This window comes from Thermobia domestica, chromosome 2 (assembly GCF_964235325.1).
Source record: "Thermobia domestica chromosome 2, izTheDome1.hap1.1, whole genome shotgun sequence".
In the NCBI taxonomy this organism is placed as follows: Eukaryota; Metazoa; Arthropoda; class Insecta; order Zygentoma; family Lepismatidae; genus Thermobia; species Thermobia domestica.
Genome location: NC_137455.1, coordinates 16624736 through 16682836, shown reverse-complemented (window position 1 = coordinate 16682836; position 58101 = coordinate 16624736). Strand labels below are relative to the sequence as shown.

The window sequence follows — 58101 nt, the reverse complement described above, 5'->3', positions numbered from 1 at the left end:
CCCCACGTTTCGTCACTTGCAATAATGCGGTGCAAGAAGTCATCACCTTCCTCATTGGAACGTTGAAGGTGTAAACGCGCACATTCCCACCTATGCCACTTTTGAACCTCGGTCAGAGCATGAGGTACCCATCTGCCTGCAATTTCCCGCATGCTAAGATCTTGTGTTAGAATGCTGAACACTGATCCAGAAGAAATGTTCAGCTCCTGCGCCAATTCACTACAAGTCCAGCGCCGATCACCGTCAAGCAGTGTCCGCAGTCTTGCAAGATAATTTCGTTCGTATATGCCCCCCACCGTGCATTTTGTCTATTGGCTGTCGTCCCGCCTGAAATGCTGTAACCCATCTCGCCAATGTCCGATACGGTAGAGCAGCTTTACCACAGGCCTCTACTAATCCTCTGTGAATCGTCCTAGCATTTCGCCTTCATGCTACCTGGTATTTCATAAACACACGCTGTTCTGCACGCGTGAACATTGCATTAGGGCGGTATTTCACACAACAATCACTTTAACAATGTCTACTCGCCACACACACCATAATATGGGATTGCAACAGCGTTGAACTGACTCATACACATTCACAGAACACACTACGTTCGTCATGTGTCTCCTGCCCACACGACACTCCAATCGTAACAGTGTTGCCAGTTCGAGTTAAAGGACCCTCGTATATTGCATACTGTTACTACGTGGCTAGACGATCAACGCAACTACATACTCCAAGTAATTGAAATGTGCTTATGAAAAATTTAAAACCATGATACCAGTGTTTGTGAATCACAGAATGAATAAACTATTTTGCGCCAAATTGACGTTTTAATATCAATGATAGTAATATCCCATTATGAGTGCACTTCGCGACATTAATACTATACTGTACAGTAGTAAAAATGTCTTACAAAATGATTATTCAAAGTTGAAATATTTTGAATCACAGGATTAAATTAGAAGTTTTTCTGAAGAGTCTAACTTAGGGAGCATGGATTCACCGTCTCAACCGCGGTACGGTCCTGAATTATATGTTGAGCATAGGGTCACTTACGTGAAGGTAAAAAGAGTATTTCTAGGTTTCCGAATAAGTACTAAGTTTTAGCTTGTTCTGTGAATCAGGACAAGATAAGCATGGAACGAAGACATGCATTAAATATATTTTTACCAGAATTAGAAAACAAAAGATTATTGGCATTGTTTATTTTGCTATTTTATTACAAGTTTGTTTTAACAGCTGTAAACTACTTGATTTTCAGACCATGTATGATGTCTTGACGTGGGTCTTGAAAAACGCCTGCTGCGAATAATTCCTTCCACTTCTGTCCATAAGGGTATTCATATTCCTCAGCATCCGAAGACTTAAGTTGTGTACTGTAGCCAGATGCCTGAAACAGAAGGAAATTTAATATATAATCACGTTAATATAGAACAGCAAATTTTTACTTGTTTCTGTTTAGTGTTCACGATACCAAGTTTAAAATCCTTCTACATGTGTGTCATTATACTTACATAAAAATAGCACTAAGAGTTTTCTATTCATTAAGCCAATGTTGTAATATGTACCAAGGTCAGTACAGGGCAGTAGCTCTACCGTTACCACTTTAAAATGATTGACATAGGCAAGACTCAGGACTGGAAAGAGGCAGGCAGAGACAGAATGTCCTGGATGAGTACTTTACTGCGAAGTGTAAGGAAAAACGGGAGCCCTTTCCAACAAAACAATATGAAAACGAATATTTTTTTTTTTAAAAAAAGGTATGTGTCTAGGGAATGCGACATTACTGTTTCACAGTAGGTCGTTCCCGTCGTCATTAAGCAAAACCTCTGCAGGGTAGGAACTTGGAGCGTCTGATCGCTGCTGCAATGCGGAAAACTGGAGAATCTGAAGAAAAAAATGCAAAGAATGACACCGACAACGTGTTGAAGGTGATTCCTGACTCCAAGATAAGACAAAAAATATAGACCAACCTGTGTGCACAAATGTTTCCTTTCGGAGTTATAGGCTGCCGAAAACATGAAGAAAGAAAAAAAAAACTTTAAAGGTCCAGAGCTCGAAATCTACGGGATCTACCGTCGTAGTCAGGTCAAGACTTCACTTAGGAACTAATACGTGCGTTGTCCAAAAATACATGTTTCAGAATCCTAAGGTACTTATGGAACAATTTTTATAGAGGAAGTTTAGCTCAGGGCATATAATTTGAAGTACTCACCAATTAATCCAATGTTCTCGGGATTGCTGCCAGAGTGAGTGTTGCTGTGCTGAGCTTTCGTTACCATACAGCGGCAACATCTTCAGAGCTATGTGTTGAAGTGTGCTGGTCGTACAGATTATATAGTGGTCTTTAAGAATCGCTGTGTTCCTATTGGTTGTTTTTGTTGGCCAATGGCGTGCTCTGATTTTGCTGGTGGAAACTGCTCTCTGATTGGCTGATGGTTCTTTTCGTACTGAGAAGCTGGAACCAGATGTCAGGTAGATGATAACCTTCGTCTCTGTTGATGGATGGCTTGTATGTACGGATGAATAGATATTCATGTATTTTCCTGTCCCAGAACTGTTTACTTTTCTTTAGTACTTCAATTTGGTCCCACATGGCCGTATGATTGTATTGTATGCAGTGTTCGGCTATTGCAGATTTTTCCGGTTGTTTAAGTCTGGTGTGTCGCTGGTGTTCTTTCATTCTGTCTTCAATGTTCCTTCCTGTTTCACCTATGTAAGTGGCGTTACATTCACAGGTGATCCTATAGATGCCTGGTGTCTTTAATCCCAATGAGTCTTTTGCACTTGGTACTAAACTCCTGATCTTCGGTGGAGGGCAGTGTACAGTCTTGATGTTGAATTTCTTCAATAGTCTTGCTAGTTGGTTGGAGGTTTTTCCCATATATGGAATAAGTGCAATATTTTTCTTGTCTCCCGTGTTGTCCTCTTTTGTGGTGCAATCTCTGCTACTGTATTTTCTCATGGCTGTGTTGATCTGTTTCGACGAATATTCGTTGAATTTCAATACTGTTTCCAGGTGAGACAGTTCTGTGCTTATATTATCTGGATCTGCTATTTGGTATGCTCTGTGTATTAGAGTATTTAACACCCCCGTCTTCTGTGCAGGATGATGAAAACTGGTCGCATCGAGGTAGAGATCAGTGTGTGTGGGTTTCCTGTAGATTGAATGGCCTAGACTTCCATCTGGCTTCTTGTATACGAGTACGTCCAGGAACGGGAACTGTGACGCAAGGTATAATAGTGAGTAGTAAAAAGATGAAGTCACTAAATCATCTTAGCAAAACTACTAAGGATAATAGTATTAAGATTTACTGTAAAAATTATAAAAACATATATAAAAAGGTAATAAAACAAGCCAAAAAGTCCTATTATAATAATATAATTTCTAATGCAGAAAACAAGACCAAAATGGCCTGGAAAATAATTAAAGAAGAAACAAATTAAAAACCACAACATGTTCAAAATACTGAAATAAAACTCGCGAACGGCAAAAACTGTAAAGACCCTCATGTTATTGTTGAGCTTTTCAACTCTTACTTCAGCAATATAGTTACTAACCTACTTAAGTCGCAAACATCATCGAATGATATTAAGAATAACCCTAATCGAATTAATCAAATAAGTAGTTCTTTATTTATAATTCCAACAAATCCTTCTGAAATAATATCAGTAGTAAGGAATTTTAAATACGGATCATCAAGGGGTCCAGATGACATCCCGGAATTTATAATCAAAAGATGTATCCACGCAATTGCACAGCCTCTGTCTCACATAATTAATGACTCATTCTTACAAGGTATATTCCCAGACAGCCTGAAATGGGCCCTTATAAAACCATTACACAAAAAGGGTGACAAAAAGAAATGTGAAAATTACAGACCAATAGCTCTCTCCTCTAAATTTTCGAAAATTATAGAATCCATAATGAAAAATAGATTAATTACGCATTTGGAACGTAACAATGTTTTATCTGACTCGCAACATGGTTTTCTTAAAAATAGATCCACATCTACAGCTGCCCTTCATTTCTTGCAAGAAGTAGTAGACTCAATAGAAAGTAAATCATACCCACTATCTATATTTTGTGACTTAAGTAAAGCTTTCGACTGTGTCAACCATTCGTTACTCTTAAGTAAATTAAATGCATATGGAATAAGGGGTGTTGCTAACCAATGGTTTCAAACTTACCTTACAAATAGACAACAATTTGTAGAGATAAATTTCATTAATGAAGACAACTTGTATATCGAAACTCACAGATCAACACCTTCTATGGTTAACATAGGAGTTCCTCAAGGATCAGTCTTAGGACCAATATTATTTCTTTTATATGTTAATGATCTACCACTTTATATCACTCATGATAAGTTATTTCTGTATGCAGATGACACAAATATACTTGTAAAAGGAAGTAATTTAACTGAGCTGCAAAATAATGTAAATATAACAGCAAGAGAGCTCGAAACTTGGTTACACCACAATAACTTAATTATTAACACCGAAAAAACCAAATGTTTATATTTTTTCCCAACTAATTCATCACCAATTAAACCTTCGTTTACAATTAATAATAATAATGTGGAATGTGCTTCAAATACTAAATTCTTAGGATTAAACCTAGACGACAAACTTAAATGGAAACATCATATAAACAATTTATGCCAAAATTTATCTTCTATTGTTTATATGGTTTATACACTTTCCTCTGTTCTTAACCTAGACACTTTAATTTCATTATATTATGCGTCATTTTATTCCCGAGTACAGTATGGTATTGCCTTCTGGGGTGTCACTAATGATTTGTTTACAATATTTAGATTACAAAAGAAAATAATCCGTATCATTACACATTCCCATTTTCGTAGTAGTTGTAGAAGTAAATTTCGTGAACTCAGATTGCTTACGATACCGAGTTTGTATATATATGAGGTATTAAAATTAGTGAGAAAAAACATAGATAACTACTTAACGCATGCCGACGTACATGAATATAGAACTAGAAACTGTGATAAATTTGTAATACCATCACACAGAACAAGTATGTTTGAAAAAACTACATTTTATAGAGGTGCGGTGCTATATAATAAATTACCAAGAGAATTGAAATACATAAAAGATGATATAAAGTTTTTGAGAGAGGTTAAAAATATGCTAATTTGTAAATCTTATTATTCTGTAGATGAGTATATAGGTGAATAATTCTTTATTATTTCTGAAGGCAATAAAACTTAGTACGTAGAAATATTTTAACCATTAGATTAAATAACAAATCTTTATTTTTTCCTTCTTTTATTGTAAAAAAATTAGTTTTATATTCGTATGCTTATAGTTTATTTGTATGTGTTTATTAACTCTGTATTTAACCAATGTATTATTGTGAAATGACATGTTCTATACCATATGTACAATTGTGTACTCTGTATGGTCAAATGAACGCAAATAAATCAAATCAAATCAAATCAAATTCCTTCTGTTTCTGTTTCCATTGTGAACTGGATGTTGCAGTGTATAGAATTCAGATGCTGCAGGAATTCGTCAAGTTTCTGTCTGCCATGGGGCCATATGACGAATGTGTCGTCTACATATCTGTAGAATACTGTAGGTTTGTATATTGCTGTTTCTAGCGCTTTGTGTTCAAAATACTCCATATAGAAGTTCGCTATTACTGGAGAGAGAGAAGAGCCCATTGCCACACTATCGCTTTGTTCAAAAAAATTGTCTTGGTAACTGAAGTAGGTAAACGTTAGGGTGTGTCTGAATAGATGCACTATATCCTTGCTGAAGTGCGATTCCAGGAGTTTAATAGAATCTTCCAGTGGTACCCTCGTAAAGAGAGAAACCACATCAAAGCTGACGAGTATGTCATCTGCATTTGTCTTGATGCTGTGTAGTAGTTGTACGAAATGGCTGGAGTTTCTGATATGGTGTGTACACTCCCCTGTTAGTGACTGTAGCAGTCCTGTTAATTTCTTGGCCAGGTTGTACGTGGGGCCTCCTATGGTGTTAACTATGGATCGTAATGGAACTTCTTTCTTGTGTATCTTCGGAAGGCCATAAATCCTTGGTGGTATTGAACCGGAAGGTTTAAGCCTCTTCTTTTCTTCTTCATTCAGACTGGAACTTTGTATTAATCTGGAGGTTTTCTTTTCGATGGCCTTGGTTGGATCTCTGTCAATTTTTCTATATGCTGGATCTTCCAGTAGACTTGTCAATTTGGAGTGGTAGTCTTCCCTGTTGAGAATGACGGTCGCATTCCCCTTGTCTGCTGGTAATATTATGATGCTGTCATCAGCTCGTAGGTCATTGAGGGCTTTCCTTTCTTCTCTGGATAGGTTATATTTCGGCTTCTGCTGCTTGGCCCTCATAAGGACCGTAACGGCTTGTGTGCGTATGTGGTCTGCTGCTTCTTGGTCTAAGTGTTTTATTGCTTGTTCAATACCGCTTACAGTTTCCGTGATGGGAATGTGTTTAGGTGTTGGAGCGAATTTCAGGCCTTTGCATAGAAAACTTGTAGCTGCTTCACTTAGTCTTTTGCTGGAGAGATTCACCACTGCTTTTACTCTGCTCGGATGAGATGGTTCAGGGTTTTGTCTTCGGTTAAGCTTTTCGAATTTCTTCTTAAGATGAACTGTGTGTAATTCATGCTGCCTGCTACCATATGCATACGTGATGGAATCTACCCATTCCCAGTCCCAGGTGTGGAGCACTGTTGGTAGATACAGAAGTAGATGCTTCATTTCCCTGTCGTGCTGGTCTAGTCTTCTGTGAAGTTCCTGTATCTGTTCCCTGACTAGAGCATGGCTGGCCCTGATAAGGACCCATGGGCCTTCTGTGACTTGATGTGACTGGTTACCTTGGCGAAATCTGGAATGATACTTTGGTCTCTGCATCGTAGTAGGAAGGCCAATCGAGATAACAACTTCCCTTTTGTTCGGCGGAGTGTCTGGAGTCTGTTTATCTTCCTGTAAATATCCTCCCCGTAGAGGTTTGTCAATATGATCTTGAAGCTTTGCTGGCGTCTACTATTAATCCAATGTTCTCGGGATTGCTGCCAGAGTGAGTGTTGCTGTGCTGAGCTTTCGTTACCATACAGCGGCAACATCTTCAGAGCTATGTGTTGAAGTGCGCTGGTCGTACAGATTATATTGTGGTCTTTAAGAATCGCTGTGTTCCTATTCTCTCGCTGTGTTCCATAGCTCTGAAGATGTTGCCGCTGTATGGTAACGAAAGCTCAGCACAGCAACACTCACTCTGGCAGCAATCCCGAGAACATTGGATTAATAGTAGACGCCAGCAAAGTTTCAAGATCATACTCACCAATTACCTCTGTAAAAAACTGTTGCGGAAATACCGCAGGATTCTGAAACTAGGATATTTGGATAAGACACTTACTAGTTCCTAAGTGAAGTCTTGACCGACTACGGTAGGTCCCATAATTTTGGAGCTATAGACCTTTAAAGTTCGTTTTTGCAGCCTGTAACTCCGAAAAGAAGCATTTGTGCACCCAGATTGGTCTATACTTTTTGTTAGGTATGTTAGTTATCAGCGAAATTCGGTGGCCTGATGTTAGGGATCTGTGGACGGGAGACTTCGAAATAATCTATTCAAGAACTGTAAGCGGAACAGCAGGAGTTGGCTTTCTCATGAAAAAAAAAAAAGACACGAAGTAATAGGATGTTAAAAATTTAACGCTTAACGAATGGTCAAGATAAGAGCAGAACCAAAAAACATGACGATAATACGAGGGTGGTTCAATAATTATTATCCCTGACCTATAAGCAGTATTATTTTTCCAAAAAGTCTTCTTTCATAGTAATGCACTTCTTCTACCTATGCTGTAAAGCCACTATGCCAGCTTCAAAGAAAGTCTCTGGCTGAACCGTGAGCCATTCCTCCACAGCTTCAATAACAGCTGCATTTGAGTGAAACTTCTTCCCCTTGAGGTACTCTTTCAACTTTGGGAACAAATGAAAGTCACTAAGGGGCGAGGTCAGGTGAGTAGGGAGGATGTTCCAACACATCAAAACCAGCAGCATGGATTGCGGCACCAGTAAGATAGCTTTTTTGAGCTGGAGCATTATCTTGGTGGAACAGCACTGTTCGCTGCAACATCCCGCGCCGTTTTTCCTGTATTGCTTCGCGTAACTTAGGAATTAGGGCTGCATAATAGGCCCCTGTGATAGTGTTTCCAACCTCCAGGTATTCAATAAGGAGCACACCCTTCGCATCCCAAAAAATTGTGGCCATAACCTTGTGTGCTGATGCTTGCACCTTGAACTTGCGTAGGGGAGCCGAACTGCTGTGCCGCCACTCCATGATCTGTCGTTTTGACTCGGGATCATAGTGGTGGAGCACGTCTCATCCACTATCACAGAACTGTTTCAGGTCTGCCTCCATAACCTCCAAGCCAGCCCTTGAATATCGAACTTCTGATGTTCACGAGATAACATTTTGGGTACCCATCGCGCTGACACCTTTCTGAATCCCAAGTGTTCATGCACAATAGTTTCCACTGAGCCTACAGAGATGTGTATGATGTTTGCTAACTGTTGCACCGTGATTCATCTGTCTGCTTATAATAGTATCATGTGCAGCATCAATGTTTTCTGGGGTGCATGGTGTTGTTGAAGGACCAGCACCAGGGGCCTGTTGACAGCTTTCCCTGCCGCAACGAAAGTCGCGGAACCAATTCTTTACTACCTGGTAGGAAGGAGTCCTATCGCCCAACACACTGTTCATGTCCTCATGAATCTCTTTTGGGCTTAACCACTTTTTCTGGAGGTACTTGAACAAATTAAGCAGAGACATTAATTTACACAAAGAATTCCAAGAAGCAACGGACAAAGAGACAACCAACATCTTGGGACCGCGATGGCTCAGTAGTAGAGCGTTCACCTTTGGTGTGTGGGGTTCCTGGTTCGATCCCATCCATAAAAACTTGTTGCGGTGCAACAATTGAGTGTCGCAGATAAGGGAATTCGGGAACTCGCAGTCTTCGTTGCAACGACATTTTGAATATTCTTAATGGGAAAATTATTTGAAAAAAATAATTTTCAAGAAGTAGGAGTGATTTGTTTTATACCTAAATGTTGTAACCAAAATACTTTAAGTTATAGTTTAATTCGGAAACAAAATATATTTCTGAAGTAATCAGTTTAGTCACAGTTTTAATTCGAAAACCGTCAGGTCTTTCTCCGGAACCTGTTTATACCACAAACTAAAAAGTATAGCTTAATACTCCACTCAGACCTTGGACCTTCTATACCCTGTCTAACATGGAAAGAGAGTGGCGTTTACTTTTACCTTACTATTATTGCTAAAATAATAATAATAGTTATACACTCAATTACGAGGGTCTTTTCATAAATAATACACACTAATTTTTTGTGCCTTACACATTTATAGTTTGGAGAATACCCCTTTACAGACCTTCAATATAATTTCCCTCCTTGGCAATGACAGAATCCCAATGTCCGGGTAGCTTCTGCATTTCATCAAGGACGCCATCTTTATGAAACTGTCGAATGATTCGAATAACGGCTGCAGAAAGCTCTTCCAGACATGAAAACCGACGTCCACGCATACGCTGTTTCAAGTTCGGGAACAGGTATAGTCTGGTGAATTCATGTCCGAACTGTAGGGAGCATGAGGTAACATTTCCCAACCCTATTTACGAAGCTTTGTACGCACAGCGTTAGTCTCTGATCCACGTTTCATCAATAGCAATAATGCGACACAGAAAGTCCTCACACCTTCAATGTTGAATCTTTGTTTCAGCACCATTGCGTTGTCCAGACGTGTGTGCTTCTGTTCAGCAGTCAAGAAGTGGTGGACCCATCGAGGAGAAATTTTTCTTTTCTGTAAATCACGTGTCAGAATTCGGTATATTGACGTAGATGAAATCCCTGTAATGTCAGAAAGTTTCTCACATACCATACGGCGATCTTGTTCAAATGCATCTGTCACAAGTCGGACACTCATGGGTTGATGATTTCGGCCTTCCTGGTCTTGCATCATCCTTTATGCACACATGGCCACTGCGAAAACGAGTAGCCCAACGAGAAACTGTACTAAGATCCACTCTTGTCTCAGCACAAACTTTACGCAAGGCACTGTGAATTTCTGTGGGGGTTTTGCCAAGTAAAGTTTCCATCTTTATGTTCGACCTCTGATCTTCAAATAGACACGTTACCCGAGACGCCTGCAGCGTCCATTTCCAACACTTGTCACAGCCACACTGTGTTCACTACAGAGCGCACAAGCACACGTCCTGCTGTCTCAAGACCTCAACTTCAACTGACGAAATGTTTACCTCGATTTCTTCATTCACTCCGTAGTATTGCTATTAGTGTTCATTATTTATGAAATGACCCTCAATGAATTTGAAAACTTAAGATACTTACCGTTGGTGCTAAGTAATGTGCTTGCCTAATAACAGTTGGGTTAACGAAATGCTCATGTTGTTGGTCAACATATTCAACCATCCTGTTTTCAGTGGTGCCAGATAAACAAATGTAGTCGAAGATTTGGAGATGTTGCACCATTTCACACAATCCCACTCCACCAGCATGTGGACACACAGGAACTTAGCATAAAAGCAAATAAATAAAATATTAAAATCATGGATGGCATATCTTCAATCAGTTAAAATTAGAATTACCCTTCTGTTTTCTTCCCCTTTAAACAGTTACTGATGGTAATGTAAGTGTTATCTACAGGAGCACTGTTTCTATTCGATAGAAGAATATCTTTCAAGTACACGGTCAACAGTAATATTAAGTCATAAAAATGTCTGCAGTTCAAAAGATTAAAAACTATCATGTAATCGTCTATAAGTTGATATTTACAAGATATATGTTATATTTGTATATCTAAATTAGAATAACTGAAAAAAACTGAGTTTCTATTTAAGTTAAATATTACACATTATGTGCGCAAGATTTAAATGCATCAACCTGTATACATGCTTTTTTTTAAGGTATCCAATTCATACGTTCACTTTGTGAATGATTTGTATCATAAAGGATGAAAATAAATACAATACAGTACAGTTAAAATCTTCATGATGATATGTCTCGTCTTTGGATATTTTTTTTCTTTTCCGTTAAACGTTAATAAAGTTGCAGAACATAGGTAATTATTATTTTAACGGAAAAAATTAAAATGAGGATACTAGAATTGAAAATAGTATAAGTATAGTTTCCAATGCATTGTGAAAAGAGAAGTAAACTGAACTGGTCTGAATTTAGTCAAGTATAGTTTTTTTTTTTTTTTTTTTTTTTTTTTTTTTTTTTTTTTTTTTTTTTTTAAGTTGGCTAAATGAACTGCTAAAATATAATAAGATTAAGCTTAATTGGTGCATTGAAAAGTGAGTGAGTCGTTTGTTTTCAGCTATTGTGTACGTTTACTTTACAAATACCTGATCTTATTTTTCTATAGCAAGTACTTTGTTTCTACGTTTTCTTTCAAATAATAGATAAGCCAACTTTACCTCCAAGCTTCTTTGCCATAAAGTAAACAGCCAATATTTCATTGACACCACCTAATCTACAGGAGTCAATCTGACAGAACTGCAATCCATCTGCTTGTAAAAATTGCTTGAACATCACACGGTTGCAACACATTTCCCCTGTCGCTACCCGGATTCCATAAGGTTTCAACGCCTGGAATCAGAAGAAAATTTTTGTTAAGTTCTAAACAACTCGATTGATTAATAAGGAGTTCGGCTTACCAAAAACCCGTATACATATATTGTAAGCAATGGTAGAGAAACGGTGCACGGGGTTTTTCCTTACGTTTTTGTTAAAAACATTTTTATACAGATTTTGTACACTGAGTTACAAATAAATAATGTCTCTAATATTTTTCTCTATAAATTGGATATTCTGACCAGAGCAGTGCGGAGATTGGTTAGGAATCTCTTGCACGAAGCGGCGCAGAGGTGGAATAGTATCTCCTGCCCAGTGCAGCATGAAGATTGTTTAGGAACCTCTTGCCTGAAGCAGCACAGAGGTGGAATAGTATCTCTTGCCCAGTGCAGCGTGTAAATTGGTCAGGAACCTCTTGCCCGAAGCAGCGCAGAGGGGCTTAGTATCTCCTACCCAGTACGGCGTAGAGATTGATTAGTAACCTCTTGCCCACAGCAGCGCAGAGATAAGGTTAGGGAGTCTCTTCTGGCCCAAGTAACTTGGAGAGAACGGTAGGGTGTGTTCAGCTGGAGACTGATGACATTTGTTTCTATGCATCCTCTTTTATAGCCAGTTTTGGAAGCGGAGCTTGTGAAGGAGTTGTAGGAGTCCTCTTCGTGACTCTTCGTGTTCTTCTCGTATTTCTTCGTGTCCTCGGAGCTTGTGGAGGAGTTGTAGGAGTCCTCCTCGTGATTCTTCGTGTTCTTCTCGTATTTCTTCAGAGCTGACATGCCCCGGCTACTTGGTGATCCTTGTGCTGAAGCATGTGGTATTGTTTGTAAATATAAGGGAATATTGCAATATTTACTCTGTCTGTCCATATGAATGTCCGAGCGGGAAAAAAAAGCTATTAAATGGGTCACCATTAATTTTGGCCAGAATGTAGAGGGTTAGAAGATGGGAAATGATCTCGTTGCTGGAGGTGATATTCACACCGAAAGTGGTAGAAATTCAGGTTTATACGTTGATTACTATAGAGCAAAGACAGTAATAAATAGCGAGAAGTGGTTTCCTTTAATCGATTAAGCATCCCAAGGTTATATTTCATCTCCATCCTTAACTCTCTACCAAAACAGGAAATGATAGAAATTCACTACAACTTCTGGTTCCAATGTTGATTTACATAGAGCAGAAAGCATAAGAGATAGCAAGAAGCGTTTCTTCTTTTTTTTAATCGATGTAGCGTTCTAAAATATATATGCCATCTTCTCTCTTAACTTTCTATTCAAAGGAGAAGTGTCAGAAATCAACTACTTTCGGTTTTAACGTTGATTGTTGTAGATTAAAAACGTCAATAGATGCAAGAAGCAATTTTCTCCAATCAATTAAGTGTCTCAAGAATATATTTGATCTCCATTCTGATCTCGTTACTAAAATTGGAAGTCGTAGAAATCTACTAGCACTTCCGGTTTCAATATTAATTGAATTAATATCATTTGATTAGTAAATCTTAAATATAATAAAAATTGTTTGCTATGACAACACTAAAGCTTTTGAATGGGCAATGAAGTGTGAGGGGGAAATGCACTTGTCATTGGTAACACTAAAGGTTTTGAGTGGGGAATGGGTGGTGAGAAGAAATGCACTTGCCATCGTAACACTAAAGTTTTAAAGAGGTGAATGAAGGGTGAGGGAAAATGCACTTGCCATGGTAACACTAAAGTTTTAAGGAGATGAATGGAATCCAGTGGTACATAATATATTGAAAGCCTGGAAATAGAAAGATTCTATGTAGCAGAAGAAAATAAAACTAATGGAACTGGTTTGAAGGAATAGTAAGGGAAGAGAGTAATTATATATATATATATATATATATATATATATACAATAATGAAGGATTGAGAAATACGAAATATTTAGTCCTTTTTCATTATTTTACATAATCATACATACATAAATAAATTTCTTCACATATTGTCCCTTCTACTTCCTAGACTCTTACGGGAAGCTAACTTGTCCCGTTAGTTCCATGTTTCTCCACTTTCAAGCTCACAACTCCAAAATAAGATTCGCTACAGACATTTCCGCATAACAATGATGACTCTGGATTCCAATAGTTCCCACCTTAACGCCTCACAGTTACTTTTCTATTCTTTAAGTTCTCCTATTATTTATTTCTCTCCCCACCCGACGAAATATTTCATGAAAATTTGTCCTGATGTATGATTACATTTTCACTGTTTTCTAGTAAACAATTCGTTGTTCATGCCCATTTGGAGATTTCTGTGTTCCAATCATACAAGCAGAGCCGTGCCATGGAAAATCAGCGCCCGGGGCGAGAGTATACGACGGCGCCCCCATACATATATTCCAAACAATTTTTCGTGTCTTTTTTTCTCCCGAATTTTTCTCCCCCCTTACTTCGGCGCCCGGAGCCGTCGCCCCGCTCGCTCCCACCCCACGGCACGGCCCTGCATACAAGTATAGTATATAAATTTCATACAAAATACGTCGAAATCAGAAATAGATTTATTTACTTTTTATTTTTTTATTTGTAAGAGACGAAGATTACTGCATGGTACTTACTTTGGCAATAGTGGCGTGTCCAAGAACATCGTCAGGTGACGTTGGCTCTTCAATCCACAATATCTTAAATTCTGCTAGTTCTTTCATCCATGCAATTGCCTGGTCAACATCCCATATTTGATTTGCATCCACCATCTGTCAAAGAATTGAAAAAGTTACTTTCTCCAACTCTTACAAATACCAATGTTCCACTTAATTTCTAGTGTGGATTGTTATTCCATTTTAGTAACAATTTCTCCTTACTCAGAAGTATGAAAGATAATTTTGTACTAAATGGTTATTCAAATATTCCTTTTCTGCGTGCATAATGCAATGATGTGTATCTGTGTGATTTGTTGATGTATGAACACGTCAAGCAACAATGCAATGAGAAAATATAACACACTTATTAAAACATTTTAAAGAAAACCAGATACAGTAGGTTCTTGCAAAGGTATACACTTGTTTCACAAACTGTAACAAAATTTAAGAAACAATTATGCAACCGATTTTTAATTGAAATGAGTGTTAACAAAAATTTCAGCAATCATAAAAAAAAAAGAATCAAAAGATCGCGATCTTGGCCGAGAATTAGTTTTTGGATCATGGGTCACAACATTTTTGAACGGCCTCTAAATCGAGTTTTCGTATTTTCTACGGAATAAACACATCATACTGAGTTAAATGATTGGGCTTGGCTACACTATATGTACTTCAGATATAAGGCCCACAAGAAAATTGTTGATTGAAATATATGGGATCTTTTGATACATTTTTGGATCAGGGACCACAAAATTTTTTGAACACCCCTAAATTGAGTTTTCGTATTTTTTTACAGAATAAGCACACCACACTCCGTTAAGTGATAGTTTGGGTTTGGCTATATTGTATGTAGTTCACCAGATGTAAGGCCTACAAGAAAATTTTTGCCTGAAATATATTGGATTTTTTTTTATCCAAAAATTGCCGATTATTCTGTGGATAACAATTTTGTTGGTAATCTTAATTTTTTCCTGAAAGAAAGAAAAAAACTTACGCGGTGTTTTCAATCTGTCAGAAAATGTTAGAATAATCTATTAGGTTATCTTCTATGTTGGATCAATACAGCGAGTTATGCTAAGAATAATAGGTTGCCCCATATTTCAATTCCTTAGGCACTTTCTCCTTTCTGCCTTATCCTTTTCTATGTTCTGCAGGTAATGAATCGACAATGGGAAAACATTTTGGTCATATTTTTATATATTCGTTATATGCCAGTGGTTACAAATAGTACATATGCTTAGAAAATAAGTGCACGAAGTCCTTGGTTCGATCCAAGCTCGCGTGAAGTGATCTTTGTGGTGGGCAAACACCGTGTACGTGGGTTTTCTCGGGGTTCTCCCGTTTTCTCCCACTTTCTTCATGTCACCATTTCATTCATTTCTTATCATCACAGTCTCCTTTAGTCTAGCCGGCATAACTTAAAGATTCATATTTTAGAAAACAAATAATTGAATATTCTTAAAATATTAATAAGTCACAAAGAAAGCATGATTAAGTCCTTTATTTATTTATTTATTTATTTATTTATTTATTTATTTATTTATTTATTTATTTATTTATTTATTCTGTATTTTCAAATAATTTACCTGACTACTCACTACAAACCACCGTATTGTATCCCCAAGTCTGTGACGTTCACATAACAAGGTGATAGGTAAATCTTGTCATTTGACATCTACGATGATAAACAACAAAATAAATACAATAAATTGTTAAGTTTCGACTGTATTTGAAATTTGTAAACATAGACTCCAAAATTTATAAGCTTTTTAAAATCTATTGCATTGTCTTTTTTATTATTATTATTATTAAAAATTATTATAATAACACTATCCGTGTTTTTGGATTTGATATGGTAACAAAAGAAACACTGACCAAAGCTTCAACACACACGGTATTTTGAACTATAATGTGTTACAGTTTCGGATATCTAACATATCCTTCATCAGACACCATATGGTATATGGTGTATGGTTTATATGGAATATGGTATATGGTGTATATGGTACTTATATGGTATATGGTGTATGTGATATATGGTGTATGGTGTACATGGTATATGGTGTATGGTATATATGGTATATGGTATATGGTGTATATGGTATATATCCGAAACTGTAACACATTATAGTTTAAAGTACAATGTGTTGAAGGTTTGGTCAGTGTTTATTTTGTAAAAATTATTACATTGAATTTTTGCAAACATTATGATCATATTAGTTGATCATATGTCCTGCTATATGTATTTTCTTAGCAACTACGATCTACTATCACAAAACAAAAACGGAATAATTGATATTCATTTTCAAAATCTTTGAAATATATTATTTGATTATATTTTTTCTTCTTTTCCGGTTAGAGAAACAATATATAACATTCATATCCAACTAGATTAACCACATTATTTATTGATTGATTAACATTTCCTTACAAACGTTTAATAAATTAGCGAATTAATGATAAATGATAGTAAATGTAGCTGATAAATATACTTCCATTCCAATAATTCGATGATTAACGCAAAAGAATAATCTTCGGAAGACACAAAGCACAACGTACAATTACTAAGTGTATATTACGTATTTACAATGTCTATAATAACACTCAAATGTCGTAAATTAGAAACATTTATTAGCAACACTTCAGTAATACAGTATAAAATGCATACTTTCACTCACATTTATTGTATGGCATTTCATTATGGAGTAAATCTTTCGAGAAACAAACCATAATTAAATAGAAAAAGTTATAAGAAGAATAACATGAATGCCAGAGAATAAATCTTGCAGACAATTTTTAGAACTTTAAAATAATGACTATCGCCTCTCTGCATATAACAAACTGTCTGATACCGGTATATGAAAAAGTTTTTATATCAAATAGGACAAAGAAACGGGTATAAATTGCGTACATTATAAAAGGGGTTTAATCAAACATGCAGATCGGTGCAAGCCCTTAAAACAGTTTTTCTCAAAGAATAGACTTGGATAGGATTTCCTTACTTTCCGCAATTATCAACAAAAGTTCAACGTATTCTTGCAAAGCATAACGTATCTATTTCCAGTATCTCCCCGAAAAGTTTAGAAAAACATCTTACCGGCTTTAAAAGTTATTTTGTTCATCAACTAAATAGGTCAGGTATTTATCGTGCTCAATGTGAATGTGACTTGTCATATGTGGGTCAAATCAAACGTAATATTAATACACGAATTAAAGAACACATTAGACAAGACACAAGAAGAGGGTTTGTCAGGATTGTCATTTCACCTAAAACCACAACATACACACAATACAAAGCAGGTTAATGTGATAAGTTCAACAAAAACAAGAAAACAACGGGAGATTAAAGAATCATTTTTTATTCATAAATATAAACCAGCTTTAAATCTGGATTTTGGCAACATTGATAGAATCTAGTTACCTACTTTTGACGTATTTTTTAGGTGTGGCAATAGTAACAAAACTGTGCTCTGCTCGTGGTTTTTTAGCATCTTTCTTTTACGATACATTTATCTGGTGGTATGTATTACTTTTACCACACCACTTTTCTCTCATCCATTTTTATGCTTGTCACCTTACTACTGAAGACGGAACTAGTCTGTTGTTCTGATACGTGTGGAGCGTGTTTAACTTCCCCACAGGAGGACTTATTTATTTATTTATTTATAATAGGTTTCAGATACAGCAGTAGACCATTTTACACTGAAACATTTTAACAATTTGTAACATAACATTTATAAATCAAGTGAAGATATGAATAAAATTCAAATTATTATAAAAAAAAAAAATATAATAACAATTTGAAATCAAGATGGTACAGTACAATGACAACATTACAAAGATAGTTTATTTATAGATGATCTGAAAGTATGCTCATTTGAAAAAAACGTTTAGACGTGCTAACAATTCAATTTAAAAGGGACCTTTGGACAATATTAACTCTCGCAGCTCGAGTGTAAAGGAGATCACTAGACCGTGTTGTTCTAGCGGGTACGCGAAAATTGATCTGACTTAATAACTGTTCACATGATATATGGCCATTTACAATTTTATGTAAAAATATTAGGTCAGAAATTTTGTTTCTCACTAGGGGGAGGTTTGATATTGAGAAATGTTAAAACTTCATTTTTTGAAAATGTTCGGAGGTGAGGTACTCGGTAAGATACAATGGCTAAAAAGAAATTAATTACAGAATTTATTTTTTTCAGATGAGTAGGGCAGGCCATAGGCCAGATAGGAAAACAGTACTCAATAGTGGGAGCAACAGATGACGTATAGAACAAGCTTAAGGAATTAGGATTTTTTATGTCAATGAAGCGATAAAGGAGTCCTAGTTTTCTCATAGCAGTACAAGATATTGTGCTTATATGACCCGCAAAAGTAAGCTTACTGTCAATGATAACGCCAAGATCTCTGAAAGAGGTGACAGGATTTATGTTCTGATGACCAATTTTGTAGATGTGGTTTATAGGTTCCTTTTTTAGAGAAATCGTAAGAGAAGATGATGTTTAGATGTTTAAATTAAGTTTCCGAGAGTTACACCTGTTGAGAAGAATTGAAGCATCATGCTGAAGAGCAAGAGCATCGTACTCTGATTTAACTTGTCTGTAGAGTTTGCAAGCATCAGCAAATAGAAGAATATTGGTAGAGGTGTTTGTGAACAAAGAAGGCAGATCGTCCATGTATAATAAAAATATTGATAAGTAATCAGTTTTTTTGTTAATGCCTGATATATACTTAGAATTGGAGAATGAAGTTTGTAAGTTGGAGGCTACAGTTACAGGTTTCTAATAAAGAATTGTGTACGTAATGTCAAGGAAGTCCAATAAAAAAAACTTCGAAGTTTAGAGTACAAAATATTGAGTAAGTGTATTTTGATTGTATTAAATATATGCAATTGTACAGTTATATATTAAGTAAGGTATGCATGGATTATAATTGTAATGAATTCCAGGAAGGTACGCAGAAGTTCGTCAAGGGTGGAGAATCAAGCTCCTAAGTGCATATAATGTCAGTTGTTTGCATACATATCTAAACATGGTAAATGTTTAATTTTTGCATATCTTGCTCAAGGAGGGAAGTTAAAACCCCGAAAGTCTTCTTACGTACACAGGGGTAAAAGTGAGGAGGAACGCGGAGGACATCGTTCCCCCACTTCCAAAAAATATCTGGCATTTCCCCGCTTTCTAAAAAAAATATATATATAATGGGCAAAGATAGGCACAGGGGACAACTTGACGTCATGCGTTCCCTACCTTTTCAGATTTACTTTTACCTCTGATCAGTACTAATATAATATATTGAATCTTATAATTTATTGCAACATCTGATTGTTCAATAAGCAATTCTAATTCAACTTTTATTATTATTTATTATTTATTATTACTGTTATAATTATTAGTATTGTCAAAAGGAACTTACCAAATTTTTATCCCATCCAATTGTCTCACGAACCATTTTACATCTTCGTTTATCGTCCTCTAAATTCTGTCCAACTTTGAGTTTAAAACTAGTGAAGCCTTGAGCGAGGTATTGCCTACACAACTCTTGAACCTTCTCGGAAGAATATCCAAGCCATCCTAAAAAATAAATAAATAAAAAATAAAAAATACGAATTCTACTTTCCTTCTGTCTTGCAGGAAGAAGCAAAGAAAAGAAGTGTTTCGTATTAAGTAAATGTGAATCGTTAATAATGTGTTAATTTTGAAAGATTTAGTTAAATACCTTGTGCATAATCCATTTAAAATTATGATATCAAATAGGGGCGGATCAAGGCAAAATTTTCACCCGGGCAAAGTGACTTCTTAATGCCCCTCCTAGTCCTAACCTATATTTTACATTTGATTACAGTGATTTTAATATTTTAAACCTATTTTTCAAAAAGAAAAAATAATACTCAAATATATGTTATAGGTATGTTTAGTACTTAAATCATATATATGGTATCCATTACATTGTGTTATTATTATTATTATTATTATTATTATTATTATTATTATTATTATTATTATTATTATTATTATTTATGTACCGATATGTATAAACAAAAACAATATGAAACAGCATTTACTGAATATTACTAATGGTGACATGATTACTTCTATTTTGTAAATTGTTTTGTTATATCAATAACATCAGGATTCATTCTACCATATATGCGACTGTGTAACAATCTATTCTAATAACGTGAAATACCAATAAATACATTTCACATATGTTGAACGTGTTTTAGGCACAGCAATAGTAAGAACCCTTTTTATGTAGATCCTATAGCATTCATAAAACATATCTCATGAATTTGTACAAAAAACTGAACACTCTTACAAAACTAAAGCTTAATAACAGGTTTTATCAAGTATTAGAAATCCTCTAACTTTCATAAGTGTACTAAGTAAGTAAACCATATCGAAGTCAATTTAGGGACCTTTATAACAAAGTGTCCATGCCTTTTTCTTTCATAAAAACAGCAGAATAATTTACACAAATTATTTTCTTAATTTTGCAACCTTTGGCCTCAGGCGTGATAATTAAAATCTTAAGAAAAACTAAATAAAAAGTTAAATTGCATTATTATTGAAAATTAGCAACAAATTAAACAATTTTAAATACATTTGTTTTCAGCACCTCACAACAATTATAATAATTATAACCTTCCGAGCTTTTTTGTCTGCAAAATCTCTAACAATGACATTTATATCAATGTCTTGAAGAATTCGAAGAAGTCAAAAGTAAGTGCTGTATATGCTGTTTCCCTCCACTACCACTTTAAAAGAGTAACCTATAATTTATAAAGTCCAACAACATTCACTACCTGGAAAAAGTTCACAAAGAACATGGCCCACTATAAACAATACCAATTCCCTCTTCCACTCTTCCTTCTACGTGCCGTGTCTCCATTTATCGATACAGTCCCTCCTAGTATTATGAAAGTCTCTTCTTCTCCATGGTGGAATGGAAAAAGATGATGTAATTGACGATACTTGACAAGAATATAAACCAAAAAAAGTCTGTAGAAAACACGTTATAAAATTAGCTTTTTGAGGCTCGTGTTGGCGTCCACTGATTGTGACGCCCCGGGCAGTCGCTTGGGTTGCCCAGCCCTTGGTCCACTCCTAATATTAAATTTCTTAGACATTGTCGTCCTTTTCTATTAACAGACGAAAATCATATTCACGAATAAATTAAATGTCAACTAAAAGCAGGGAATTCGTGTTACTATTCGGTTCAAAATCTCTTGTCGTCGCGAATTCTGTCGAGGAATTTGAAGCTACAAAACGACAATCATGCCTGTTGTTCTGTATAGTTGCGAAACATGGTCGCTTACTCTGAGGAAATAACATAGACTGAAAGTATTTGAGAACAAGATCCTGAGACGAATATTCGGACGCAAGAGGAACGGGAATGGGGAATGGCGGAAACTTCATAACGAGGAACTACATAATTTATACGGTTTACCCAACATTGTTAGGGTCGTCAAGTCTAGGAGGCTTAGGTGGGCAGGTCATGTAGCTAGAATGGAAGAAAGTAGAAACGCTTTCAAAGTCTTGACTGGAAAACCCATCGGAAAACGACCATTAGGAAGACCTAGGCGCAGATGGGAGGACAATATTAAGATGGATCTCGCAGATATTGAAATACAAAGTAGAAACAGGATCCAATTAGCTAAGGATAGAAGTCAGTGGAGAGCTTTTGTGAACGCGGCATTGAACCTCCGGGTTCCATAAGCCATAGAGTTAGTTAACTTATAATTATAAAATCCAATAACATTCATTGCCTGGAAAAAGTGCACAAAGAATATGGCCCGCTATAAACAATACCAATTCCCCTTCCATTCTTTCTTCTACATGCCACGTCTCCATTTGTCGATACAGCCCCCCTAGTACTATGAAACTTTTTTTCTTCTATGGTTGAATGGAAAAAGATGATGTAATTGCTACTTGACAAGCATATAAACCCAAAAAATCTGTAGAAAACACGTTATAAAATTAACTTTTTGAGGCTGGTTTTGGCGTCTCGTGATTGTGACGCCCCGGGCAGTCGCTTGGGTTGCCCAGCCCTTGGTCCACCCCTGATATTAAATTTCTCAGACATTGTCATCCTTTCCTATCGTAAGTTGTATCCAGTAGTAGGCTCTTGAGAGATGTCACTTCGATACATAATTTAAATTTAACACTACAAGCGAAGGGAAGAAGAAAGTTCACCTAATGTATTCATATGCACAGCTTTGAGAATCTGTGCGAAGTTTTCTTCTATTAGCTGGTAGCATTTTGTTTTTCATGTAGCTTCCTTCAAAAGCCGCCACTAATTATATCAATCTTCTCTTATGTGTATTACTTTTATGAAAATTTCGTCGTCTAATAAATTGAACCTGACTTCTGTAGACGGTGGAAATCATCAAATGCTGAATATAATTTTAATTGCTTGTCTTGTAATACTTCTTCATTCAATAGACTATTCTGTACCATTAGAATTTTAATATTCTTTCGATACTTGGATAGTTTTCTTAGTAATAGCATGAAGTGCAAACGTGAAATAAAAGCAAGGATAGGAATGGCAAAAGAAGCCTTTAGGAGGAAGAAAAGTCTGTTTTGTGGGACCTTGAATAAGGAGCTGAGAAAAAGACTCATAAAATGCTTCATGTGGAGTGTTGTACTGTATAAGACGGAAACGTGGACATTACACAAAAGTGACGAAAAACGAGTGGAAGCTTTCGAAATGTGTGTATGGAGAAGAATGGATAGAATTAGTTGGGTCAAGCGAAAACGAATGAAAGGGTGTTAGAAATGGTGGTGGAGAAAGGAACACTTTTAGAAATTATTGAGAAGAAGAAGAGAAACTGGTTGAGATATTGCCTACAAAGAAATTGTATTATAAGGGACGTGCTGGTGGCAGGAAAAGAGAGGGAGGGGGCGAACGAGGCTACAATTAATGGATGATATAAAAGCAGAAAGATCATACGTAAAGACGAAGATGTTAGCGGAGGACCGTGGAGCATGGAAACTGCTCAGCTGTGGCAAGTGACCTGCCATTAAGGGCAGAATACCTATAATGAATAATGATCTTATCTACTCATTCTGTAAGAGAAATGAACACGAAAAACTGTTTACAAATCGTGTGATACACGTCCAAGCTATATCTTAAAACACATGCTATTAAAGCTTCAGTGTGATATTTCTTCTTCTTGGGTGAGCAATCTCTCTATAGGTTTGACGCAGCTTTCACCGAGTCAGGCTTTTCATTTTGTTGTATTTTTTTTTCTTTCTTTCTTTTATTGTACTATTTGACTCTTAGATTTCAATCACAACCTTTCTCTGGGTTATTTACCTTCTAACTTTCCATACCATTTCCAATAGGTTGATTCTTTCATGTTTCATAATTTGGCCAATTCTCCTACCTCCTCTTTTCGAAATTGTCTTTAGTTTACTTTTTTCCCCTACCATTTACAATTTAAATTTCATCTTCAATTACTCACATGTCGTTTCGAGGCCCACATTCTACATTATTATTCACTGGCCTTTTCATATACCGGTACTTATCATTAAAGTGTGTATTGCTAGTAGCAATTAAAGTGATTTAATAGTTCAACTAAACCTATGAAGCCTTTTAACTGCTTTCTTTGAAGCGAAGCTGAACATGTTTTATTTTAGAATAGTTGTATCGAATATTGTGTTCAATCCAAAAGTTCCATATACAGTAATTCGGTATCACACTCATTTAACTCAGTGGGGTGTTAATCTCTTATACAATATGTAATGGAAAATATGATTGATCGAACTTACTTTAAGATATACAATTTACAATCAATAATGATTGATCGAACTTACTTTAAGATATACAATTTACAATCAATACTTTCGGTACTACATACGTCTAGCCCCTGATTTCTTTATCTCTATTTATGAAATAATAATTTGATTTAAGAAATTTTGTAATTATTTAGTATTATAATTTCATAAATATTTAGAAATAGTTTGAGCTACATTAGAAACTATAAAATAGAATACTGCCATTTAATTACTTGTTTAAATTGTTTGACTCTTTCATGAAACGAAAAAAATATATATATATTCTGTACACTGGCCATCCTTAAATTGGCTAATTTCCTCTAAAATTAACAGTTGACATTATTTTCAAGGGCACCGATTTCTCTGTAATTTTGTGGGGGCCATTCAGATGTGTGTTTGGTTGCAGACAAGGGTCTAAGAAGGTATATATGAGGATTTTAAGACAAAATGAATTCATATTATGTAAGATATTGTATGTTCATTAAAAAAGTACATATAACAATAAAAATACATATTCATAAAAATACATGGGGCACATGAGCATTGGGGGACCCGGGGACCCTCAGGATCGACCCCTTGATTATTTTTTTAACTTTTTATCTAATTTAGGCTACTAAAAGAATATTCTCATACGGTGTTCAGTTATTAACATGAATAACTCTGTCTTGAATGAGATTGTAAATTTGAGATAACTAAAATTAAAGTACACATAATTATGTGGTGATCAAGACTAGATTTTTAAAAATGGGTTCACACTATTTTGAGTTTCGTTTAATTTAATTTCTTAGCTGTTGACGATCTAAAAATATTATATATCCTAATGAGAAATGGAAACAACCGATTTTTTTATTTTGCTCACCAAATCCTTTATAGATCCGAATTCTAACGCAAAGAGTGAAAAAGTGACTGACTGAACCGCGACTTAAACCCGGGATCTTCAGCATACAGTGCCAATGTGTTAAGCGCATTGTTAAGTGTAGTGGTCAACGCATTAGCATGGTATGCCGAAGATCCGGGTTTAAGTCCCGATCCAGTCTGTCACTTTTTCGCTCTCTGCGTTTAAAAAAAAAAAAAAAAAAAAAAACTCAAAGATTACCAAAACTGGAATTAGCCGTGTTGACTTTTGAGCGTTTGTAGGTATTGCCAAAAATATTCAATAATTATTGTTATCGTGAATATTACCCTTCCCTACTGACTCCTCGGGATTATGTAAAGAATATTATTATTCCATTTGTTGTAACTAATTGTAACATACCAACTTGTGTTGTGTAAGCAGGGTATCCAACTGTTCTCATTTGTTCTTCTCTTTCTTCTTTTCCAGGTTTCATAGTCTTAAGCATCTGAATAGCTTCCTCAGGAGTAATCACATCAGTTCTGGAAAAAAGAAAAACACTTCCATGTACTTTGTTTCTGACGGTTTTGGTTGAAAAAATACACTATGATTTTACGAAGTATTTCACTATTAGGTAAACTGAATAGCTAAAGAAAGCAAAAGAAGCAGAAGAGCAAGGCAGTATTACAGTTAAATGACTTATTCGTCAATATCTTTTACACTTAAAATATCTGTGGAGAATATCTTGCTAATCTCTCACAGAAGCATTAAAAGTCGACTATTAGCAAGTTAATTTTTTTCCTTGCGTCATTAGGAAAATCATTAAAATTCTGTATCAAATGACCAGAGAAAAATGATTTATTATCGAACTACTACTTATATTTTGTAAAACTTAAGGAGGTTTCGACACTGGTCGAAATAAAGATTAATTTCTAAAATATTCTATAGTTTTGTAGATATAACAACTGGTGAGTCTTCTGAAATTATTTCTTTGAAACTGTAAGTTCTGTAATCATCATTTATAGTCATGGTTTAAAATTCTTGATCACATGATTCTCTGTCACACGTTCCATACCCTTTTGTTTGGAGAAAATTTGCTGAAATACTCGTTTCTAAATATTTGAAAAGTATGTTTGATACCCCTCCCCTCATCTCTCTTAGGACGCGTATTTGAACGGAAATGAAGTTATAAAAGCCTAGCTCGACCCAGATTCATGTGGAAAACTTCACTTCAAACGGTGCAGCCGTTATTCTTTCAAAATAATAATAATAATAATAATAATAATAATAATAATAATAATAATAATAATAATAATAATAATAATAATAATAATAATAATAATAATAATAATAATAATAAATAAATAAATAAATAAACATAAAATCCCTTTTCTCTTGGGATTCGCATTCCAACCAAACTCTGACGATAAAAAGCCACATCAACTCAAGTGCTACGTTCAAAAATTAATTTTAAACAATTCAACTGACTCCTCACTTTCGACTTTTTATGAATAAAGAAATTATATATCAAAATTAGAAATTACTCTCTTTTCTCTTAGGAGAAAAAATTTGAAAACGTTAAACCACATGTCAATTTATTTCCAATAAGGAGTTTATACACTGAGTTTGATCTATTCAACTTGAGGGACTCCTCCGATACTCAATTTTTGACATATTTTTGACTCTCCCTCTTCTTTTACAATAAACATTTTGACAAAAGTGATATGACAAAAATCCTGCTTGAGTTAAGTGCTAACACTAACAATGTTCCAAAATTCATTACAAAACGATTCAACAGTGTTGATTTGTACGTCGGAAAAAGAAACAAACATTTTTCTTTATATATAAGAAGGGGGAAAATATCTGGAAAACACAGACGTATATTCTTCCGTATTCGGTTCTTTGAATCTTTTCTTTCAGGCTATGTTTATCTACCCAACCCTACAGAATGCTGCTAAAAGGATCCTGTAAAATGTTGTTTACCTCCTACAAAAGAAATTTCTATAAACTCGTGTAAGGGAAGAGGTCCTGAGTGAGTGATTGACCGACTGATCAACGCCCAGGTCAAATCTCTTAAGCTAGAAAGTTAAAATTTTGACAGCGCATAGGATTTGTGACGTAAGGTACCACTTATGAAGGACTTTTGGAAATTCGACGAAGTAGGAAGGGGAAGTGGAACATGGGTGGCAAGTACTATAGTAAAATGCCCATATCTCCGAAGCTCTGAAGGAGAGAGTCATGCAATTTGATATATATATGGACTTCCTATTTAAAATAATTAAACATGTGTTTCAGACTTATATCTATCTATCTATCTATCTATCTATCTATATATATATATATATATATATATATATATATATATCCCCCCTAGAAAAGAAGAAAAAGAGCTGAAAAGAAGAAAGGGTGGAGTTACAATTGTTATAATATTATGACCATGTCTCGAAATCGTTTAAGGCTAGAGATATGAAATTTGGTATTTACTTTTGATTTAAAATAATTAAAGACGTGTTTCAGCATTTCTTGATGTTTCCTTTAGAAGGGAAGAAAAAAATGGAAATAAAAGGGGTGCGGGTTGCAATTGGTATAATAAGACGGTCAAATCTCGAAATCCCATACTATTACAGTCATGTTAGGGATATGAAAATTAAGTATACTATAAACTTCCTTATTCAAAACAAGTGGGCGTATGCCACAGCGTTTCAGAAAGTTCCGCCACAGGTTTCCAAAAATTCCGGTTTCAACAAGAGAGAGAGGGATAATTTCTTTTCTTTTTTTTAAAAAAAAATAACTTATTCTTAATATATAAAAATGACTTCGAGTTTGTCAGTTTCGCCATCAGGAGAAAACGGCCAAACCATTTGAAGTGAATTTTTGAACACACTTAACACTTGGGTTGACATGGATGATTTTCGTCTCACTTTGATTGAAATGCATATTATAAGGATGAAAAGGATTTAAATTTTTCGCAAAGAATAATGATATAAATGTATTCTTGCCGTGCGAAGAACGGAAGCAAAGGCTAAAACATGAGATGCGAGCTGTCTGGGGACGAAATCCCCAGTTAATCGAAGACTAGTAAATAAATAAATAAAATAAATAAAAATAAAATTATGATAAATAATTACATAAATGAAAAATGAACAAAAATTAATAATAGAAAATATTTTGAGAATGATGTTAAACTTACATGTATCGAAAATCAATTGTCGAGACAAGTCTTTCCGGTTCTAAGTCTGTAAGTAGCTTCCATAATGGTTTATGCTCAACTCTTGCCCATAAATCCCAGAGTGCATTTACTATAGCTGCTGTTGCCAGATGAATAACTCCTTTCTCTGGCCCTACCTTCAAAAGAAGTACACAAGTCATATAATGAATTATTATTAGTAATAATAAAAACATCTCTTTTTTCCTTATAAAACAAAATACTTAAATAGTATTAAGTTATTTTCAGTTAGTAGCAAGATCAGTATAAATTCTTTTCCATAATTTTGAACGAGATCTATTTGAAACACTATCTAATTAAATTCATATTTTGAAAGTAAAATTTTAAAACTAAAATATTCTTTTCTTAACCTACATGAAGTTTTCTTCACATATTTATGCATTTCATTTATTTTACAACATATAAATGTGGCAGGAAAGCACAGACATTCAGTCCATGTCGTCTACAGAAGTGTTCATTTGTATTTAAGTTCATTCATTCATTTCAACCTTTCCCGAGACTTTTTGTTCATGAGGCGCAGACTATTAATCTATATCGCCTTAATCTTGTATTTGCAGCTTGATCTAGAGTTAGTATCTTACAAAATAATCTGATCTTACAGTATCTGATCCTTACAAATAATTTTATGATGGAAGACATATTTCATAGTTACTTATTGTTCGTCAATTCTCATGAAGTTTGCTAGTTTTCACATATCCATTATTATCATTTCATATTTTCGACCTCCATTTATAATAATTGTATATAGTATTTTGTAATATAAATTTATAATGTATATTATAACCATAATTTTATTTATTACTATATTCATGTATTTTTAATTAATTGTTTCACAATATATTAAAGTTGATTTTTTAAAGTTCCATCTTGTTCCTAAGAGAAATTGAGAAATTTAAAAAAAAATTCTACCTTACGCAAATGTATTGTATTTTATCCTTTCCATAATACTTCACTTTCTTTAGGTTCTTCAAACTTCATCGAAAGGTCTCATCTAATAAAGGTTGAATCGAGAAATGATTCCTGTGTTGGTTATTTGGTCCTTTTCTCACCAATATTCCACTGGAAGTACTTCTGTAAATACACTGCAAAATTCCTACAAACTATAATCACATTGTATTTTTAGAAGCTTATCCAGTGGAATAATGAACAAAAGACAAAAAAGCAACATGTTAATTTGTCAATTTAATCTTTATATGGGGAGACTTTCTGATGAAGGTTGCAGCGCCTAAAGCAAGTGAAATATTAGTGAAACAATGAAATCAACGATTTATTTATTTAACATTATTATTATTATTATTATTATTATTATTATTATTATTATTATTATTATTATTATTATTATTATTATTATTATTATTATTATTATTATTATTATATCATTTGCGTAATCAATATGAAAACTTTAACGCATTATCCATCCTGTTCCATTGTGTTTCATCAGATATTCTTACTTGATTATAAATTTTCATTGGTTTCTTGTTACAACGCTAATGCTATTTTGATTTTTAAAATTAATGAAGTTATTACTTTATAACATAAGTTGAAGTTGTAATTGTAAGAGTTTAAAAATTACCAAAAATCTTATAAAAATTCAAGAAATCACGTACACATTACATACATACTTACTTTCATTTCTACATGCATTTCACTTTCTATTGCGTAAATCTATTAACGTTTACCAAATATTGTTAGGTCATCAAATCTAGGAGGCTCAGGTGAGCAGATCAAAATGGAAGAAACTAGGAACGCTTTCAAAGTTTTAACTGGAAGTCCAATCGGAAAACGACCATTAGGAAGACCTAGGGGCAGATGGGAGGACAATATCAAGATGGATCTTGTAGAAATAGAAATACAAAGTAGAACCTGGATCCAATTGGCTAGTAGTCAATGGAGAGATTTTGTGAACGCGGCATTGAACCTTCGGGTTCCATAAACCATAAAGTTAGTTAGTAATTCTATTAATATTTATAATAGACGGCCACTCTAAAAAGGAATGTGTATTATTATTCCCTATCTTTTGTAACCCATTCTTTATTATTAAACATACTGGAGTCAAACAAAAAGAGTGCCCACAAGAATGGATGTATCGTGACATTAAATGCGTCATTGAAATTTGGAGTGACAAGAAAAGAGAAAAAAGAACGAAAAACAGAAAAAGAAGTAGTTGAAATCTTTAAACCTGTTACCAACTAAACATGTATAATAAAAGGTACGGGTATCGCCGTAAACATGTTCGTTCCCATAACTTAAATCATCTCATGTTGCAGTTATTACTGAAATAGGAAAATAAAAATACATAATAATAATAACAGAATTATAATAGACGCTTTCAGAAAACTTTACCTGAGGGAAAACTCACCCTATCAGTAGAACATTCTAGAAAGAACTGAATTGGAATATTTATTCAGAAAATATTAAGAAAATCATATGAGACATTTCAAAAACATCACACCCACACTATTAAACTACCCTCTCTAAAATTGTGAGAAAAATGAATTAGATATTTTCTGCTCATTGATGAAACCTAAACGTAATAGTTAAAGCCGCTTATGAAAAAAAGTGGAAGCGTTTGGATCTTTATTATTCAGTAAACTATCCTTATATTTTGATTTAAGGGAAAATTCGAAACACTTTATGGGGAATCCTATTAAAACCACGAAACACCACTTGGTGTGACAGCCCTTTGTGGGCCTGAATCGCTCCAACGCCATCTGTTAACAATCGACTGAACTACATCCAGACTAGTGACTTACATTTGGTCAGCACGCTGTGTTGCCCTATCTCTAACAGGCATATCACGAGTTTTCTGGATCTAGTGGCCTCCAGTCTTTTATTCAAGTGACTCCCCAGTTTGCTTCACGACTCTGGGTGGACGACGAAAGTTGGGAAGCACCGACTACGAATAGAACCCGGGACTACGTGAACGTGAGTCTAACGTTGTAAGCACTAGACTCAGTGTCCCAATCGTGCTAAAACAGTGTTTTAAAAATTTTGTCTCCATATGTTGAACGGTGTGTTCTCTGTACGTGGGAATGAACAGTTGGACGGGATCCGAAAATAACTTTATAAGTATGAACAGATCATACGCCGTCGAAACTTCGAGTTCATATTTATTTTACAATACTTTACAAAATTGTTGCACAAAAGTGGATTAATATACTTCATATTGTTGGATTGTTAATGAAATATGAAAAATGCATCTAAGAAAATTATCCTAAAATCCTTATCCCTAAGAACATACTTCCTTTGTAGGTTTTTTCCCACAGAATTGTTAATGAAATCACTAAGATCATCCAAACTGTTGCAGAATTCAAAATCTCACCTTGTACCCCAACTGTCTCTCCCATGTTTAGGACATCATTGTATACGATATTTCAATTGCCTTTGGAGTCATCATCAAGTGCAGATGTGACGCAAACCGGAGCCTAGTTATGGTTAAATTAGTATTTCACTCCAAAACTTGTAAATAGAAAAATTGGCACTAATTTGAATTTGAGTTTAGCATTCCTTTCAGCAACAAGGGTATATGATCCGAACTACATAAACTCCCGCCGAGAGTCGAACCCGGGTCTCCTGTACCAAAATTGGCACCGAGTATTCTGCAATACGCTTCTGTCAATTCTATTCAACACTTATAGCGTTGAAAGGAGTTTATTTGCAACCGAACCTATTGGTTTGGGCCTATTGCTAATAGGTTGGTTACAATAAAACTCGAAAGTGTTGAATAGAATTGATAGAAGTGTACCATAGAATACTCGATGTCAATTTTTCTATTTACAGGTTTTAGAGTAACATACTAACGTAATTACAACTAGATTCCGGATTACGTCAAACATACATTTGATAGTTCCAGTTTTTTTTTTTTTTTTTTTTTTTCTGGTTGTTTCAAGACGACTAAAAGCTCTTGTCAATTTACTAATGCATATCAAGATAACTTACCCATCTCAACTGAGATTCGCTGGTCAACTTCCGCCAAAATCCTCCAAAATCTTTAAATATTGCTGCAGCATCTTGTCCCACAACGAGAGGTGCCAGAGATTTCACTGCCTGTACAACTAAAGGATAATAATTAGATATTAGAACAAATATACGATACTCGTAAGAATTTGTTTATCTGTTTATCTTGTAGTTTTTCAATATCAGATTAATTTAATTGAAAGGATTTCAACAACAACAACAAAAAAAAAAAAATCCCTTTTGATTATAATTTTTAAGTTAATGTGTATGTTGGTATGTCAGGAAATGAATACCTAGGGGCCGCAACGGCTCAATGCTAAAGCATTCCCTTTAGGGTCCCTGGTTCGATCCCAGTTCGCATCAAGTGAGCTTTATGACGGACAAACACCGTCTGGGTGGGTTTTCTCGGGGTTCTCCCGCTTCCTCCCACTTTCTTCAATCTACCATTTCATTCATTCTCATCATCACTGTATCCTTTGGCCTACATGGCATAATCGTGGGACGTAAAACTAAAAGATTTCATATTTTCAAGAAAACTATACGTGCCTTTTTCGTTATTGATGCGAATGGGTGGTAGATTCAAGCGTTAATTTTGTTTCGTGCATAGGTTCACTTGCTCGAAAACAATGGTCCGGAATAAAATTTAAGACGTATACAAGCGGGCATTACTATAGCAATCGCAAGGAGTCGTGAAGCTTGAGTTAGATTTACCGATTTGGCCAGCCAATAAAATGTGAGGATGTGTTCCGGTCGTCAACTCCCAATTCATCAAATTTGCCAATCTCGTCTCTCACGCTTTACGAATCATTACTTTACAATATCAAAATGCAATATTATGAATGTCTTTGCAAAGAATATAAATTGCATTTGAGAAAAACTGTACTATACTTATACATTCCATATATATTTAATTATTCTTACTATACTTATTTATAAGAGTAAATATAAGTTAATAAATACACTCGCTCACGTGTTCAACAACGGATCTAGCTTTAAATGTGATAACGAAGGAACAATGACATTAAATTCTACCAATCAGATTTTCGCTCGAGTTTATGTATGCTTACTATATGGAAATTCAGTTAAATCTTGCTGGTAATACGAAAAACCATTCATTTTTGGTTTCTGTGCGTACTACCCGTAGGATGCTACGTCCTTCTGGGATAACACTTGGACATTTTTTCATTAAAGGTACTTAAGTTTTCACTTTTTCATTTTTTTTCTTTTTTTTTAAATCAAAAAGTAACGTAATAAAAGTAATGTAATGTTTTCTCTATGTAATTCTCTAGGATGTACAAAAATACTACTGAGTAAACTAGTCTATGATTCTGAGATCGTCTTCGTTCTTGCTTAATTCTCCATCTAACCGTCGACGCCATAATCAATTTAAATATCTATTCCTTTATCAACTGAGAACATATCGACAATAGTACTCCACTAACTAGAAAAGTATTTGTATTCAAACAAACGCATCATTATGAAATTTTATTTATAGGACCATTACCTACCTCTGAAGGTGCTGGTGGGTGTCATTTTTCTTCAAGACTCAGCAAAGGTTCACTAGATGTCACTGCAGCGATCATTATAAGAGCTAATCGCAACGAAGACATCTGAACTATAAACTTGAGTCAGGACTGTCAATTCAATACAATGCTCAAAGCAATATGAATAACTACAAAGTGCACAGTTAAGGAAAACAAGTTGGTCACATGTGGTAATTGTACATTTTGTAATGTTAGTGCTGAACGCCATGCCACCCCGATTATATTTTTGAAGTTATCCACTGGTTCTCCAATATCGTAGCAAGCGTTATGCCACGCGAAACGAAGCATTCCTTTATATACTTCTGCAAATAATTGATTGTAAATTACAGAATGCAATTTCATGATAAAGTATCTGTCGAGCATTGTATTTGGCAGCGCCCATTTGCATTTATAGTTAAAATATCCACAATGTGTTTATCTTCTACAATGATCGCTGCAGTGACAGCTACTTAACATTTGAGTTGAGTTTTGTAGAGGAACGACACTTACCAGCACATTCAGAGGTATGTAAAAGTCCTATAAATATAATTTCATACAGATATGTTTGTTAGAACCCTAATACTTTCCGTATAAGTGGCATTTTTAAATATGAAATAATTGCGCAAAGAAAGTAGAATTCTTTGATTTCGACTATTTTGAAAAATGTGAACATCAAAATGAAGATAGAGTTCATAAATATACTTAGTAAGCCAGACGCACTATAATTTCATGTTTCATGTATATACTGTATTTATTACCCAGGAAAAATATTTTATTGATACAAATCGGTCGAAGCTGCAATTTAGCACTTCATCCTAGTATAAAACGTAAAACTATTCTTTTGCTTACGTATTTGCATATTAATGTATAATAATAACGCAAAATAAAACATTTACCGTAGTATGTCTTCCTTTATTTTTACTAAAATTTTCGGTAACTTAGATGTTACCTTTGACAAGGACCAGTAGCACCCTCTACATAGGGTGAATCAGACAACCGCCCGTGGCCTCCTGCTTCAGAGATGTACTCTAGATCTTTTAAAACATTTATGGGCAACAATTCTGCGTTATTCAGTAAAATTTGAAGTTTACAAAAACCCAGAACAGTCAAGCCAATTACTGTTGGTGAGTTCTGTTGCCCTGCAATTTATCATGTAGTCTTTAACTATAAGATAGTCGGAGTTGGAAATTGTTCCTTCTTCCAAATGTATAACTTCCAGGAACTTGAGAAAATAATTAGGCATTCAAAACATTATTTAGGATATGGTGGTTGCATAACGTTATTTTAAAAAAAACATTGGAAAAATAACAATGCCAGTTTGAAAACAATCAAGACAGTCAACCCGAACTGAACATAGGACTCACAAGCACTCTAATGTAAACACTTTCTTAATTGTAGAATCCACTACAGGGAAACAAAAGTGGTTCTTGAAGAAGAAAGTCAAGAAAAGTCAACACGCTAAAATTTCCGTTTTTTTTTTTTTTTTGTGTGTTTGTTTCTTTAGGGTGGCTTTTTATAAAAAAAAAAAAAAAAAAAAAAAACTTTGTCCCAAAAATACGGCTTTTTTGCATCTGTATAGAAAGGTAATAATGTTTAAATGCAAATTGAAGGAATAATCTTTTCTATCAGTATTTCGTAAAATTCTGTATTCTTTTTTGTAGTAAGTCAATCAATGGTCAGATACATTCACATAAATAATATTATAGATCAGTCCTGGACTCTTCTGTAACTAAATTATCAGCATTGTAATTTTTGGTGAGTGAGACGAAAATCCGATAGCCGGTAGGACCTCACTTAACATATATACGTAAGTCTACGTTTCTTATAGTATTTTTGCTGGGATGGAACACTAAATCTCGAAACAATTGTATACCAATTTATTTTTTAAATTCTTGCGCATTGGTTAAGACTATTTCTGTAATTATAAGCATTATGCCCTTGGGCCTTAGCTAATAAAATACTATTATTACATTTACGTCTCTTGAATAATACGTACTTTTACTTTTCTTTGAATTGGCTCTTTTACTACTTATAAGGAAGTGTTATTGGTACGTGTAAGTCATTAAAAATCTTGATATAAATTTCAGTCTTCATTGTTAGAAATACAATGTTTTCAATGTTTGCAAGAGCACATTTCCAGCTCCCAAAAAGTTATTGGCTTATTCGGGTAATCATTTTGCTAATGGATTGTACGTACAAAATGGATTCGAAAGACTGAAAAATGTTGAAAAACTATCGTATACACTACTGCAAATGTTACAGGAAGTGGTTTTACACGAAATGTTGTCATAATTGGATGATTTATGCTTATGGTCTGATGATAGGTATCAATTCTATTTGTAGTTATTTTAATTGTAGTTATTTTAATTATTTTATTTGTAGTTAAGAAATTGGGGAAATAAGCTGATAGCTTTTATGTTTGCTACTATATGTTGCAAGAAAATAGGTATACATCTTAAAGTAATGCTAAACACAAAATTTTGAAGAAAGAAAAGAAAATGTTTCAGAATCTAATATATTATTTAGGTAAATATATAGAAACTTGCAGATATTTAGGATCTTCTTTTCTGCATGAAAGAAACATCTGAATAAAGTCTTACCAATCTCAGTTCCTCTTCCAAGAGTGAAAGCTAAACCATAACCCTCAATTTCTCTTTCTGTGTAGATCACAACATACGCGCAAGAATAGTTAGGATCTGTGTGCTGAAATAAATAAATAACAAACCATTCTAGAAAACAGTAGTATGATGCTCACAGTGATTTATGATTCAGTATTATTCTCTGCCTTATTTTCTATCTATCCTTAATTTACATTAAAGTCGCCACATGTGTATAATCTAAGTTCCCTTTTTTATAAATTTAATCACAAGAAACATGAAGGTAAAATTCTCCATTATATTAGGTTTACTTATTATTTTGTAAGGATCCCCACCTTTCAGTGCGAGCACGTGTTATCCATACAACACTTGCTATTGTTTACAATCATCAGTACAGCAGACGATACACATAAAGCAACAGGAAAGACACGAAGCTAGCACACGACAGTACCTGAGGAGGACGAGCCACCCAGAAATCACCTATAAGGACCCGAAGGGGAAAGAAGTTATTAGTTGACCACTGATCGCTTAACCTACATCTGCTCCTGAGGTCGACCTGGACGAAGAAGTATTACCTTGCCCAAACCCCTGGAGGCTGCGATGAGCTAAGGGGATTCTTAACTACAACCTAAATATCTGGAGGCTGCCATGAGCTAAATGATTCTCGTAAAGAATATTTCCTTCTTTCACCTCAGTTGTTACAGTGGAGTCTCGTTAATTCGAACTTGGATAATTCGAACAGAAGTCCATTCCCCTTGAAAACTGTATTGAAAGCAATAGTAAAAAATCGTGGATAAATCGAACTTTTGAACCTATGTTTTGGATAATTCGAAGCAAATGCAGTTGAAAATTTTTAATGTTCGAGAGATGTAAACAGAGAAATACAGTTTTGACGTGTTTTTAGTTATCCAGATGCAGCCATAGGGAAGAGTAATGCAAAAGATAAATAGAAAATCTATATAATGATAAAGATGAAGATAAGTTTGGGAAGAAGTAAAGATAGAGAATGTGTGCCAATCTCATCTTGTTTCAGAATTGGTAGAAAATTTAAGATGAATTATTGATAAAGTCAACCAAATGTTATTAATATCGTATTCCACGCAATACACGAAATTGAAGATTTATTGGCCGTACAAAAACAATCAAATTTAAGCAAATGAGGTGAGAACAGAATATTCAAATTGTTATTGGTGTTTAATTGTTTGGGCTATTCAATGTATGTTGTAGTGTTGTACGTAAATATATTTTCCATTGTACACGTAGTTTGAATTATATGGAGTCGATGTCCTTTGTTAGTTTCGGTATTCGATCACGCAAATAATAAGCTGCTTTAAAGGTAAAGTCTACACCATATTAATATGTTTTTGATGCACAGTACTTTGGTTTGTTTGTTGTTATATATGTGAAAATGAACGTTGTTGGATAATTCGAATTTTGGATAATTCGAAGTTTTTTCGTGTCCCCTTGGACTTCGAATTAAAAAGAGTCCACTGTATAAGGAAGATTCTGATATATTTTCTTTGTAGATACTGTTTTGTAATATATCCCGAACTGTTATTGTCTCTACCTAATAGACATAATTAAATAATAAAGTAATAACTGAGCAAATCAAGCAGATTTTTATTATAAAAGTAATATAGTGTTTTATTTGACGAAACTGTTATACAGAATTAGTTTTACAATAAAAATTGTTTTGCTTTCCTCAGTGATTAGTTTATTATTTAATTATGAAGTGTAAAATAGTTGTAATTATTACTGGCGATTAATTTTAAAAAACTGAAAGTTTTTATCATAATTTCTACAGATAATGAAAATATCATCATCATCATGGGTATTCTGCCATTATTGGCAGGTCATTTGCCGCAACTGAGAAGCCTCCATAGTCCACGGTCTTCCGCTAACCTCTTCGATCTTCACGTACGATTTTTCTCTTTTGATATCGTCCATTAATTGTAGTCTCCGCCCCTCCCTCTCTTTCCTGTCACCCTTTAGCACGTTTCTCATGATACAATTCCTTGGTAGCCAATGTTCCAACCAGTTTCTCTTCCTCTTCTCAACAATATCTAAAATCGTTCTTTTCTCCCTTACGTCGCAATTTCTAACACCCTCCCATTTGTTTTCTGCTTGGCACAGCTAATTCTCTCCATTCTTCTCCACACCCACATTTAGAAAGCTTCCAGTCGTTTTTCATGATTTTTGCGTAATGTTCATATTTCTGCCCCATACAGTACAATACTCCACACGAAGTAATTTATGAGTCTTTTTCTCAACTCTTTATTCAAAGTCCCACAAAATAGAATTTTCTTCCTCCTAAAGGCTTCTTTCGCCATTCCTATCCTTGCTTTTATTTCACATTCACATTTCATATCATTACGAATAATAGTTCCCAGGTATCGAAAACTAGTCACCTATTTTTCCCCTCTTACTTCTATATTTGACACCGCCCGCTTCGTGAACATAATGAAAATATAATAGTAATACATTTGAAATAGTCGAGTAAGATAAATTGCTGATGTGATTTCCAGTGTGTGTGTTTTGAAACTAAACAATTATTAGTGTTTAGGCCCATGAAAGAGTTGTTGAGTTGATTTTAGTTTAGCGTCCCTTTCAGCAGCGTGGCTATATGAGACGTGGACCTACTGATTAACGTGGAATCCGAACCACATGAGCTCCCGTCGGGAATCGAACCCGGGTCTCCCACGCCAAAGGCGCGTGCGCTAACCGCTTAGCCACGAAGGAGCTCTAGGCCCATGAAAGAACAAAACTAACACATCAAGTTGTTATGCTAGGGCGTTTTATTCAGTTCTAGCCGAAAGTTTATGAGAATGTGACAAAGTAAAATAAATAAAATACTCGAGTTAACATAATTCATTTAGTAAAATAGTAGGTAAATTTATATTTAATGTTTGTGTGCATGTGGAAGTGGTAGTTGTGGTCCGAGGTTAGCCCTATATTTTCGGCAGAAGTACTCTTTCCATTAGTTCACATTTTAGAAACATGGAACATTATATTAAATGAAGGTAAATTAAGAAATATTATGGTGTTATCTTCTCCTCAAAAAAAAAAAAAAAAAAAAAAATTACATATTCTTATAAATTTTCTTGGTCATTAAAAATAAAATGGGGTGTGAATATTGTTTTAACCGAGAAAGGAAACTTTTTTTTTTTTTTTTTGGTTTACTGAGAGGGAACACATTTTGCGTGAGCGATACTAATTGTAATCTATGTTTGTATTACTATTTAGTCAGAGTATATATAGTATGAGAAGTGGACATACAGTTTACCCCAGAATCCAAACCACATGTATTCGCTCCAGCGACCGAATCTAGATCCTCGCACAAAATGACAGAGGGCTAATCATTTCTCGCCCTTCTTAAGTGTGAGAGTACAAGCTATTTATACTCCGCTTTAAACGAGGTCCAAGATAAGAGAGCATTAACACTTGAAAGGAATTAGACAAAACAAAAGATATTAGAATCAGGTCTAAACGTAATCCAATAAGTACTTAGCAGTAAATTTAACATGAAGATCAACGAGAACAAAATAAAGGTATGAGATGCACTAGATAAGATGCAACAAGAAAAATGAAGATGAAAAACAACACCAGCTGATGGAAGAGGTGATGGAATTTTGTTATTTAGAGAGTAAAATAACGAGCGATAATAAAAGCAAACAAGATATAATATCAAGAAGAGCTCAGTCGAAGAAGGTATTTGAAGAAAAACAGAAGCTTCTAACCTAGAACAACGATATGGAACTGAAGAAAGAGCTGATGAAAAGATATATCTGAAGTGTGGAATTATATGGATGTAAGACATGGATACTAGGAGAAGAAGAAAACGGAAATGGAAGCATTTGAAATGTGGTGCTATAGAAGAATGTTGAAAATTAGATGTGAAATGAAAGAGTATTGGAAATGGTAGAAGAAGAGAAGGGTATAGTGAAGAATATTTCGGAAACGAGAGAGAGAGGATAATTGAACACATTATGAGACATAAAGGAATCACTCTATTAGCTATGTAGGGAATTGCAGAAGAAAAATATCCAAAGCAAGGTCACGATTAAAATATACGGACCAGATAATACAAGATTTGCGTTGGGAAGAAAAAAGTACATAGAAATGAAAATTCTAGTTTAGGGTAGGGAAGAGTGAAAAGCTGTCAAACCAATCAAAAGATTGCTGACTTTAAAAAATAAGTTTCAAAAGATACATCTGATTTGGATTCTGTGCTAAACTGTAGGTCCACTTCTCATACTATATGTACTTCGACTAAATAGTAATGCAAGCACAAATTATAATTAGTATCGCTCACGCAAAGTGTGTTCCCTCCCAGAAAAAAAAAAAGTTTCCTTTCTCGGTTAAAACAATATTCACACCCCCATTTTATTTTTAATGACCAAGAAAATTTATAAGAATATGCAATAAAAAAATATATTTTTGGAGGGGAAGATAACACCACAATACTTCTTAATTTACCTTCTTTTAATTTAATGTTTTATGTTTCTAAATTGTGAACTATTGGAAAACGTACTTCTGCCGAAAATTATAAACATTTGTAAGATACAAAATTGTAAACACTTCCATCAAATAATCGTTAGCTATTAGTATGATATTAAATTTATTACCATCTTATCATAAACGTCAGTTGCCTACGTTGTCTTCCCTTAATTTGTCATCTGTTTTGGCTGTTAATTCAAAAACTAGAAGCTATGCCTAGATCTGATAACCGGAATAACTACAACCAAAGCTATCTGAATACTAATCAATTTTCTTCTTAAAGAAGAAGAAGAAGAAAAAAGGTAGTCCTCAGTAGTTGAAAAAAAAAACGTCAAAACAATCGCAACCATAGTAGGAACTTATACAAAGACTTTACAGAAAGGCAGTTCTGTTTACTAAATTTACACGTTTATAAACCAAAGAAATTTCGACGAAAAACAGATCAGTTACAAGATCATCTTCTATGTTTGAAAGTAATATACTGTATCCGTATATGTTATGCTTGAATAGCAATTTCAAAAGGAAAAAATGTGTAAATGTACACTATATACATGTATCTACTAAAACTTACATATACATATATACGTAGATCAGGCAAGCGTGAGAAATTGATTTTGGTCATAAAAAGAACAGAAATGTTTTGATATATCGGCTAAATTAGGAAGTTTGGAGAAGATACAAGATAAGGTGAGACAATAGTTTTCTGTCCATACATAAAATGAGAACTTTACTTGATTTTGTATATTTTCAGAATATACGAGGGCTGTCAGAAAGTACCAGACGTTTTGGCCTATCCCGGCAGTGAGCGGGGCTAGAGTCTCTATCACGGTGTCAGAACGTTTCCAGCTGTTGTAGCATGAGGACTGTGACGTGTTACAATGTTCGCTGCAATAGAACCCCCCCCCCCTCTTGTGAGATGCGTCCTGTGATTACGTTTTTGTTGGCAAAACAAAACAAGGCAATTGAAATCCATCATCAAGCGCCGACGAAAACTTAGTGCGAAAGTGTTGTTTTTACACGACAAAACACGCACACACACGGCCAACCGTACTCGAGAGCTCTTGGATGGTTTTAGATGGGAGGTGTTCGATCACCCACCATACAGCCCGGATTTGGTACCGAGTGACTACCACCACTTCCCAGCAATGAAGACATGGCTCGCTACACAACGCTTTGATCCTGAAGCCAAACTGAATGACGGTGTAAGTCAGTGGTTGAAATAGCAGGTGGCAGATTTGTACCGCGACGGTATTGAAAAAGTTAAGCCATGGTATGACAAGTGCCTTAATTTGCATGGCGATTATGTGGAAAAATAGCTTAAGACTGAACTTTTCAAATGTATATAATACAATTTGATGTGTTCATTCTATTATTATTATTATTATTATTATTATTATTATTATTATTATTATTATTATTATTATTATTATTATTTGTTTTGTTTTTTTTTTAATTTCAAAATGCCTGTTATTTTCTGGACAGCCGTAGTAACTGACCTTGAACATTTTCATAGATCTCTTTTTCTTAGAGGACATTTGATCTTGAACTTTTTGATGAATTCAGTTTATTAGCAAGCACTCGTTGAAGAGCTAGTTTCAAATGGAATAACTTGCAATCATTTTTTTATCTCCTAGCATGTGAATATTATATATAGGCCTACCTATATATGACGTTCTACTCAAACTAGGCATCAGGTTTATTTGTATTTCTAATGTTCGTTACCAATGTTGTTTAATATTTGCTATATATATAAACACGTTTCTAGTACAGTGACAGTTTTGTTTCTTTTTTAATTTGCATTATCCAACGTATCTTGAAAATAACTCACTCACCATAGCATCTGATCCGTGAGCTCCCAGCGAGGTTGGAAATCGAATATCTCTGACATATAGGTTTCTTATCCTGAGAACAGTAGATGCTCGACTTTCGCTCTGGGATCTAAAAGTACAAAAGTATATCAACATAATTGCTTAAATTGCCTATGATATGAAATGAAATCTTCCAGTTTAACGTTCTACGATATACCCCTTTAATTGCCTGATATTAAATTAAATCTTTCAGTTTAACGTTCTACGATATACCCCTTTAATTGCCTATATTAGGAAATGAAATCTTCCAGTTTAACGTTCCACGATATACCCCTTTAATTGCCTATGATATGAAATTAAATCTTTCAGTTTAACGTTCTACGATATACCCCTTTAATTGCCTATAATATGAAATGAAATCTTCCAGTTTAACGTTCCACGATATACCCCTTTAATTGCCTATGATATGAAATTAAATCTTCCAGTTTAACGTTCCACGATATGCCCCTTTAATTACCTATGATATGAAATTAAATCTTTCAGTTTAACGTTCTACGATATACCCCTTTAATTGCCTATGATATGAAATGAAATCTTCCAGTTTAACGTTCCACGATATACCCCTTTAACTGCCTATGATATGAAATGAAATCTTTCAGTTTAACGTTCTACGATATACCCCTTTAATTGCCTATATTAGGAAATGAAATCTTCCAGTTTAACGTTCCACTATATACCCCTTTAATTGCCTATGATATGAAATGAAATCTTTCAGTTTAACGTTCCACGATATACCCCTTTAATTGCCTATGATATGAAATTAAATCTTCCAGTTCAACGTTCTACGATATACCCCTTTAATTGCCTATGATATGAAATGAAATCTTCCAGTTTAACGTTTCACGATATACCCCTTTAATTGACTATGATATGAAATTAAATCTTCCAGTTTAACGTTCCACGATATGCCCCTTTAATTGCCTATGATATGAAATTAAATCTTTCAATTTAACGTTCTACGATATACCCCTTTAATTGCCTATGATAGGAATTGAAATCTTCCAGTTTAACGTTCCACGATATACCCCTTTAACTGCCTATGATATGAAATGAAATCTTTCAGTTTAACGTTCTACGATATACCCCTTTAATTGCTTATATTAGGAAATTAAATCTTTCAGTTTAACGTTCTACGATATACCCCTTTAATCGCCTATGATATGAAATGAAATCTTCCAGTTTAACGTTCCACGATATACCCTTTAATTGCCTATGATATGAAATTAAATCTTCCAGTTTAACGTTCCACGATATACCCCTTTAATTGCCTATGATATGAAATTAAATCTTCCAGTTTAACGTTCCACGATATACCCCTTTAATTGCCTATGATATGAAATGAAATCTTCCAGTTTAACGTTCCATGACATATCCCTTTAATTGCCTATGATATGAAATGAAATCTTCCAGTTTAACGTTCTACGATATACCCCTTTAATTGCCTATGATATGAAATGAAATCTTCCAGTTTAACGTTCCACTATATACCCCTTTAATTGCCTATGATATGAAATGAAATCTTCCAGTTTAACGTTCTACGATATACCTCTTTAATTGCCTATGATATGAAATGAAATCTTCCAGTTTAACATTCCATGACATATCCCTTTAATTGCCTATGATATGAAATGAAATCTTCCAGTTTAACGTTCCACTATATACCCCTTTAATTGCCTATGATATGAAATGAAATCTTCCAGTTTAACATTCTACGATATACCTCTTTAATTGCCTATGATATGAAATGAAATCTTCCAGTTTAACATTCCATGACATATCCCTTTAATTGCCTATGATATGAAATGAAATCTTCCAGTTTAACGTTCCACGATATACCCCCTTAATTGCCTATGATATGAAATGAAATCTTTCAGTTTAACGTTCTATGATATACTTCTTAGGCTAACGGAGACGGATGATTAAGGCAAGTGAATGATGAAGTGGAATAAGAGTGAGAGGAAACGGGAATATCCCGAGAGAACCTATGAACACGATGTTGATCAGCACAAACTTACGTCGCCGCAATTGGTTCAGTAATCCCACGCACTAAAGGTAAGCTCTTTACCACTGAGTCACGTGGCCCCCTCTTTAATTGTCTAATATTTACGATAACATTTGAGATAATGCCTTCCAAATTGATCATATTTAATAAAGATAATAAATTGTGGTTTTCATAGAAAAATATTAGGAAATAGAGCCCAACGAGATGCGTGAAGTTATTATTCAATTACAGTCTTGCTCAACGAGATAAATTACCTTCTTATTTTAAATTACAATCTAGAATTACCTTGGTTTGCGTCAATTGTCTTTAATTACCTAATAGTTCCAACTAAAAGACTTGTATCATTTTCAACTGTAGTAAAGAAACTTCCGCTGCTGATAATCGCGTCTTGCGGTACTAATTTAGATTTCTGTGGCGTAAAGACATGCATCATCTTCCACGGATCAAAGAAGCAAAACTAGATTAATAAGAAAAGGTATTAACAAAGTATGTACTTTGTGAAATAATAACGGAGTCACCATCACTATTTAATACTTGATTCATCTAATTGAAGTGACTGACTTTGATTGAGAAACGACTTGAATTGAATCGGCTTCGTTCTAAGTCACTTCAGCTTGGTGAATTTAGTGTTAGAGTGAACTGAACTGTCATAGATTCGCCGCTAATGTACACAAACAACAATAAACGTTATCATCACCTGCTATATTTTTGGAGTTTTTTCCAGGATTAACTCTCGAGAGTTGAGAGTACAAGGAAATGAAGTGTAGTTACCAAAGTTGTGAGAAAAAGGGATAAAAAGTTTGCACGGTACTCTTAAGTACACGGAAACTAAACACTGTTTTCTTACGTTATCAGACTTGTTTACAATATCTGGACATGAGTTTTTTAAGCTGTGAAAGAAGCTTCAGATAGAGATCTGGGACACATGGGCTAGTCAGACAGAGCATAAGGGAATCAACCAAAGTTGTGAAAAAGTTAAGTTAAAAAAAGTTGTGTAAAAAAAGAGAACGGGAGTTTGTACCGTATCTTAATACATGGAAAAGTTAACACACTATAAGAGTCCGATAATTATAAGATTGTAACTGGACACGAATCTCTGAAAGGATCTCTGAAAAGACTCTCAGATAAAGATCTTAAAGATGAAGTATACAAAATAACGAAAAGTGGGTGTGATTCCCTTGTGCACTGAACACGCTGGTTGTTTCTCTATTGAGTTTATTGTCCTTCAGAAACAAAACAACAAAGATATTGTGAAATGATTTCTAAGTAATGAAGACCGGGTATTGGCCAACTGTCCGATGTTCAGGTAGGTGTGCAGCATACAGATGTGAATTTTATATTTACACTATAGGAATAGCATTGCTTCAATGCGGCCAAATTCCAAAGACAAAGAGATGGCAAACTTACAAAGTAATAACACTAGCATCATGTCAGTCTTTGCTTCGGAGGTAGGAAGGGACAAGACTCTCTATGACATAAGAGTTACCGGTACATGTTTTTATTCGTATATTAGCTGAATATACCCATTCTTCGCATGGGTCTGTATTTTGAAGTGAACGCCTGTGGGAGTATCACCATTCATTTCAGTGACCGCGAAAACTATGTATTTGACACTAACATCGGTCATTTTGGGCTATTTTTAAATGTCTTGGTATCCCCCCCCCCCGCCGACCCCGTCCCGCATACAATGGTAGCTGAATTTGCAAGTCATCGCTAATGGAAGTGTCACCATTGATCTCAGCGACCGCGAAAACTATGGATTTGACACTAATTTCGATCATTTTGGATTACTTTTACATGTCTCAGTACTCCCCCTTCCCCCCGGTGACCTTCGACCCGTAACCAAATAGGGTGAATTTGGAAGTTAATGCGACTGGAGTTTTACCATTGATGTCAGTGACCACGAAAACTATAAATTCGACACTAATATCGGTCATTTTCTACTACTTTTACTTGTCCCGGTAAAGGCCCCCCTGAAACTCTCCCTGGTTCGAATTTTGACAAAAACGCTTCGCCTTGGTCTGGGGCCTAGACCAAAGTACTCCTGACCAAAATTTGGTAACTCTCGGTCTACTCATCTGGTCCCCAGGCCGCACACAGACAGACAGACTACAAACACAAACTCTTTATTTTATTTATATTAGATAGATTAGAAGATTAGATTAGATTAGTATAAAGGTGATTCTTTTTTTAAAAAAATATGTATTTCTTAAATTCAGTGGAGGAGAAATTAACCCCTGCCCTCCTCAAATGACGCCACTGACTAATAAGTAATACATGTCTTATAGCAAAATGTTGCCTCTACAATTTAAGCAGTTGGACAACTTAGAGAGGTGAACAAGTTAATACATTTTATTTTAATAGAAAAAGAAGAAATGAAAATAAAATGAATTCTTTCAGTTTAACGTCCCACCATTACACCCTTTAAGCTAAGGGTGACGATTAATTCTAATAAATGATTATGAATCAATTGGTGGAATGAAAAAGTGGGAGGAAAATGAGAACCCTGAGAAAACCCACGGACACGATGTTGTCCAGGCCGGGGATCGAACCAGGGATATCACACACCATAGGTAAGCTCACTATCACTGAGCCACCGTGCAAGAAGAAGAAGAAATAATGTTGTGTTTAACCTGATTCTTCCTATAAGGATCAAGAACATAAAATAAAAATGACATTTTAATAAAACCACGCTACTTTCTTGAACATTTTAAAGTTACATGCTCATTAGTCACATTTTGTTATCATTCATGAGATCGATCTTCGTTCGTTGGTTGAATTGGACTTTAACGTCCCTTTTTAGCACCGAGGCTACATGAGACATGGATCTACAACTTAACGTGAGATCCGAAACACATGAGCTCTCACCGGGAACCGAACCCGGGTTTTCCGCACCAAAGTTGCTTACGCTAACTATACAGCAACGAGGGAACTCGATCCATCTTCGTTCGTATATTAACCCTCGCACTACCAATGGAGGGGTACTTTGTGCCCACCACTGTATATTCTTTGTAATTATTCTTCTAATCGTTTCTTTTTAAAAAAAAAAAAAAATATTACTCAACATGTTTAGCTCAAGTGTATACATTTATGCTGATGCAAATTGAATGTTAGTCTGTCTCATAAATTTGCTAGTTTAATTTAGTGGACACAAGAACTCCCCCCCCCCCCCCGTTGGTAGGAGATGTGACTGATATTTAGAAGTGTCACTCCTAGATGGCAGTATAATAAAGAGCTGTTACTCTTATCCAGTGTACTGTTCACTTCAGTCACTGTAAATTTTTGTGAGAATTTCTAATTTGTTTCTTTTGCGAGATCCTATTTAATCTTAACAGGTGGGTACAAAACAGAGATGTGCGTCTACGCGTAAAAAACGATAGTTTACGTTTACATGTCAACTATGCGTAGACAATGTAAACAACGTAGACTATGTAGAATATGTCAACAACACGTAATTTAATATGGCGTCGTGGACAATAAAGGAGCTTTCTTTTGTCGTTACCTTGCGAAATTGCGTACAAAATAAAATGCCTAGACCAGCGAATAGTAACTTTCGAATACCTAGTTTCGTCTTGATGAAGGAAAATGAAAAATATTATGCATTTTGTAAAATATGCAAGAAAAAATTGGCAAATACAGCAGATTCAAGACTGAAAGCCCACAGGTGAGAATTAGTTTTGTAAGTTTCATTATAAAAGCAGTGCTCGAAGTGGAAAATCTAAGGAAGTGGTATGTGCAGAGCAGAGTAAACATACAGATTAGATAATTCCCTCTACTTTTTATATGTTAGTCGTTTCCCTAATCTTTCGCTGCACCGAAGCAAAACAACTGAATGAGGAAATATGAACAAACGAGCAACGAAATTCTTCCTTACATTTGATAGTGGTTGTCTACATAGTCTACATGGGAAAAGGTGTAATGTAGATTACGTATAGATTACAGTAGACAATCGCGTAGACGTAATATTATAGTTTACGGCACATCACTGGTACAAAATACCCTCCCCCATTTGGTAGTCCGCGTTACAAAAAAAAAAAAAAGTAGGTAGTGGGAGGTTTAAAATCAAATCAATCGTAAAAATAAATAAATAAAAAGGAAAAGAAGGAAAACAGTTCTTTTCTAAAACGTTTCAAGAAGCAATCACATGTAAACCATAAGAGATACACATTGCAACAAACTTATGACAATAGTATAACATGTTCTCTTTTAAATGGGGACTTTAGTCCTTACTGTGTATGGCTAACTATTTCCTTCTGTAAAATTGCCTAAACGCAATGAAAACATATTTTGATACACTCACCTCTTCATTGCAAGATACTTGGCTTGTGGTCGCGAATTTGGCTCAAAACTTGTTTGGAACAGAGCCCGGTGGTTTAGATACTGAATGTTGTTTCTTTCTTTACTGCCAATTTCTTTGTTAGCTTTTGCATTTTCTCTTTTCTTATGTCTTTTTTTCCCCTTTCTGTTACAAAAAAAAAAAAAAAAAACTATGCTTGTTATACGAATTATACTCAATATCGTTGTCATATAACCAGACCTTGTTTTTAGCTACATGTTCCTGCTGAAACAGATGCGGCGCCAGAAGTTTTGAAAGGAGGTAAATGGTATTGAATGATTTTTTCTTCACAACGTACCTGCTTATTACTTCCGTTCTATAGCTTGTTAAAAACCTCTTTATAATTCAATTTGAAGTTGCGTCCTGTGACACGCGTTGAACAAGATATTGTAGGCCTATATTGAATAAAGCATAGCGATTGAGCCCATAATACTGTATTTTATAAACAATACAGTACAATACTGTATTTTATAAACATGGGCGTCTCTGGCGGGGGACGAGGGGTACGCGTCCCCCAATATTTTGAAGTACAAAATATTCAACTTCTTATTCTAATTTATTTACTAACGACAGAATAACATATAAATAATAATAATTATATTTATTTGGAATATAATATTCAGGCTGTGAAATGATTATAACAGTTCTTGATATATCTAAAGGGGTCCGTGAAGGTAGGCAGAAAGGTAACAAATGAATCGAAGATAAAACAGGTTGAATTAGGTAGTACCATTTAAATAGCTTTTTTTTATGCCCCCCCCCCCCCTAAAATTTTACGTGCCAGGGACGCTAGTGTCTATAAACGTTTACTAAACGAAAAAAAAAGAAAACATTTTTGTGGACCACCGAGCGCAGTTGTTGACAAAAATGACTTACTTCTTGGAAGATGGGCAGTTAAGACAAAGTCCACTGTATTTCATTTTTTATTTTATTTATTTATTTTTACTGTGATACACGCTTTATTGAAAAGTTGGCAACACTTATAATTTGTACGATTAGCTTCCGATAAACTGCATATTTTTATCTTATCTGTCGCGATGTTTATCTTAATTGTTGTTGATTAGCAGTCACGCCTTCCAACAGTGAATCGTTCCTATGCACTTTTTATTATGTAAGATTATAAGATTAATCTTATATATAAAAGAGAACGCACAAATCCTTTGTTCCCTCATCACGCTAATACGGCTGAACCAATTTCTTTCATTTTTGGGGGGTTATTAGGATTTGGACCCTAGATGGTTTTTATCATATCACTTTAATTTTTAATTACCAGTGTCTTGAGATAATTGACCATTCAAGTGTCCATAACGTACAAATCCTTTGTTAGTTCATCATAGGTAAAAATAAACGTATTTATATGCAACCCACATGACCGTGTCACTCGGCGGGTTAACATAAATGACAGGCGATATAATGTTAACATTTACTGCAATCTACTATGGTTTTTATCATATCATTTGAAAGCGAAAAAGTAAAAATTATCTAAGTAACAAAGTTTATTGCCTTCCGGGGTGACCGCAGCGAAGCGGGGCGGGTTAACATAAATGACAGGCGATATAATGTTAACATTTACTGCAATCTTCTATGGTTTTTATCATATCACTTGAAAGCGAAAAAGTAAAAATTATCTAAGTAACAAAGTTTATTGCGTTCCGGGGTGACCGCAGCGAAGCGGGGTGAACGCTGCTAGTTGTAAATAACTTGTTAAAGTAAACACTTTACATGAAGACCAAAAAAAAAAAAAAAAAAAAAAGATAATATAATTACAGATACCCCTATACTATACTATGATGTCACTACTATACGATTCCTATGTGGTGTAAGGGACTTAAGTTCTTCCTTGTGGGGATAAGCCGTGATCTAGAAAGTAAAAACTGGGGGAGGGCGGTCAGAACCCAGGATATGACAAGTATATAATGTTTACTATAAACTTTCAAAAATATATAAATAATAGCTTAAATTATTTTCGTCACTAAAAAAACTGGGGGGCCTAGGCCCCCCGGCCCAGGCCTAGATCCGCCACTGGTGATCTCACGTTAAACTGTAAGGTTATGTCCTATACAGACCCACAGCCAGAACACTAATATAGGAATTGCGGGGGGGGGGGAGGAGGAGAAATAATTTTTTAAAGTTGCTAACTTAAGTGTTGATCTTACATTCACAGTTTCTTGGTACGTATATCGGATACGGTACATCCTAATCTAAAATAGGATTTTCATTGATGAGCTAGATAGGAACAAAAAGCATTTGAAATGCAATTAGCACAGTTGAATGTGATTCGAAGTTCTTCAGAATATTAAAAGTTAATTACAAAATGAATACGTAATTGTATCAACTGAATATAATGCATGCCTGCCTACAGAATACCAACTTTCATGAAAAGCAGAAAGAAAATACCGGACCAACCAGTGTGCCTCTTTGAGTTTTCTCGAGGTACTCCCGTTTCCTCCCGCATTCTCACTCCACTAATTCTTCTTCATCACTCATCACTCAGTCGCCTTAATCACCCGTTTCCTTCAGCCTAAAGGATATAATCATGGGACGTTAAATTGAAAGATTTTATTTCATTATTTTTTCAACAAAACACTTCAATTTCTGAAAAGAGGAAGTGACTAAATCCAGCCTCCTTAGAAATACAAGAAATCGTTGTGAAGTCAAAGACAGAAACTTGCACGATAACGGAGCTGTCAAGTCAAAAATAAATAAATAAATAAATAAATAAATGTACTCTGCAGGGCCGTGCCGGGTGGGCGAGGGGACGACGGCCCCGGGCGCCGAAGTAAGGGGGCGAAAATTCGGGAGAAAAAAGGAAAAAAAGATAGGAAAAATTGTTTGGAATATATGTATGGGGCGCCGGGCACTGATTTTCCACGGCACGGCCCTGGTACTCTGTAGCCTTCACTCGGAGAAACAATGGGTCATAAATACTAAAACTTTAAAATGGGTTCTCTATTGCACCTCATAATCAAAAATGAAATGTAATCTTTATGTTTTACGTCCCACGGCAATGCTTCTAGGCTAAAGAAGACAGTGACGATGAGAAATGAATGAAATGGTGGAATGAAGAAAGTGGGAGGAAACGAAAGAAATTCGAGAAAACCCGCGCACACGGCGTTTGTCCACCACAAAGTTCACTAGCGCGAGCTGGGATTGAACCAAAGATTCCATGCACCAGAGGTGAACACTCTACCAGTAAGCCACCGCGGCCCCACCTCACAATCAAGTTGGAACTTTATTATTATTATTATTATTATTATTATTATTATTATTATTATTATTATTATTATTATTATTATTATTATTATTATTATTATTATTATTGCTGCTGCTGCTTGTAATGAAGTAACCTATAAGCACATGTTGACTGTTTACTTTTTAACTTATATTGGTTGGGGGGAAGAAAAAGGGCCCGCGAGTTTTTAACTGATTCTTGTAGTTCTCTGCAAGAAAAATCGATTAGTGAAGGAATTTTCAAAATTGGCGCAGGCAAACATGAAGAAAATCGCATTTTCATGTACCGATTCAAAATGGGGAAGGAAAAACTCGCGGGCCTATTTTCCTTCCCCATTTTGAATCGGTACATGAAAATGCGATTTTCTCCATGTTTGCCTGCGCCAATTTTGAAAATTCCTTCACTAATCGATTTTTCTTGCAGAGAACTACAAGAATCAGTTAAAATCTCGCGGGCCCTTTTTTTCTTCCCCCCGACCCTAAACAAACAAGTGGAAGTTTCAAGGGGAATGGCCTTAGAGCCTGCTCTTACAAAGACTTGGTACTTAAAAGGGACGCTGCTCTGAAAAACTTCAAACAACTAAAACTCAACTGAAAATATCATTTCTTTAAAAAACATTCTTTCACATTGAAAACTTGTGAATTTTCACTAGAAAGGACAGTTTCTTTCAGATATGATAAACTTGCAAACGTTCAGTGTATTTGAAATCTTTGCTTAAATTGATTACAAAAAGAAAAAGTCTTTTAAATGTTTGGTTTAAGTTTACTTACTTATCCATATTGAATAGTCTGGTTATCACTGGAGGTTGGCACTTACTTCTCTGAGCACAATAACAACTGATTGCCTACCATCTAATAGTATCAAATGCAACCGTTAAGCTGTACTGATCTGTTACTTGGTTCCAAGGTTCTTGATAAGCGGCTAATGTTATCTCAAGTCGTGAGGTTGTATTTTTTTAAAAGTATATTTTGTAATCTTACAACTTAACGTCATATCAAGCACTGAATTAGTAGCATTTCTCACTCATTAATATCACTCAGTGACGTAACTAAGGGAGCAAAAGGGGCTTGTGTCCCGGGCGCCAAATTTTTTTGGGGGCGAAAATCTGGCCCAATATTTATTTTCACTGTAAGGCAAGAAAAGGAAAAATGAAATGAAATCTTTGAGTTTTACGTCCTACGATTATGCCGGTTAGGCTAAAGGAGACGGTGATAATGAGTAATGAATGAAATAGTGAAATGAAGAAAGTGGAAGGAAACACCGAGGAAACCCACGCACACGTTGTTTGTCCACCACAAAGTTCACTTGGCGGAGGCTGGGATCGAATCCGGAACCCCAAGCACCAGAAATGAACGCTCTACCACTTTTTTTTTTTCAAATATAAAAGTTAACCGACTCTCCGAACGTGTCTCAGCAACTTCTTGAACTACTTATTACTTAATTTTACTTGCTTTACTCGACTTTTTTCCAATCACCTAGAACGACAGGTTTAGAACAAAGAAACATCGAGGACAGTTAAAATCACAAAGGCGCTCCCACCGGGAATCGAACACGGGACCCCGTACACTAAAGGCGCATGTGCTAGCCACTGGACCAGCAGGGAGGACACCACTGAGTCACCGTGGCCTCTGGCAAGAAAAGGAGTTTTAGCAAACTGAAGATCATAAAAAAAAATTACCTCAGAAACTTAACAGAACAATAACGACTCACCAACCTTAGGATCGTATCCATCGAGCTTAAGTTAGCTTCAAACACTATCTTTTGAGGACATTGTAAAAATCTTTGCAACCAAAAGAGCCCGCAAAGTTAAATTTTAGTTCCAGCTTTTTGTGTTTTCATTTAACTTACATTGATTTAAGAAATTTGCAAAACGTCCGAGTATAATAGCTACTCCAGACAACAGTTTGTTTGTCATAATTAACTATTCTATTCTACAGCAACAGACAGTTGATTCATTCTACACATATGCACATCCCGATATAATTCCAAAAACATTGTGATTTGCGGTTATTATGATAAGACTATAAGAATATGTCAAGCATGCTACACTCAGATTATTTAGCAATCAAATACTAACTAGTTTGGTGTTCTATCGTGTACTAAAAATTAAATTATACACTGCAATTTTGAAATCAAGCGCTACTACTTGAAGAAAAAATGGAATAGGATAATTTTTGTGCGATGCCAATATCAACTGTAGCCAGGAGAGTTTTGATTTGGTTGGTCATAAAGAGAGGGGGGGAGTCTAAGGCGAGTTCTTGCCCCAGGCGACAAATACCTAGGTGCGTCGTTGATATCATCTGCACTATATACAGTTGTAAATTTATATAATGATTAGAATCATCATATGGCAGACGTCAAAAAAAAAAGAGGACATTTTTAGATTTTACAAAATTATTTATATTGCTCGACAAATCTCTCACATCAATAGCATAGCGAGAAAATATAATTCATTCAACAAAATCTTAACAATGGGGAATATGTAAATACTAGCAGCGTTCACCCCGCTTCGCTGCGGTCACCCCGGAACGCAATAAACTTTGTTACTTAGATAATTTTTACTTTTTCGCTTTCAAGTGATATGATAAAAACCATAGTAGATTGCAGTAAATGTTAACATTATATCGCCTGTCATTTATGTTAACCCGCCCCGCTTCGCTGCGGTCACCCGTTACTTAGATAATTTTTACTTTTTCGCTTTCAAGTGATATGATAAAAACCATAGTAGATTGCAGTAAATGTTAACATTATAGCGCCTGTCATTTATGTTAACCCGCCGAGTGACACGGTCATGCGGGTTGCATATAAATACGTTTATTTTTACCTATGATGAACTAACAAAGGATTTGTACGTTATGGACACTTGAATGGTCAATTATCTCAAGACACTGGTAATTAAAAATTAAAGTGATATGATAAAAACCATCTAGGGTCCAAATCCTAATAACCCCCCAAAAATAAAAGAAATTGGTTCAGCCGTATTAGCGTGATGAGGGAACAAAGGATTTGTACGTTCTCTTTTATAATATAGATTAAGTTTCTTTCTTTCGCGCTCAAAGCTGAATGTGTTATATTTCCTTGTACAGGGGACGGACAAAAATATGAAAACGCCTGAAAACTGCACATTACCTTTATTAATAGCAAGTAGGACCACCTTTGGCACGCAGAACGACCTGTAGTCGACGGGAAATGGAGAAATACAGGTCGCGTATAGTTGTCAAAGGGATGTTGTATCATTATTCCGCCAAAGCAACTGCAAGTTGTAGAGACGACAGTAGTGGGTAGCGGGCTCGCATCTCGGTCTCCAAAACTGACCACAAGGGCTCAATGATATTGAGGTCTGGCGATTGTGGAGGCCATGGCAGATGTGACACTTTATCTTCGTGTTTATCAAACCAGTCCTGGACGATGTGAGTTGTACGAAAAGGGGCTCTACCATCTTGAAACACGGCATTACAATCTGGGAATATAGTTTAAGTAATGGGATGCAGCTGGCCACTCAGAATGGTTACGTAGTCCTTGGCAGTGACATGTCTATGTAGGATGGTGATGGATCCGGTAGAATACCAGGCTACCCAAATCATCACTGAACCATTGCCATGCTTCACTCTTGGTAAGAGAGTCTGTATTGTACGCTTGTGCTCGCGTTCTCCACACGTAAACTCGGCCAGCAGTTGGAAACAATGTAAAGGAAGCGTCTTCCGACCAGATGACAGTCTTCCACTGCTCCATTGTTCAGTTTTTATGGGCGTTGTATCATTGTCTCTGTATAGCAGCATGGTCAACAGTCACAAGTGGTTTGGGAATTGCTTGTGGAGTTCTCTTCTGACTATTTTGATGCTAACAGGGTTTGTATGCATTGTATTCAGCTCAGCTGTGACTTTTGGCGGCGAAGTGATCTGCTTGGTCACAATCCTACCCAATGTGCGTCTGTACTCTCACGCAACACACACACACGCTAGTGCTTCGCTGATGCAGTATTTCCGGAACACTCGTAGGCAGTTATGACCTTCGGGACTGTGCTTCTTGATACACCAAATACTTCCGCAACTTTCGTCACGGAAGCTCCCACCATATGTGCACCCACAATTTGCCCTCTTTAAAGCTCTGTCAACTCAGAAATGATTCATGATAACCTGCACGGACCGGTCGCTGAACTGTAACTGACCCATCTGTTCGATTAGCCAGGTTGTATACCTCATAGGATGTGCCAGTGATCACATATATTATTATCTTAAGCACCTGTCGTTGTTGGGTCTTAATTCAGAACATTGAATAAAACAGAGGAAAAAGTCCTTACTCAACTATCTGGTATTTACCCGCTGTTGTTATATAAGCCCGCACAACCATGATAAAATTAGGGTTCTATATAAGCAAAGCGTTATTAAAAACTTGCGAGAAACTTACATACGCTTTCGGATACATTTTCATCTCCGCTTCGAGTCGAAAAAAAGAGTTTCGTACAGGATTAAAAATAGTGAAGCTCTCGTGTAGCAAATTTGATAGCTGTAGGTCGATCCTTTCTATGCGAAAAGCTGATGACACACAGACAGACACATTAGTTTATTTATTATTGAAAATGAAGTTTGAAGTTGAAGCAGTTGTCTGTGTCTACAAAAAGATAACCCCATTTTCAGGGACCATTTTTAGTCAAAGAAAAAAGACGTCTGCTAATCCTAGTAATGATGCACATTAAATCTTCCAGCACTGGTCTATACTCTGTAGCAGGGGCGTACGCAGAGGGTGGGTCCTGGGGTCCGGAACCTCCCCCCCCCGAAATCTCGACCTTTTTTGTAAATGTAGTCTACTTTTAGGGGCAATTTTAGAAATGTTCATATAATTTAGCCTCAAATTTTATTTTGACCCTCCCCGAAACGCTTTAGACCCCTCCAGAAATAAATTCTTGCGTACGTCCCTGCTCTGTAGCATCTCTTTATTATAATATTTTTTTTTAAAAAAAAACTATTCCAGCCAGCTATTTTTATATCTTAAAAAGTGAAATGAAATCTTTCAGTTTTTTTTTTACGCTCTATCTGAGCGGATTCAACTCTATATGGCACAATGCGAAAGCTCCTGATGGTGACGCACTACAGTGGACCGGGACATGAAGAGTTGATTTGCCAATCGTCGTGTCCTGATGGATTGATTTTCCTAAATGTCTTGTCGTATGACCTCAGAACTTGTTTTCCTGGGGAGGAAGGGGAGCGGACCATGGCTAACCATCAACATCTTTATAACCTACATGAAGTGTCTGGAACCAACGAATGCTTCACTGCACTTTCTCCTTTCGCATGACAAGTGGTTTGTGTTGCTGTCGTAGCGTTATACCCAAGTTAAAACTGATATAGTAAAGTTTACGTACCAGACATTGTTGAGCACTCATTGTCACTACCACTAAAAGCTACTGACGGAGTGGTGGCCTCCATATTAAATAGTGCGCTTGCCACACTACCTCTTGAGTCAGTTTGATCTTATACTTACAATTGATTATGGGTATACACGCGTCTTCGGTTTAGGTTGTGGAAATATTGAAAGACTTATGACCTCTCCTTGTATATTAAGGGTCTTCACTACAGCGAAATTAAACTACAGCTAATTTTAGAGTTTTTCTGTAATATCTTCAAAACAAATAAAAATATTCGAAAAGCTGAAACGTAGTGAACTAGACAATACGATTTTGTATGTGATACCGTTATCACAACTCATCTATCTGCTTTCGATTTGCAAATGTAGATAGATTTAGCATTTTTTTGCGGATTCTGTAAATAGCGGCATACCAAAAGCAGATAGGTGAATTGTGGTAAAGGTATCACATGCAAAATTGTATTGTCTAGTTTACTATGTTTCTGCTTTTCGAATATTTTTATTTGTTTTGAAGATATTACAGAAAAACACTAAAATTAGCAGTGGTTTAAGTTTGCTCTAGTGAAGACCCTGGATTTGATGTGTAGCTAACGGTTATCAACATCTATGTTCGCCTCTGAAACAGGCCCGAAACCAGCCACAGAGGTTTGAGGGGAA

At 35.3% G+C, this 58101-nt stretch overlaps 1 protein-coding gene across 2 annotated transcripts; it reads right to left on the bottom strand.

The window, feature by feature from the left end:
• Window positions 1-1178: 1178 nt before the first annotated feature.
• On the bottom strand, window positions 1179-52987 carry LOC145670719 (mitochondrial enolase superfamily member 1-like). Of its 2 annotated transcripts, XM_081739501.1 has the most exons (11): window positions 52851-52987; window positions 42475-42580; window positions 36149-36251; window positions 32008-32123; window positions 28033-28187; window positions 25266-25384; window positions 19647-19804; window positions 14205-14339; window positions 11483-11654; window positions 10395-10576; window positions 1179-1378 (listed from the first exon to the last, which is right to left on the bottom strand). In XM_081739501.1, exons 1-11 carry the CDS (start codon window positions 52856-52858, stop codon window positions 1235-1237), a joined length of 1398 nt encoding a protein of 465 aa, XP_081595627.1. In that variant the 5' UTR covers window positions 52859-52987; the 3' UTR covers window positions 1179-1234. The 2 variants fall into 2 exon arrangements, with proteins under 2 accessions (XP_081595627.1, XP_081595632.1); XM_081739506.1 differs by lacking the exons at window positions 42475-42580; window positions 52851-52987 and adding an exon at window positions 40771-40790.
• Window positions 52988-58101: the final 5114 nt, after the last annotated feature.

Coding starts and splice junctions, on each gene's coding strand:
- LOC145670719 (XM_081739501.1), bottom strand. Junction 28,188..32,007: donor GCGAATCTCAGTTGAGATGG/GTAAGTTATCTT, acceptor CTTCTTTTGAAG/GTAGGGCCAGAGAAAGGAGT. Junction 10,577..11,482: donor TATGGCAAAGAAGCTTGGAG/GTAAAGTTGGCT, acceptor TTTTATGCTAAG/TTCCTGTGTGTCCACATGCT.